Source organism: Amphibalanus amphitrite, unplaced genomic scaffold (genome assembly GCF_019059575.1).
Source record: "Amphibalanus amphitrite isolate SeventyFive unplaced genomic scaffold, NRLGWU_Aamphi_draft 000332F_arrow, whole genome shotgun sequence".
In the NCBI taxonomy this organism is placed as follows: Eukaryota; Metazoa; Arthropoda; class Thecostraca; order Balanomorpha; family Balanidae; genus Amphibalanus; species Amphibalanus amphitrite.
Genome location: NW_024881827.1, coordinates 235,732 through 307,820, shown reverse-complemented (window position 1 = coordinate 307,820; position 72,089 = coordinate 235,732). Strand labels below are relative to the sequence as shown.

The 72,089-nt window shown below is 50.5% G+C and overlaps 1 long non-coding RNA gene across 1 annotated transcript; it reads left to right on the top strand.

Moving 5' to 3' along the window:
- The first annotated feature begins 32,662 nt into the window (after positions 1-32,662).
- LOC122388693 lies at positions 32,663-54,854 on the top strand. The gene is made up of 3 exons (XR_006257854.1): positions 32,663-32,819; positions 54,063-54,286; positions 54,810-54,854. It is a non-coding gene; the product is annotated as an uncharacterized LOC122388693 (long non-coding RNA).
- Positions 54,855-72,089: the final 17,235 nt, after the last annotated feature.

Here is a 72,089-nt window from a genome sequence, read left to right as displayed (position 1 = left end):
CTGGATTCTGAAGACCCCATGCCGGCCTCTAAGGGTTCGCATCGGCCTCTGGGGGCCCATCTTGGCCTTTGAGGGCCCTCTGCTAGCCTCTGGGTTCCAACGCCGGCCAATGCCAGTCTTTTAGGGTCCCATTCTGACCTTTGAGGGCCCCATGCCGGTCTGTATGGGCCCACATTAGCCTCTGAGGGCCCCCCGCACTGGATTCTGAAGATCCGATGCCGTCCTCTAAGGGTCAGCATCGGCTTCTGAGGGCCCATCTTGGCCTTTGAGGGCCTTCTGTTGGCCTCTGGGGTCCAACGCCGGCCCATGCCGGTCTTTTAGGGCCCCACACTGACCTCTGATGGCCCGTGCTGGCCTGTAAGGACCCACCTTAGCCTCTGAGGGCCCCGCACGGGCTTCTGAAGACCTGATGCCGGCCTCTAAGAGCCCGCATCGGCCTCTGGGGGCCCATTTTGGCCTTTGAGGGCCCTCTGCTGGTCTCTGGGGTCCAACGCCGGCCCATGCCGGCCTTTAAGGGCCCCACACTGACCTCTAAGGGCCCCATGCTGGCCTGTAAGGACCCATATTAGCCTCTGAGGGCCCCTGCACTGGATTCTGAAGACCCAATGCCGGCCGCTCAGGGCCCGCATCGGCGTCTGAGGGCCCATCTTGGCCTTTGAGGGCCCTCCGCTGGCCTCTGGGGTCCAACGCCGGCCCATGCCAATCTTTTAGGGCCTCACACTGACCTCTGAGGACCCCATGCTGGCCTGAAAGGACACACATTAGCCTCTATGGGCCCCGCACTGGATTCTGAAGACCCTATGCCGGCCTCTAAGGGTCCGCATCGGCCTCTGAGGGCCCATCTTGGCCTTTGAGGGCCCTCTGCTGGCCTCTGGGTTCCAACGTCGGCCAATGCCAGTCTTTTAGGGTCCCATTCTGACCTTTGAGGGCCCCATGCCGGTCTGTATGGGCCCACATTAGCCTCTGACGGTCCCCCGCACTGGATTCTGAAGACCCGATGCCGACCTCTAAGGGTCAGCATCGGCTTCTGAGGGCCCATCTTGGCCTTTGAGGGCCTTCTGTTGGCCTTTGGGGTCCAACGCCGGCCCATGCCGGTCTTTTAGGCCCAACACTGACCTCTGATGGCCCGTGCTGGCCTGTAAGGACCCACCTTAGCCTCTGAGGGCCCCGCACGGGCTTCTGAAGACCTGATGCAGGCCTCTAAGGGCCCGCATCGGCCTCTGAGGGCCCATCTTAGCCTTTGAGGGCCCTCTAATGGCCTCTGGGGCCCAACGCCGGCCCATGCCGGCCTTTAAGGGCCCCACACCGACCTCTAAGGGCCCCATGCTGGCCTGTAAGGACCCACATTAGCCTCTGAGGCCCCTGCACTGGATTCGAAGACCCAATGCCGGCCGCTCAGGGCCCGCATCGGCGTCTGAGGGCCCATCTTGGCCTTTGAGGGCCCTCCGCTGGCCTCTGGGGTCCAACGCCGGCCCATGCCGGTCTTTTAGGGCCCCACATTGACCTCTGAGGAACCCATGCTGGCCTGAAAGGACTCACATTAGCCTCTATGGGCCCCGCACTGGATTCTGAAGACCCCATGCCGGCCTCTAAGGGTTCGCATCGGCCTCTTTTTTTTTTATTTTTTTTTTTTTAAGTGCATTTATTGTCAAATAAACAGCATTACTGCCACAGTCCAGTCATCCATCACACTTCCACTCTTCCGCGATCCGCCCACAAAAGATGCAGCAAAGAGCACATGAAACTGCATAAATAGCATATCAACTAGATCATTATCACCATTCTGAACCACAAGCCCTTCCGGCATGCCAGCGGTCGTCACCCACCACCAACCGAATACAGAGGCCGCGGAGACATTTACGTACATATGGCCCGTCGTCGGCAGCGCCCAAAGCGCGGCCCGCCCGCCGGCGGCCTCCACAGCCCGGCTCTCACGGGGCGCGGGCACGGAGCACGGAGTTGACGCACGACGCATTGCAACATCGCATTAAGAGCGGAGTTCAGCTCATCTCGTCGACAGCCCCCTCCCCCACGGTGGGGGCCCCACCCACCCACCGCGAGACGGACGCGCGGCGCGTCAGCTGACAGGTATGACACCACTCGGGTATCGGTGCCGGCGTCTGAGGGCCCATCTTGGCCTTTGAGGGCCCTCCGCTGGCCTCTGGGGTCCAACGCCGGCCCATGCCAATCTTTTAGGGCCTCACACTGACCTCTGAGGACCCCATGCTGGCCTGAAAGGACACACATTAGCCTCTATGGGCCCCGCACTGGATTCTGAAGACCCTATGCCGGCCTCTAAGGGTCCGCATCGGCCTCTGAGGGCCCATCTTGGCCTTTGAGGGCCCTCTGCTAGCCTCTGGGTTCCAACGCCGGCCAATGCCAGTCTTTTAGGGTCCCATTCTGACCTTTGAGGGCCCCATGCCGGTCTGTATGGGCCCACATTAGCCTCTGAGGGCCCCCCGCACTGGATTCTGAAGACCCGATGCCGTCCTCTAAGGGTCAGCATCGGCTTCTGAGGGCCCATCTTGGCCTTTGAGGGCCTTCTGTTGGCCTCTGGGGTCCAACGCCGGCCCATGCCGGTCTTTTAGGGCCCCACACTGACCTCTGATGGCCCGTGCTGGCCTGTAAGGACCCACCTTAGCCTCTGAGGGCCCCGCACGGGCTTCTGAAGACCTGATGCCGGCCTCTAAGAGCCCGCATCGGCCTCTGGGGGCCCATTTTGGCCTTTGAGGGCCCTCTGCTGGTCTCTGGGGTCCAACGCCGGCCCATGCCGGCCTTTAAGGGCCCCACACTGACCTCTAAGGGCCCCATGCTGGCCTGTAAGGACCCATATTAGCCTCTGAGGGCCCCTGCACTGGATTCTGAAGACCCAATGCCGGCCGCTCAGGGCCCGCATCGGCGTCTGAGGGCCCATCTTGGCCTTTGAGGGCCCTCCGCTGGCCTCTGGGGTCCAACGCCGGCCCATGCCAATCTTTTAGGGCCTCACACTGACCTCTGAGGACCCCATGCTGGCCTGAAAGGACACACATTAGCCTCTATGGGCCCCGCACTGGATTCTGAAGACCCTATGCCGGCCTCTAAGGGTCCGCATCGGCCTCTGAGGGCCCATCTTGGCCTTTGAGGGCCCTCTGCTGGCCTCTGGGTTCCAACGCCGGCCAATGCCAGTCTTTTAGGGTCCCATTCTGACCTTTGAGGGCCCCATGCCGGTCTGTATGGGCCCACATTAGCCTCTGAGGGTCCCCCGCACTGGATTCTGAAGACCCGATGCCGACCTCTAAGGGTCAGCATCGGCTTCTGAGGGCCCATCTTGGCCTTTGAGGGCCTTCTGTTGGCCTTTGGGGTCCAACGCCGGCCCATGCCGGTCTTTTAGGCCCAACACTGACCTCTGATGGCCCGTGCTGGCCTGTAAGGACCCACCTTAGCCTCTGAGGGCCCCGCACGGGCTTCTGAAGACCTGATGCAGGCCTCTAAGGGCCCGCATCGGCCTCTGAGGGCCCATCTTAGCCTTTGAGGGCCCTCTAATGGCCTCTGGGGCCCAACGCCGGCCCATGCCGGCCTTTAAGGGCCCCACACCGACCTCTAAGGGCCCCATGCTGGCCTGTAAGGACCCACATTAGCCTCTGAGGCCCCTGCACTGGATTCGAAGACCCAATGCCGGCCGCTCAGGGCCCGCATCGGCGTCTGAGGGCCCATCTTGGCCTTTGAGGGCCCTCCGCTGGCCTCTGGGGTCCAACGCCGGCCCATGCCGGTCTTTTAGGGCCCCACATTGACCTCTGAGGACCCCATGCTGGCCTGAAAGGACTCACATTAGCCTCTATGGGCCCCGCACTGGATTCTGAAGACCCCATGCCGGCCTCTAAGGGTTCGCATCGGCCTCTGGGGGCCCATCTTGGCCTTTGAGGGCCCTCTGCTAGCCTCTGGGTTCCAACGCCGGCCAATGCCAGTCTTTTAGGGTCCCATTCTGACCTTTGAGGGCCCCATGCCGGTCTGTATGGGCCCACATTAGCCTCTGAGGGCCCCCCGCACTGGATTCTGAAGACCCGATGCCGTCCTCTAAGGGTCAGCATCGGCTTCTGAGGGCCCATCTTGGCCTTTGAGGGCCTTCTGTTGGCCTCTGGGGTCCAACGCCGGCCCATGCGGCATGCCGGTCTTTTAGGGCCCCACACTGACCTCTGATGGCCCGTGCTGGCCTGTAATAAGGACCCACCTTAGCCTCTGAGGGCCCCGCACGGGCTTCTGAAGACCTGATGCCGGCCTCTAAGGGCCCGCATCGGCCTCTGAGGGCCCATCTTAGCCTTTGAGGGCCCTCTAATGGCCTCTGGGGCCCAACGCCGGCCCATGTTGGTCTTTTAGGGCCCCACGCTAACCTCTGAGGGCCCCATGCTGGCCTGTAAGGACCCACATTAGCCTCTGAGTGCCCAATTCGGTTTCTGATGGTCTCAAACTGCCCTTTGCAGGTCCTGTACTGGTCTCTGAGGGCCCTAATTTTGCCCCTAAGGACCCAAACCAGCCTTTAAAGGTCCCACACCGGCCTCTGATGGTCCCAACTCCCATTTCTGTCTTTGGGACCCAAACTGACCCTTATGTGCCTCTGAGGGCCCCGTACTGGCTTCTGAAGGATCGATGCCGGCTTCTGAGGACCCATAACGGTCTTTAAGTGCCTCATACCGACACCTGAGGCCCCACACTAGCCTCTGAGGGGCCCCAAACTGGCCTATGAGGTCTCTACACCGGCCACTGATGGCCCTATTATGTTCTCTGGGGGGCTCAAGCCTTAACTTTGGGCGTCACGCACTTGCCTCTGAAGGCCCACATCAGCCTCTGGGGCCCTACCTTGGGCCTTTGCCCTTTGATGCCCTTCGCTGACCCTTGGGTCTAACACCGGCCTCTGGGGGGTCTGACACCGTACTCTAAGGGCCCCATTGCAGCCTCTAGGCGATAGGTATCGCCGAAGCGCTATCGATGGGCCCATAAGGGCGCTGTACGGTGAGGAGGGCGCTATAATACGATAAGGAGGGCGCTGACAGGTCAGGAGGGCGCCGGCAAGTGTGGAGGGCGCAGAAAGATCAGGAGGATGCTGTGTGGTAAGGACCATGAAGGCGCCGACTGGTCAGCCCAGAGGGCGCCGAATGTGAAAAGGGCGCCGGCAGGCCATAAGAGCGCTGAATGGCGAGAAGGGCGCCGACAGATCAGAAGGGCGCCGAACAGACAGAAGGGCGCTGAAGATGATGCCAGGGTGCTAGATGGTCAGGAAATTGGAGGTGGATGTCTGGCAGTTCAGGATTGTGGGTGCATCTTCACCCACAAAGAGATATAAAATTGTAAACCTGGGCGCCAGTGCCGCATGGTGTACCGCAATGGCTAACCGTCGAGGGCGCCTAGAGTGCTGGACATTAGAAAGGCGCCTTCGGCGCCCCGAAATGATCGTGGAAGGCGCCATCCAGTGAGGGCGCCTACTAGATTTGGGGGGGGGGGGCTAAAGCCCAGTGTGCCCCCCCCCTTGGCTGCGCCCCTGTTTAGAGCGTTTTACTGTTGTGTTTTCTATCAAGATAAGGTCGATGAGATTGTTGCCTGTGCCCGCGTTATGTACCTACCTACTGTGTGCGGCCGTCTGATCCTTGCGGGGCGGACGACCATTGACGTCATTTCGTCAGCTGAGCAAATGTAAACAAACCTACTGACGAGTTAACCCCCTAATATACGGCCTTGGACGATAAACCGATTAATGAATATTGTCCTGGGCCCTGGCCCCTGTCTCACGGCCCGACGCTGCGCGCGCTGGGAGCTAAGGCATACCCCTGACGTCACTCGAATGACGTAGCGAGCGATCTGTTAGCTTATGATGAATCGCGTTTGGAACAGAGGTCCTAAGGAACCAAGTACAAAGAGAACAGGTTTGAGTGCGAATGCTGCTAGCGTGCTGGCGGAGCGGCGCGCTAGCGTTTTGCGATGACGTCATAGCTTAGCGTCAGAGTGAAGTTTGTTGATATTGCCATGGAAACCCAACGCGCCGACGCGCGCAGCGCACTCAGCGATCTGCTGTGAAACACCACCCTGGAGCCAAGGTCACTGGAGTAATTGGGAGACATTTTCACTGAAGTTCCTCTACGTCATTAACGCCTTTGGTTTCACACTCGAACGCCGTCAACAGCCACAGTATCTATAATAGGGCAAAGTTTCCCGAGTATTTCATGATAGTAACTACAGAATGCATATGGACCAGAGACATGCGATCAGCAGCTCATGACTATGACATTCGGTTGAAATAAATCAACCACCAATGAAGTCATAGCCTACGATTAGGCAGCCCAATTCAAAGAAGATATGGAGCCGTAGATTTGTGGACGGCTCCGGCTCCGGTTGAGTACCTAGGCTCATATTGAGCTTCGGACGCCACAAGCCATTTGCTACTTCTTCCCCACTTTCTTACCCCCCCCCCTTCCTCCCTGATTCCGCCACTGGCGGTTTCTGTCGCCTGCCGGCGCAGATGGAATGGGTGCGCTCGGACGGCTCAGTCGACTGTTGTTGTAAAGCGCAATTTGTTAAAATATGTGCAATTCTAACGCCGAATTAATTCGAAAAAGTGTCGAATGCCAAATCGTCTCCTGACTACAATGTTTGATGGATTGGCAATATCGTTGGTACCGAAGCATTATGAAACATTTATCTCGCTTTATTGAAGAGAGCAGGTTAAACTGAGCACGTTTATTGTCTTTAATTGCGTACAACTCTCGGTTCGATATAAGCGCACTCTGTCTATTGAAAGCGCACCTCTAGGTCACGTGACTGGGGTGTGTCACGTGATTGCGCTTAAAACCGAAATCGGCGTCACATGAGCGGGCCGGACCGAGCGGTCCCGCTGACCCTACCTGACCTGAGCCCGGCGCGATATGGGACGGGCAGACGGGGGTTCGGCTCAGCGAAGGCAGCGCCCACTGGTGCTGGGGACTTTTTTAATAGACCTACTGTACGTGTAATGATAGGAAAGCAAATAAAAACTGATGATCCGTACCATTTCCTTAATAATGAAAAATTAATTTGAAATTTTAATTCGCGCGGAGCGCGACGTCCTTTACAACATCAAAACGTATTGAAAACGCTGACCAATCGCTTTAAAACCTACATATTCGGAAAGAGCATTCTTTTCTGACCAATATCCACCCAAAACATTTTCGAAAAGTTCATAAATTTCCGTGAAATTAACTCAAGCATGCGACCGTGTTTTGTTAACGTTACGCGTATTTTCCGACGAAATCGGATCGGTGGCTTCGGCAGGCAGGCCCAGGCAGGCCATTGAACCTTTGTCAACAAACGGTAGCGGAAGGCACCTCTCGCCAGGGGAATTCGCCAGTAACTAAAATAAATTTATTCTTGCAATAACTCAGCCGCTACTGGGCCGATTGTGCTGAATTTTGGGACTGTCAACGGGCACATATCGAACGACACATTACCATACGTAGGGTGCTAAATGCTAATGCACGTGCACACCTGGAAAGGAGCAGTTTCCTATCTCAAGAACGGCTGGGCCAATTTCTCTCAAAATTGGTACACACTACAGAACCCGTAAAATCAATTAAATACCATACAGTTATCGCGCAAACATGGCCATCTAGTGCATATAGATAAACAAATGGACGGGGAGACAGACGGCAAATGGACGAACCGTTCGAATTCAGCCAACATCTTACAGCCTTGTTTGTGTTATATGGTATTGTTAGAGTGATGCAATGCATGCATTTGCATATAGTGTGAGCATCAAGTGCATGCATGAAATATTATTGTAGCAATTATGGTAATTTGAAATGGTTTCATTGCAACCACTGCGAACCATATATTTATGTTGTCTACCAACCTGATCCGTTATATATGTTGCAGGCACTTTAGAAAATCAGTCATTTTGTAAAATGCCTAGGCATTTTGCAAAATGCCTGATTTTCCAGGCTTTTTGCAAAAAGCCTAGGCATTTTACAAAATGACTGACTCTCCAGTCATTTTGCAAAATGCCTAGGCATTTTACAAAATACCTAGCCATTTTACAAAATGACTGAGCAGCGTGTTGTAGAAACGAGTACCTAATTATATACGTTTTGGTAGCGTGTAGGTGGACCGAGGAGTCCAGCATTATGACCAGAGGAGTCCAGCAGTGGGAAGTCCATACCTACCTCTCTCTATTTTGAGAAGTGCAGGCCCGCGACATTTCCAACCCCCACGTCAGCGACGCTGCTGTATTTAAAATGATCGATCTGGAGCGTCAACAAACGACTGGCCCTATGCCGGCCTGTATCTGTAAAGCCATTAGAGGTCGCGAGGATTCGATCCCACACACTTAGGCGTTAGTGTCTTCTGAAACCAGCGCTCTCGTCCTACGCCAAGCGACCTGATAACAGGGTTGCGCTCGACTCAAAAAAATTTGCCGACTCGACTCATCATTCAACTTCAGAAAGCCCTGACTCAACTCTGGCTCAAACAAGGAGCTGATTTTTTCCCGTGACTCGACTCATGACTCAAGCGGCTCAATGAAAATATGAGTTGACTCAAACTTGACTCAAATTTTTTGTTGAGTCAAGTGAGCTGACTCAAAATTGACTCAGATAAAAAAGTTGTTGAGCGGGGGGGGGGGGGGTAAAAAAAATCCGGCAGCAGGCCCAGGGCTAAGTTGGTAAGCGGGGGGGGGGGTTGGAAAGCTTATATATGTTTGTAGAAAGTTGAGTCAGCTGACTCATGTTCCTAAATGTTTGACTCAACTCAATGTCAAAAGTTATTTTACTGACTCAACTCTGACTCAACTCATCACCTTCATATTTTTGTCCGACTCAACTCTGACTCAACTCAACAGCTCAACATTTTATCCGACTCGACTCAAATCTGACTCATTTGAGTCAGAGTTGAGTCACATTTCTGACTCGACTCATGAGTCAAGCACAACCCTGCCTGATAATTCTCCCGATGTGGAGCTTGATATTTTTAACTGGGACCATGCAAGTAGGTACTCAAAGCTGTCAAACAAAGACACAATCAAACAAACACTACACTCATTCGTTTACATGTAATTGTACATCAACCGGGCCTGCCTATTGACTAGGGCCGGTCTCCGGCTGGTTTTGTTAGGTCTAGTTTCAGGCAGAACATGAACGGCGTTGATGTACTTGGGAGTTTTTACAGCGTTAACTAAACAATGCTTTATGCTACAGCCGAGTCTGCAACTCAGCCTGGTCGTTACTCAGCATTGTCGTCATCACAGAGCTTCAAATCGATCAGCTACAGGCTGAACACGTACCTATAGGGTATGGGGAGACGTCCAAAAACTGTTGGCCATAGTATCTGTAGTGGGATCTACGTTCCATGCTGGTCAGGCATTTTGCAAAATGCCTAGTCATTTTGTAAAATGGCTAGCCATTTTGAAAAAAGCCTGGTTGCGTTCAGTCATTTTTCAAACAGCCGTCTTTTTGTAAAATGCCTAGGCATTTTACAAAATGACTGATTTTCTAAAGTGCCTGCAACATATATACCATGACTGGCTGCCCAGTGCCTAGGCCAATGTGCATTGCAAAAATCGTACCTAATACTTATGTTGCTCCTATTTGCATATTTACGTATGTATGCTGTTGCTAAAAATATCGTTGTGCAGCCGCTCGGATGTGTTAGTGCTGACTGTGTCAGTGTCTGACACTCTGGTGTCAGTGGTGCACCGGGGAGCGGGCGGCAGCTCTGTCCGACTGCAGTCAGCTGACACAGCTCTGTCCGACAGGGCCGGAGGTGACGGAGCCGAGGTGGCCGGAATGGAAACCGTGGTTTCATGGTCTGTCAGTGTCGCTCCAGGGGGTGGCTGCCGACACCATCAGTCACCTGGCTGACCTGGGACGGACGGTCACACGACTGGAGATATACGGTGAGCAGCGGCAGCACGGACAGGCCGCTGATATACGAGCTCAGCGAATGGCGGACACTGAGTAACGGTGTGCCGGTGTCGCACCTAATGGAGACAGAAGTGATACATAGCCAATGTGCTTTGCGAAATAATGAAGCCAATTGAGCTCCAAAATGGAGGACTGTTCACTCAGTAACATATTCGTTCAGAGTTAGTTGATCATACTCATAACAATTGTGTTGCACTGTTCAATGAAGTTCAATGCATTTGCTTAACTAATTGCATATATCATATAATAGCACTGTCTTACCATTGTCTACTGTGTCCATAAAACCATGTGAGTTATTAGGTGTTTTTCGTTTTGTCATATATCGACATGTATTACAGCCAACTGATCCTGTCTGTATGTGTGTCTGTGTGTTTTCCAGATTGTACTGATCACACGGCCGGCAGCCTGGAGCCCCTCACCAGGTGCCGTGGGCTGCAGGACCTATCAGTCACCGCCGCCGACCTCCCGCTACTGAGGGGGCAGCTGCCGGAGGGCCTCAGACTCCTCAATGTCAGAGGTGATATACCGCAGATCACACATGCAATGCCGGTATATGCAAATGAACAGGGGAGACGGCAAATGGACGAACTGATCAGCCTCAACTAGCAAGTTTCATCGTTAATCGTGTATATTACTCGTCTCGTATTGTGGTGAGAGAGGGAAGGGGTTCAATGCACGCCCTTCGATAGTGTCCATGCTTGAGGCATATGCGTGGAATATTAGTGTAACGTCACGGGGTGATTTAAAAGTTGAGGTACTAGCGATAGTTGCATTGTCACAAGCAGCAAATTTCCGAACAAACGTATTGAGTATTAGTGCGAATTCGGCATCCGGAAAATCAGGGATAATTTTCCGGGATCAACGGGATCATTCGGTGTTTTAGGCTGACACCGTGCACAACGCACATGCCAATGAGTAAAAGAGCCATTACTGAAGCAAAAGCAATATAAAAATATGACTTATTGCATCGATAGTCCTTGCAATACCAAATTATTACCGGTGATCCCGGATAATTATCCCTCATTTTCCGGATGTCGAACGCACGCCTGATCGACAACTGACACTGACTGACTACATAGATAGCTCGCTGACGACGGGTCTGAGCAGACTGACGAGACTGACTGGCCGCGGCCCTGGCGCGGCGGTTATACAGAGTATAGGTGGCGCAACGATCGAAGGCGGCCAGCACGGGAATGCAGGCATTGTTACGATTAGAGAGCAAGTATTTCAATGGGGAATGATTATTAGATATAGTGCAACCAATGAGAGTAGCATAAGAAGTTTCATAGACTACTGTATTACGCATGTACTTTTCGCATATACGTATTATGTTCATATTCACATTCTACATATGACTGCTGCTGCTAAAAAATTGCTGTGCGGCCGCTCGTCTGTTTCAATGCTGACTGTGTCAGTGTCTGACACTCTGGTGTCAGTGGTGCAGCGGGGAGCTGGCGGCAGCTCTGTCCGACTGCAGTCAGCTGACACAGCTCTGTCCGACAGGGCCGGAGGTGACGGAGCCGAGGTGGCCGGAACGGTACGAGTATGGTCTGTCAGTGTCGCTCCAGGGGGTGACTGCCGACACCATCAGTCACCTGGCTGACCTGGGACGGACGGTCACACGACTGGAGATATACGGTGAGCAGCGGCAGCACGGACAGGCCGCTGATATACGAGCTCAGCGAATGGCGGACACCGAGTAACGGTGTGCCGTTGTCGCACCTCATTGAGACAGGTGTGATACATAGCCAATGTGCTTTGTGAAATAATGAAGCCAATTGAGCTCCAAAATGGAGGAGGACTGTTCACTCAGTGACATATTCCCTCATAGTTAGTTGAACTACATATTGCGATTGTAATGCAATGTTCAATGCACTTCAATGCATTGGCTGAACTGATCGCATATCCATAACATGGATATGCGATTAGATAACCAGAACATTCATGTTGTCATGTTCATTCATTCATGTTGTCACATTCATTAATCATTCATGTTTAAATGGCATATCATATAGTTATACCATGGCTTACGGTGTCCGTAAAAACATGCGAATTCATAGCTGTTTCGTGTTTCCATATATCGACATGTATCCCAGTCGGCTGATCCTGTCTGTATGTGTGTCTGTGTATTCCAGACTGTCCTGATCTCACGGCCGGCAGCCTGGAGCCCCTCACCAGGTGCCCTTGGCTGCGGATTCTCACCCTGTCCGGCGGCGTCCCTGACACCGTGAGCCTGGAGCCCCTCACCAGGTGCCCTGGGCTGGAGCGTCTCACCCTGTCCGGCGGCGTCCCTGACGCCGTGCTGGACAGTCTCAGCGGCTGCCCCAGGCTGTGTGAGCTTACACTGGGGGACCGCCAGCGGCCGGCAGAGACGGCCTTCACAGCAGCAGCGGTCACCAGGTCAGTCAGCAGACACTGGCGAGGGATGTCCTGTCAGACACTGACACTGACACACTAACGAACCGACACTGACACACTGACACTAACACTGACAGTGACACACTGACACTGACACACTGACACACTGACACACTGACACTGATACACTGACACTGACACACTGACACTGACACACTGACACTGACACACTGACTGACACGAGCTCTGACACAATGACTGCACTCTGACACAGGCACATTGACATACTGACACTGACACACTGACACTGATACACTGATACTTGCACACTGACACCGACACATTGACACCAACACATTGACACTGACACACTGACACTGACACACTGACACTGACACACTGACACTGACACACTGACACTGACACACTGACACTGACACATTGACACCGATGCATTGTCACTGACACCAACACACCGACACTGAACCACTGACACTAACACTGACTCGTACGTCCGGCCGGCTGGTGCCGCTGTGTTTGTGTGTGACGGCTCTGCTGCTCTGCTCTGTTACAGACTGGTGAAGTCGTGTCGGTGGCTGTGGAAGCTGTGCCTTCACTGCACGACAGACACCGGCCGGGCCGTGCTGACCGCCCTAAAGAAGGCGGACCTGGGCCGGGACAGTAATGGCCGGCCCCGTACCATCGAGCTCCATGTCCCCGGTAGGTGAGAGGGCGCCGCGCGCCGCGCCTCTGACCAGTCAGTCCCTCACAACAGACGCTGCACGGCGCCACCGGCCTCTCAGACACACACACTCGACCACCGCCGCAGGCCACGTCACGGACGGTGAAGTGACGCGTCACGGCCACCACGGCCGACGGTGACGTCACGTCAGCCGTCTGTCCTGTGTGTGACGTCACTGTCCGGCGGTGTGTGGACATGGCTGTACCGCTGTCTGTGTGTCTGTCTGTGTGTGAGGTGTCCACCTCAGACGTGTCTCTGCTCTGTCCACAGGGCAGCTGTACCTTCAGCTGGAGAGCCAGGAAGGCGGTCGGGTCATAGTGTGTCCGTGGTAGTATTGATGCGCTGCACTACCGACCGTGCAGTGATGAGCTGACTGCAGAGAGGCCGAGCCAGTCGGCCGGGGCCGCCAGCTGACTGCTGCCGTGTGTGCTGCACCAGCCGGCACTGAGAGCGGCGCCGGTCAGCCGGCAGAGGGTGAGACTAAATGCTTACTTCGAAATCTAAGCTGTGTTGCGGCATTGGCGGTTATGTGCGGCGTGTATGCCGCAGGCGCGGATACAAGGGGGGGGGGCATGGGGGCCATGGCCCCCCCCCCCCCCCTTGGCCGATTTTTTTCAAAAATAAAATAAAAAGTTAAAAAGTTAAAAAGCTGAAAAGGGGGCCTCCTGAAAATAAAGTGGCCGAAATCCGATGAGTTTTTTTTTTTAACCTACCCACCTAGTTATTTCTTAGAAGACTAGCTGAGAAGACTTCTTTGTTAGAAGATTGGTAAAGTTTTTCATAACTTGGAGGTCTCTTATACTCACAGAGATGACCACTTTTACAGGGCCTCCTAACCTGCACAGAGGGCCTCCAAGCCTGCACAGATGTTGAGATGTTGCCTGAACAGCTAGATAAGCTTAATAGACGCAGTTTTTTTGGGGGGGCCAACAAGTGGGAAGATGGGGCCTCCAACAGGTGGGATTATGGGGGGGGCCTCCTGGTTTCTAATGGCCCCTCCCTTGGAGATTTTCTGGATCCGCCCCTGGTATGCCGCATGATTAGTAAGCGGCGACCACTAAATTAAAGACTTAAACGCTCCAACCTGTTTTCAATGAATAACACTGCATACAAAAAATGCCAATCGCTCTCGTCATAAGATATTTAGATTTAAATAACTAATTTATCTGCATCATCATTTTGAGCCAAATTAATGCTTTCAACTTAGTACTCACTCACTCCTTCCTTCGTTGGCTCCAAACAGTACTTGGATTGTCTGGAAATCGTATGCCAAATCCCGCACCTGTGTACGACTGGTGCATATAAAGGCCGATGTAAGAATTTCAATAGGCTCTCGCATGCGATTTCCTGGCTACCCAAAAAGTCTGTTTCAGTCATGCTATCAAAACATGGTATGTCAGCCCTGTCACCAGCTTGTAGTGCCCCTGACCGTCACCGACTCCCTTCCCTCCTTAAAAGCCTAGTTTCCCTCCATCATCTCTACTAGATTTAGGTGATGCTCCGACAAATTCACAAACAAGACCGAACTTGTTCGGAGTTCGGACTGTGAGTTAACCCTCGCCCTTTTGGGGGGGGGGGGGGTCGAACGGACTCCCCTCGGTTTTTCGCAAATACCTCGCGTAAAAAGGGCCGATCACGACGTAACTTTTAGTACCCTCGCGTTCATCAATTTTACACCTACCCTGAAAATTTCATGACCCTGACGCAAATAACCTTTGACCTGTGACCTACTTTTCGAGACCATGTTTGGCCGGAACCGTGATTCAGCGTATGTCGGCTCGCATTAGCCGCGCGTTTGCAGTCTTTTCGTGGTTTCAAGCGTTCAAACATGTGATATGATGTTGGTCCCATGCATTAGGGTGAATGTCAAGGTCACCTGAATGTCAGGTCAGGTCATTGACCTTTGGTGACCTCGGTTCACTTTTTCGAGTTTGACATGTTTCTAGGCCAGTTTATTCGAGCTGAATTCGAATTAAGCAACCACATGAACGTTTACAAAGTAGTTTTGGTGCCTTCGTAACATGTTACGAGGCTGTCAGAGGCGGTTGACACCTACTACAAATACCCGGCAGGACCTCTACTGGTTGACCTGACCTGACCTAACCCGACCTGGCCTAAATGAATGAAGACATCATCTGTGATCAAAACTAGCATGATATTCGTGATCAGCACCCCGAAAAACCCCATAGCAGCCACACTACGACGTTCTAACAGGTCCCGATTTTCCCGCCTTTTGGGTCATTGACCTGACCTGGAAGGTCCACCGATGACCTAGGACCTTAAAATTGGGTATCACCGGCTTCCTCTCGTCACGGGCAACACGCTCGTTTTTTCCGCGAAGCTCTAGCTTGATCAGGAGCGAAACGGCAAGGGGTTACACCTTATACGTTCGCGGCTGGAAAAACACCAATACGGGCGAGGGTCAAGTTGAAAGTATTAATTTGGTTCAAAACAATGATGTAGATAAGTTAGTTATTTAAATCTAAATATCGTATGACGAGAGCGATGGACATTTTTGGTATGCAGTGTTATCCATTGAAAACAGGTCAAAGCTATTTAGTTTTTAATTTAGTGGTCGCCGCTTACTAATCATGCGGCATACACGCCGCACATAACCGCCAATGCCGCAACGCAGCTTAGATTTCGAAGTAAGCATATATTTCAGTCTCACCCCCGGCACACGGCCCCGGTGTCCGCTCTAGTGTAGTGATGGAGTTGTCAGTTGCAGCAGTAATAGTAGTGTAGATGTAGTAGTAGCACACGGATGTGATGAAGTGGGTAATTGCCGGGCGGGTATTGTGGGTAATTGGACGGGAGATGTGCCCTAGTGGGTAATTACCGGGCGGGTATTGTGGGTAATTGGACAGTGAAAAGTGATGTGCTGGAGAGACTACCGATCGTGGCATTACGCTTTTCTGTATGTAGAACACACGTCTCTGACCGTCCGACTCGGTTCACCGCGCCTGGTCCCGGCGGCACGGCCGGCCTCGGTCACGTGACCGCTCCCCCGGTGGAGTCGGACGGCTCGGTCACGTGACCGCTCCCCCCGGGTCTGGCTGCACCTCGGCTCGGCGGTGCTGAGCGCCGTGCTGAGCGTGTTGTGACACGTCCCACACGGACAGCTCTACTCGACTACTGGCTAGCTGCCTTCCGAGCTGGCGGTAGACACGCGGTGCCAGTTCAGACGGCGGCCGGCCGCGCCGCGCCCGCCCGCTCCGGTCCCGGCCGGCGGCCGTCACCCGGCCCGGGGCGGGGACCATTGGTCAATCAGCTGACCATTGGTCCGTCAGCTGATTGGTCAGTCAGCTGACCATTGGTCAGTCAGCTGACCATTGGTCCGTCAGGTGATTGGTCAGTCAGATTGGCCAGTCAGATGTCTACTATATACACGAGAGGAGACGCTTCAGCTGTACCATCTGTAGCCTGGGGCTATTAGTTACCGGTGCTAGTATTGTGGGTAATTGGAGGAAGTGATGCGATGTAGTGGGTAATTACCGGTCGGGGATCGTGGATAATGTAACTCTGGGTATGATATAGCCGGCTGTTCAACGGTCGGATACAGTCGGCTGGATGCTACTGAATTGTGTAGAGCTCTGACGGCACCGGTCATAACGAGTGTCCTCGCGTCTGTCCGACTCGGTTCACGGAAGCACGCCGTCACGGCCCGGGTGTGCGCCGCCATGTTTGGTGTCCTCTGCTTCGTACAGGGGGGTAATTGGGCTACCGACCGACTGGGAGTCGGAGTCGGAGTCCGTGTCGATCAAGCTGTCTGACTCCGACTCCGGAATGGCTTTTTATATTTTAGTTATCACTTGGCCATGCTACTGATAATCGGCTGCGCTTTGACTAATACATTTTACACATGTCCAGTCTTTGTCCTGGAAAACAGCTACCTTCGGAGCTTACCTCATCATCTGTGCTAATGTCCTGATGACCTGAGTACAGTTTGGCTCCACCAGGGGGGGGGGGGTGTTTCTGCGCCGCTGTGCCGCCGCTGCTGTGACCTGCCGAGCTGCGGTCCCGGCTCCAGAGCACACCGTCGGCCGTCGAGGCCTGGTCCTTCTGTTCCGTGCACATCATCAACAGGTGTCGTATATATCTATAATACAGGCCCAGCGTGAGAGTTCACCGTTAACCGGCGGCCACACACTGACTGGCTGGATCGCCACTCGCCGTATTTCACCGCCTTCCCCGGTGCCGGGCGGACGATAACCTGTATACGACACACCGTTTTACCCGCCGTCATTTGGGATCAGGTCTGAGAGCCGCCTCTGGTAAATCAGCTGCTGTCTCGAGCCATTTGGCTGGATCTAGGATCCCATCGGATCCGAAATCAGGATAACTACGTGGGATCAGACCACACGTATACCTTTTCTGAGGTTCCTGCACATTGCACATGTGTTTTTGCCACTCTGGCTGGTGTCATGTAAGTAGTTCCCTGTTGCAGTTCTGTGTGTGTTGTGTGGCCTGCACCCATCCCCCTCACAACTGCAGTGTTCGGTGCTGGTCAGTGACCCACAGCTGACACCGGGCCTCCCACCGCCGGCGGATGAGCCGGCCGGCCCGTGCCCGGCCCGCCATTCCAGCCGCCACGGCCGGCCGGCGGCACTTGTCCAACACCGGCTGGACACACTACCGACTCGGAGACACACACGGCTCGGGAGACACCCGTGGCGTGTTCTGGGGCCGTACACGGACACTGCAGTGGCGACTGGGCAGAGGTGCGGACCGGACGTACCGCCCGCCCCTCCGACTGGGCAGAGGTGCGGACCGGACGTACCGCCCGCCCCTCCGACTGGGCAGAGGTGCGGACCGGACGTACCGCCCGCCCCTCCGACTGGTCAGAGGTGCGGACCGGACGTACCGCCCGCCCCTCCGACTGGGCAGAGGTGCGGACCGGACGTACCGCCCGCCCCTCCGACTGGGCAGAGGTGCGGACCGGACGTACCGCCCGCTCCTCCGACTGGACAGAGGTGCGGACCGGACGTACCGCCCGCCCCTCCGACTGGGCAGAGGTGCGGACCGGACGTACCGCCCGCCCCTCCGACTGGTCAGAGGTGCGGACCGGACGTACCGCCCGCCCCTCCGACTGGTCAGAGGTGCGGACCGGACGTACCGCCCGCCCCTCCGACTGGGCAGAGGTGCGGACCGGACGTACCGCCCGCCCCTCCGACTGGACAGAGGTGCGGGCCGGACGTACCGCCCGCCCCTCCGACTGGTCAGAGGTGCGGACCGGACGTACCGCCCGCCCCTCCGACTGGGCAGAGGTGCGGACCGGACGTACCGCCCGCCCCTCCGACTGGGCAGAGGTGCGGACCGGACGTACCGCCCGCCCCTCCGACTGGGCAGAGGTGCGGACCGGACGTACCGCCCGCCCCTCCGACTGGGCAGAGGTGCGGACCGGACGTACCGCCCGCCCCTCCGACTGGGCAGAGGTGCGGACTGGACGTACCGCCCGCCCCTCCGACTGGGCAGAGGTGCGGACCGGACGAACCGCCCGCCCCTCCGACTGGGCAGAGGTGCGGACCGGACGTACCGCCCGCCCCTCCGACTGGGCAGAGGTGCGGACCCGACGTACCGCCCGCCCCTCCGACTGGGCAGAGGTGCGGACCGGACGTACCGCCCGCCCCTCCGACTGGGCAGAGGTGCGGACCCGACGTACCGCCCGCCCCTCCGACTGGGCAGAGGTGCGGACCGGACGTACCGTCCGCCCCTCCGACTGGGCAGAGGTGCGGACCGGACGTACCGCCCGCCCCTCCGACTGGGCAGAGGTGCGGACCGGACGTACCGTCCGCCCCTCCGACTGGGCAGAGGTGCGAACCGGACGTACCGCCCGCCCCTCCGACTGGTCAGAGGTGCGGACCGGACGCACCGCCCGGCCCGCCCCTCGGCGGGCCGGGCGTGAGTGGGACCGGTGGGACTGTCTCTGCCGACTGTCCCTACCCCATGAGTGGGACAGGTGGGACTGTCTCTGCCGACTGTCCCTACCCCATGAGTGGGACCGGTGGGACTGTCTCTGCCGACTGTCTCTACCCCATGAGTGGGACCGGTGGGACTGTCTCTGCCGACTGTCCCTACCCCATGGAGTGGGACCGGTGGGACTGTCTCTGCCGACTGTCCCTACCCCATGAGTGGGACCGGTGGGACTGTCCCTGCCGACTGTCCCTACCCCATGAGTGGGACCAGTGGGACTGTCTCTGCCGACTGTCCCTACCCCATGAGTGGGACCGGTGGGACTGTCTCTGCCGACTGTCCCTACCCCATGAGTGGGACCGGTGGGACTGTCTCTGCCGACTGTCCCTACCCCATGAGTGGGACCGGTGGGACTGTCTCTGCCGACTGTCCCTACCCCATGAGTGGGACCGGTGGGACTGTCTCTGCCGACTGTCCCTACCCCATGAGTGGGACCGGTGGGACTGTCTCTGCCGACTGTCCCTATACCATGAGTGGGACCGGTGGGACTGTCTCTGCCGACTGTCCCTACCCCATGAGTGGGACCGGTGGGACTGTCTCTGCCGACTGTCCCTACCCCATGAGTGGGACCGGTGGGACTGTCTCTGCCGACTGTCCCTACCCCATGAGTGGGACCGGTGGGACTGTCTCTGCCGACTGTCCCTACCCCATGAGTGGGACCGGTGGGACTGTCTCTGCCGACTGTCCCTACCCCATGAGTGGGACCGGTGGGACTGTCTCTGCCGACTGTCCCTACCCCATGAGTGGGACCGGTGGGACTGTCTCTGCCGACTGTCCCTATACCATGAGTGGGACCGGTGGGACTGTCTCTGCCGACTGTCCCTACCCCATGAGTGGGACCGATGGGACTGTCTCTGCCGAATGTCCCTATACCATGAGTGGGACCGGTGGGACTGTCTCTGCCGACTGTCCCTACCCCATGAGTGGGACCGGTGGGACGGTCTCTGCCGACTGTCCCTACCCCATGAGTGGGACCGGTGGGACTGTCTCTGCCGACTGTCCCTACCCCATGAGTGGGACCGGTGGGACTGTCTCTGCCGACTGTCCCTACCCCATGAGTGGGACCGGTGGGACTGTCTCTGCCGACTGTCCCTACCCCATGAGTGGGACCGGTGGGACTGTCTCTGTCGACTGTCCCTACCCTATATGTGAGTGTCCGTTTCTGCGGCGGCCGCTGAGCCCCCAACCCTGTCCTTCTCCTCTCCCCAGTCCGCTGTGCCGGGTCACTCGAGGTCACGTGGTCAACTGGGTGTCTTCTCCAATGCACCTTGTATCCGTCGATCGACCTTACACACCACCGTGCAGTCACATGGCTACGACCCGACTCCCCTCCGTGCAGTCCGACGCGCCGGCATGGCCCCACAACTGGGACAAACGGCCGCCGGGGACGCTCCTGTGTCAGATGTTCGTCTCCGTCCACACCGGAGAGGACAGGGCAGGCGGCGGCCGGGCCGACGCTGCCCGCGGCGCCGAGGTGACAGCCTCAGACCTCGCTGCTCCCAGTACGCTACACTGGTCAGGCCGGGCCGGCGGCGGCGTGCCATCGGCCGCCGGCCAGCCGGCCTCCCCGTACTGACCACTCACTCCCATACAACACACACCCCTGTTTATCGAGAAACTTACAGAACATACGCTCTGAACTATGTAATCAGCACTCAGCAGTGACAAACGAATAACGATGGTCTTCCATAGCTCAATAGTCCCAAATGTCCCGCCCGCCCCCCTGATCATCCACCGGTGCCGTCCCAGTGGTCGGTCGGGGCTCGACCGGTGGTCGGTCGGCAGACAGACCGACCGGTCACCGCCAGGTCACGGCCGGCCCACTGACAAGCACGCCGTGCCGCCGCCGGGGCCGTGGCCGTGCTCCGGCCGTGCCCTGACCGGGCTCACCGGCTCTGACCCACCGGCCTCAGAGATCTGACACGGGAGTGTCTAAAAAGCAGACGAGATTAGCAGACGAGCCCATGCTCAGTAACTACTGGACCGATTTTGATAGTTCTTTCACCATTCAATAGCAGGGAACTTGTATAGGTGCCGTTTTTCGTTTTTTGGCGATTGGTTCACTCTGACTGGACCAATCGGACCAAAATGGTCCAGAGCCATACACCCCCTTAAAAGCAGACGAGCCCATGCTCCGAAACTACTGAACCGATTTCGATGAAACCTTCACCATTAGATGCGCCGTGGTCTGAAACGGTGCCGTTTTTGATAATTTTTTGATTGGTCCACCCTAAGTGGTCCAAATCGGTCCAAAACCCCTAAAATCTGTTGCAGACGAGCCCATGCTCCGAAACTACTGGACCGATTTCGATGAAACCTTCACCATTAGACGCGCCGTGGTCTGAAACGGTGCCGTTTTTGATAATTTTTTGATTGGTGCACCCTAAATGGTCCAAATCGGTCCAAAACCTCTAAAAACTGTTGCAGACGAGCCCATGCTCCGAAACTACTGGACCGATTTCGATGAAAACTTCACCATTAGACGCGCCGTGGTCTGAAACGATGCCGTTTTTTATAATTTTTTGATTGGTCCACCCTAAGTGGTCCAAATCGGTCAAAAACCCCTAAAATCTGTTGCAGACGAGCCCATGCTCCGAAACTACTGGACCGATTTCGATGAAACTTTCACCATTAGACGCGCCGTGGTCTGAAACGGTGCCGTTTTTGATAATTTTTTGATTGGTCCGCCCTAAGTGGTCCAAATCGGTCCAAAACCCCTAAAATCTGTTGCAGACGAGCCCATGCTCCGAAACGGGGAATATTTGTTTCTGGTCCCTAAAAAGCCGTTTCTGGCACCTAATTGCTGATCAGCCCCAAAATGCTTATTCGACCCTAATATCTGAATCTGGCACCTAATTGCTTCCACACAGCCTAAAGTTGCCAGATCGTCTAGTTGAACTCCGTATTTGCTGTTTGCTGATTCAGCACCAAAACCAAAACATCCAGCACCTATTTTATTCCACGTTTGCCTACCTAATTCGCGTAATCTTCCTGATTTTATGTATCCTAACAACATGAACGTTGCATTCGGTGATGTCAAGTGCCATTTTCGCCAGTGGAGATAATGATTAGGATGCCATTTCTAGCCAAAAGAGAATCACTAGCCAGCTATGGTGCAGCATAGCAAGACGCTCCTATACCAGCCCGCTATGTAGAGACTAGAGATTATTGCACCCTCAGCCATTTTAACGTGAAAAGTTTGGATCCGTCACTTCCAGCCAGGCACTCAGGTCATAAACTGGAGTAAAGCAAAATGTCAACTATGAACAGACATGCCACGCAACCGGCCCTCTTTTCAATATTATTAGCTTTCTGCAATCATCGTCTGACTCCATCTCGATCAAACGCAGCATCCGGTTTTTACAGGGGCGTTTGACTGACCGGCCACACAATAACTAAAAACAAAATCAAAGCTTCATGCACACATATGACAAAGTAAGAAACGGATGAAAAAGGCACAACCAAGGCACAACTCTGCGCGGCAAACAACGGACAATGTCCCACGCAAGATCCCGCGTTTCTTCAGCGGCCTTGAACGGAATGAAAACATTACATTTCTTTTTTGGAGCTATTTGATGACGTCAAAAAATACAATACCCGTTTTAATGGTCAAAATCGAGACAATTACTCACAAAAATGTTTCCCTTTAAGTATTACAAATAAATACTTTTAAATATTTAAATGACATTGTTTTTTCAAACAAATCAATATTATTTGCTTACTTAAACGTCATATACAATGCTGAGATCACTACGGGGCTGTCTTAGAGTGTAGCTGCACTGGCAAGCTTTAGGCTAGACTCCAGGGGTCATTATACCAGAACAACATGATTCTACCAGCCAGTAGCTCATTTTTCTACTAGATTGGTGCTACGCTCAGCATTTAGGTGCCAGATTCAGAAAAAAGAGTAAGGCGTACCGATGAATAGGTGCCAGAAACAGCTAATTAAGGTCATTTTCCATGATTGGTGCTGGTATCCACCAAATAGGTGCTGAGGACCAATTTTGGGGCGAGTCAGCTTTTAGGTGCCAGAAATAGCTTTTCTGGGACGCAATTAAATGGCGTCCCTCCGAAACTACTGGACCGACTTCGATGAAACCTTCACCATTAGACGCGCCGTGGTCTGAAACGGTGCCGTTCTAAATAATTTTTTGATTGGTCCACCCTAACTGGTCCAAATCGGTCCAAAATGCCTAAAACCCGTTTGTACTTTGTCAGAGTCCGGATAGATTTCTGCAGCACAGAGGTGCCCCAAACCCATTGTCATTGCATTTTGCTTTCCAAACTAGAGCAAAAATGCATGCTAATTGGGCCTGGGGCACCTCCGCGCTGCGGAAACCAGCTCATCGGTTGACTACATCAAAACGTATTTTTGGGCTGTACTTGAACCGATTTGGACCACTTAGGGTGGACCAATCAAAAAATTATACAAAAGCGGCACCGTTTCAGACCACAGCGCGTCTAATGGTGAAGGTTTCATCGAAATCGGTCCAGTAGTTTCGGAGCATGGGCTCGTCTGCAACAGATTTTAGTGGTTTTGGACCGATTTGGACCACTTAGGGTGGACCAATCAAAAAATTATCAAAAATGGCACCGTTTCAGACCACGGCGCGTCTAATGGTGAAGTTTTCATCGAAATCGGTCCAGTAGTTTCGGAGCATGGGCTCGTCTGCAACAGATTTTAGGGGTTTTGGACCGATTTGGACCACTTAGGGTGGACCAATAAAAAATTATCAAAATCGGCACCGTTTCTGACCACGGCGCGTCTAATGGAGAAGGTTTCATCGAAATCGGTCCAGTAGTTTCGGAGCATGGGCTCGTCTGCAACAGATTTTAGGGGTTTTGGACCGATTTGGACCACTTAGGGTGGACCAATCAAAAAATTATCAAAAATGGCACCGTTTCAGACCACGGCGCGTCTAATGGTGAAGGTTTCATCGAAATCGGTCCAGTAGTTTCGGAGCATGGGCTCGTCTGCAACAGATTTTAGGGGTTTTGGACCGATTTGGACCACTTAGGGTGGACCAATCAAAAAATTATAAAAAACGGCATCGTTTCAGACCACGGCGCGTCTAATCGTGAAGGTTTCATTGAAATCGGTCTGTAGTAGTTTCGGAGCATGGGCTCGTCTGCTTTTAAGGGGGTGCATGGTTCTGGACCATTTTGGTCCGATTGGTCCAGTCAGAGTGAACCAATCGCCAAAAAACGAAAAACGGCACCTATACAAGTTCCCTGCTATTGAATGGTGAAAGAATTATCAAAATCGGTCCAGTAGTTACTGAGCATGGGCTCGTCTGCTAATCTCGTCTGCTTTTTAGACACTCCCTCTGACACCAACTACCGGCTGGACGAGCCGCCGAGCGGCCTGCCCACCGACCGCTCCCGTATGGCAGCGGGCCGCCGCCAGCTGCACCACCAGACACCGACAACAAGCACCGACACACTGTCACAGCACATCCAGCAGCCGGCTTGTCTCGCTGTCAACCACGTGACCTCGACTGTCCATCAACACGAACTCACAAAATCAACTTATCACCCTCACCTGTCCATCAACACACTCACAAAATCAACTAATCACCCTCGCCTGTCCATCAACGCACTCACAAAATCAACCAATCACCTCTCGTCAAATACACACAAAACCAGGGCTGCGGAGTCGATGGATTTACGGCGACTCCGACTCCGACTCCGACTCCGGCTTTCAAAAACCAACTCCGACTCCGACTCCGACTCCGGGCAGAAATGTTGACTCCGATCGACTCCAACTCCCGACTCCGACTCCGCACACCTGGCAGGGCTGCGGAGTCGACAGATTTTCGGTGACTCCGACTCCGACTCCGGCTGGGGTTTCCAATATCGACTCCGACTCCGACTCCGACTCCGGTCACAACTGTCGACTCCGACCGACTCCGACTCCGACTCCGACTCCGACTCCGCAGCCCTGCACAAAACAATACCGAGCTCACAACTATTCCCGTATTTATCGGAAAATCCCACCACAGCAGTCACCCCCGTTGCCGTCGTGTGGCCTTTCCGTTGCCGTGCGGGACGATTGTCAGCCCCCGTCGCTGCTGTGGCCAGCGGGCGGCTCCAGCACAGCGGCGAGCGTTACTGGCTGCAGCCGGTGTGTCCGTGCCCACAGCCGGGTGCAGCTGTTGGAGGCCGTGTTGGAGGCCAGTGTGACGTCACACCGTCGTGCCGTCCCAGTCCGTGTCAGTGTCGGAGTGACAGTGGTCTATATGTGTACAGTGTCAGCTGTGTCCAGCTGCTGGTGCTCCGACTGTCAGCTGAACTGACACACTGACACCGCAGTCCCTGACAGTGTCAGACCGGCCCCCGGTCAGTGTCAGCTGCCGGCACGGAGAGCGGTCCGGTGACACTCCCAGCTGCAGCCCCCTCCCCGTGGCTGGTGCCGCTGCAGTCTTATTGTGCCGGTGGCCAGCTCCGTCAGAATCCACCACAAACAGCTGCCGTCACTCCTCTGCCGCCGCTCCGACACTCTATTCCGGCAGCCGGGCACCAAATAGCTGCAGTGGCTAGCAGTGCATTCACTCCACATGGACACACCGCTCCGAACGTCTCGCCAGACGGACCCGTCTCGGCCGGAGGGGTCGGTGAGGGGGACGCGGCCGATCGGACAGACGGCCACAGCGAGACGCGCCACGGCCGGCCCGGCCCGGCCGAGGGACTCAGCCCGCCGGAAACGGAACACACCGTGCACGGCTGGACGATAGCCAGACGCTGCACTGGTCAGGCCGGGCCGGCGGCGGCGTGCCATCGGCCTCCCCGTACTGACCACTCACTCACATACAGCAGGCTTAGCGAGCGGTAGATGGACTCACCGGCTACGTTTGATCCTCTGAAGATAGGCATTCCCTTAGAAGAGTCATATGAATAAATGGCATATGCCTTGCGTTCACTGGCGGATCCAGGCTTGCGTTTTTTTTGGGGGGGGGGGGAGGGGCAACTCATGCAGGAGCCAAACCTGGTGTACCCCCAAATCCTGTTTTCTCATCGGATTTAGGCCACTTATTTTTCGTCACAGCCCTGACACTATAAATATTTTTTTAACAAAAAAAGAAAAAATATATAACCTTCGCCCCAGAAGGGGGGCATATGTTACCACCCTGTCGCGTTTTTTGCGTGTAAATAAAAAACCACGGCGCGTAGCACCGCGCCGCTTGGGGTAGCTTTTTGTACATCCATTTTGAATAATGTGTGAAATTGTTGACCCCCAGTTCATGTCAGGTCAGGTCACCAGGTCAAGTTAACTGACCAAGCCTAGAAAAGTTTGCAATCATGTCCAGCCTGCAGTGTTTGTCAGAAAGGTTTCAAACTTGGTGGATTGCATGATGTTATGGACGCCTACAATTTGTATATATCGGATTTTTTTATATCCGTGACCTAAGGTCAGGTCAGTGTCGTGAACTTACCATTAGGTATAAGGCAATGGAGAAAAATGAAAATGCCTCTAGATCCGTGTGTACGCATAGGAACAGTCCAAATATTTCAGAATCACAATGATTTGGACCACCCGTGAAGACCAAGGTGTCATTTTTGCTGATAGCCTCTAGAAAGGTCATCCGAGGTCATTTGAGGCTACAAACAGATTTTTGCCAATAACTCTCTATTGGAAAGAGATAGAACGCTGGGGATGGCCTCATTGTGTTTGTCTTGCCGAGACGCATCGACTGAGATGCAACATGACCTTTTCCGGTCAGGTCATGACCTTGACCTGAGGTCAAATTTTCAATTTGACCTTTCAAGGTCAAATTATAGTTCATTCGACGCGTCTCAGCGAGAGGAACACGATTCTGGCAATAGAAATGTCGTGGCTTTTTTTAGTCGAAAGTTATTGCCGAAAAACACTTTTCGTAAAAACAGCTATTTTTGGAGTTTTTGCTTTCTGGAGGCTAAACCGTTGGCCTGAGGTCAACTTTGATGATGGCCTTTTCGTAAGAAGAGTTTAAAAGCTATCGATTGCTTTTCCATTCGTTTTTCTAGCTATCATAGTTCCTGAGATAAATGCATGTTTTCTGAGAAATATAATGACATTTGGCAAATTTTGAACTTTGATGACCTCCAGTGACCCCAATATTGTTCTAAGATGAAATTGACCGGAGTACTTTCAAACGTACGCAATGAGAGCTATCGACTGCTTTTTACCGCGTCTACCTAGCCCTCTTAGTTTTTGAGTTAGAGGTGGGTGGTAACATATGCCCCCCCCCCACACACACTAGGACGAAGTTGGCTGAGACCGCCACTGGGGCGCGGGATAAATGGTAGCCCACCCGACCCATGCCTTTATATTACTTTGTCAACACTTACCATTGCTTTTGTCGACCAGTTAACCCGCTTCGAGTCAGTGCTTGGGTCCCTTTGCGGACCCAAGGCCTCTGGGAAGGGGGCATGGCCCTAAATGCCCCCTCCCTGGATCCGCCAGTGTAAGAGACCATTGGAGCTGCAGTTGGGTACCTCAGACGTCAGGGTACGCCCTCAGATGTAAAGGACTCGCATGGAGAACTCTTATGCTATAGTGGACTGAAAGGACCCAAAGGAGCCTGTCTAGGGTTCCCGGAGATAGACGTGGGTCCTCAGGAGCCAGCCAGAACCCCCAATGCGGGATAAGTTAACCCGCGCCCTGGTGGGGTCTGTTTATAACGCGACCTGGTGGGGGGGGCTATTTTTTGCCCCCCCCTCGTATCTCCGAAACTACTGGACGGATCCGAAAAATTCAAACGGCGTTCGAAAGGCCTGTCAAATTTGTCGAGGGAAACCAAATTTTATTGACCTCGGGGTCACCGATGACGTCACAGGTCAGGTCAAAGATGAAATGTTTCACCGTTCACGGGTCTTCTTGGGAATGCGCTATAACACCGAGAAAAACGCATTTTGTCGGGAATCAGCGATAGGGCGTCAGTTGCCTAGTAGATATGTTGCTGTTAGAGGTCACTGGTCATACCAGGTCAGGTCACAGGTCAGGTCACCAAAGGTCACCAAGGGTCACCACATGAACCCAACTTTACTAAGGTTATGCGATGCATGTTTTATGGCCAGTTTTTCATTTCCAACTCAATGGTGTTGGTTATAAGACCATCAGGTACGGTTTAGGTCACTTTCTGGTGGAGGTCAGGTCAAGGTCAGGTCAAAAAAGGTCAAATTTCAAAGTTGATATTTTTGCATAAAATGGGTATTGATTCGATGCAGCTCGTCACGGGGAGTCTAATGGTGGTCTTTGTTTTGCGCTACGAGGTCTAGAATTGCTGAAAATTGAGTTTGAAAATTTGACGTCATCAATTTTGAACAGTTTTTTCGCTATAACTTGGCCAAAAAAAGAGGTATCGATCTCAAATTTGGTATGTAGATAGAAGGCGGTAAGGACTATCACATATATTCCGTTTTTTTTTTCGAAATTCAAAAAACTTTTTGGATTTTTTGGCTATTATATTCAAAAAATCTATTATTTGATTTTTGGGGGTCAAAATCCAAAAAATTCAAAAATCCGAGATAGCAGTTTTGTAGCCCTGTTCATTCTACAGCTTATATGTCTGTATCATTTTTCTGTATTTGCAAAGCTATAGGCCTGACAGCTCTTCCCGCGAAACCCTTTTTTGGGTCGAAAACGGCAGAACATGACGTCACTCTGATGTCATTTCCGGCCAACCTATCATAGCCTTTGGAAAATTTTTGGTCACAATGTGTAAAATTGATGTCCGGGAGGGTACTGAAAGTTTGGTGACGATCGGCGCAGTGGTTCTGGAGATATATCGAAAAGTCTGGAGGGGGGGCAAAAAATAGCCCCCCCCCCCACCAGGTCGCGGGTTAATTGAGGGATACCAAGTGCCTGCAATTCCATATTGCATAAGCCATAACGCCTTTGCAAATCAATACATTATGTGTCAGTGGCAGATCCAAGGGGGCCACATGGGTCATGACCTCCCTTGGGCCTGTCAGGGGCACCACCGGTCTAGCAAGGGCACCACCAGCCCGCCAGGGGCACCACAGGCCTAGCAAGGGCACCACGGGCCTGTGAGGGGCCCCACCGGCCTCGCAGGGGCACCACCGGCCTCGTAGGCATCACGGCATCACACAGGGGCACCTTGGGCCTGTCGTGGGCATCACGGGCCTGTTGGGGGCACTTTAAGCTTGTCAGGGGCACCACAGTCCTGTCAGGTCCTAGGGGCATCAGCAGCCTAGCAGGGGCACCCTAGGCCCGCCAGAGGCACCACAGGCCTGCCAGGGTCCAAGGGCACCACAGGCCTAGCAAGGGCACTACGGGCCTGTCAGGGGCACCTCAGGCTCCCGTGCCCCCCGGATCCGCCAGTGATGCCACACCACGCGAAACACCGCCAAATACCAGCTGCCGCGCCATAAACACGTACCAACAACAGTCTTTTTTTGAAGGTCGACTCCGCTCGCGCAACTTTTGACTGACCCTCACTGCTACCATATTGCTTCCATATTATGCTGTGTAAAGCTTTACTTCACCAAGTGGCTAAAAACCTCCATCAAGGTATATTTTCTTAGCAATTTTTCTGAGGTTTTTTTTGGGGGGGGCAAACAAGCCACTTTAGGCCTTTGGGGGGGGGGGGCATGGCCCCCGTGCCCCCCTGGATCCGCCAGTGTTTGCGTTAGTCGCGAGGATAGTGATGCTGTTGAAATGCGTGCTTATATGTGCTTTACTGCGTAATAAATTGACTCTTCCACTCACCAGGTGCTGTAAAAGAACCCCCTGGTATTATGACAATTCTCCACCTATTTAGATGGTGCATATATTCTGATTGGTGCTATGTGATGTCAATGCTGAAAAGCCGTATGCATTTCATGAACGCCAATTATTAGTTAGGCATTCTTCTTATCGTCCTCGCAAGGAGCATAGCTATGAGAATATGAATAAAAAGTAATAAATCCATGAACTTTTCTCCCCGACTACCTATCATCAGCGAAAATGAATGATGCGAAAATTACTCTTTATTGTTGTAGTAAAAAGTAATTCTTACAAACAAAGTAGTGTGATTTTTTAGGAACAAAATCACTGATTGGTGTCTCAAAACTATACGGTCATATAGGACCAGAAGCCGCCACTTGTCCTGCGGCTACGCTCGGCCGGCGCCACGTCCACTGACCAGGAGGTGGAGCGTCCCGGCCAAGGAGGCAGAAGACGGCGCAGCCCAGGCAGCTGGCCAATCAGCAGACGCCACTGCGGCACGCGCACCACGCACAGACCAATCAGCAGACGCTTCTGCGGCACGCGCGCTACGCACAGACCAATCAGTAGACGCCTTAGCGGCACGCGCGTTACGCACGGACCATTCAGCAGAAGACTCCGCGGCACGCGCACCATGCACAGACTAATCAGCAGACGCCTCTGCGGCTCTCGCGCGTTACGCACGGACCAATCAGCAGCGCCTCCCGCGACTGGCTCCGGCCGGCCGCTGGAAAATGGCCGTAGAAAAGAGGCACACCCACCGACACCTTAGGGCTGGCCAGTGGCGTTCGGTGGCGTGGTGGCCGCACGGCACGGGATGGGGCCGGGATGACATGTCGTGGACGAGATGGTCTCCGAAACACCCGGGAAATCTGACGTCCCAGCCGTCCCCAGCCGGAACGTCCCCAGCCGGTACGTCCCCAGCCAGTACGTCCCCAGCCGGTACGTCCCCAGCCGGTACGTCCCCAGCCGGTACGTCCCCAGCCGTCCCCAGCCGGTACGCCCCCCATTGATACATAGGTAGTTTGTTTAAACAGCAACTTTTTTGTTCGTTTGGAAATACATTGTTATGATGCGCAAGATTGGATGAATGGGTCACAGTCCCTGCAATACGCAGTATCACTTCGCTGTAGGTATGTCAGATTCTTCTCAATGCCAGGGCGTTTTTTTTCTAACGCGAGCGGCCAGGGGGGCCCCCTGGCGATTGACTTATATGGCATCTAGAAACACGATATTTAAAGGGTAGGTGGACCAATAAAAAATGTCACTCCTGTGCAACTTTGGTAACCCTAGGTCAATAGTAAGGGAATGGGCTATGGGGTTATACATGTTGAAAATAGCTTAAACAGCCTAAGTTTTTTGCGCATTTTTTATTTAGCAATGGTAGAGGAAATAGCATACCAGCAAGCTCAGCAAGTCAATGCGCATCGAATGATACATTTTCTAAGCAGTTTAGGTGAACCGAACAAGTTAATAAAATTCATCCAAATTTTAAGAAAAAAATCATATAAATTTCAAAAATAAGTTTCATCCGATATGATGCATTTGGAAGTTCATCCAAATGCATCATATCGCACATCTTTCGACTAGGCTGATTACAAGGAACACAATGACACCATTTTTGAAACTCTAACCTCAATATGTATATTTTTTTAGTAAACACATAGCTTGGCCCCATTTGACACCAGTTGACCAAACCCAAACGTTTTTGCAGCATGTAAATTTAATTTTGATCATATATTGATGTAAACAAAGGTATTCCAACAACAACAACAAAAAAAAAAAAAACGTTGACATGACACCCAAATCTCTTATGTGTTTTAGGTATAGTTGGAGTCATTTGGATAAATTGTCTTATAATTTTTCATGACCTCTTGATGAACTCAGGTCAACTGTATCAAAAATATATCTGCGTATTATGCTGCACCCTGTGAGCTTAGCATATCCTGCAAGTCTGAATCAAATCGATGCACAGCTCCCGATTTCATTGAAAAAATAGTGTATTTTCAGTGTCATTTTGACAAGGTATCGTTTTTATGACCTGGTGACCTGACCTGAGGTCACTGAAACTCCAGACTCCCAGTACACGTGACAAATGAATGCCCACGCAGTGTCTGAAATTTGGTGACGCTATGTGCCATGGTGCCTACGCTATTAACGAGAAGGGCTTTGTGATTTTGTTGTAACAAAACTAGTAAAATAAAATTTTATACTGGCATTGTTCCAGGTGTTTACCTTTTGACCTGACCTAAACTGATGGGACGTGACTAATGTTCAGAGAATATGTCAATAGGATGCACCAGACGGTATGCAGAATTTTGCGGCGCAAGCTATCTGTGAAAACAGATCGAGAATTTGATCAATCTCCCCCTCCCCAGCCCCTGACCGGGCGAGGTGCGAGATGTAGGTCCGAGCCCTCCATTTTGTCGAGATATCCACTGAGATCATAGATTCGCCTCTTCCATCCCTGCACATGTCTGCTGCTCACTATGGTTTACATTACCGAGTTGCAAGCGGTGTCCGGAGGGATGGAGGAGTTCCAGACGGCTGGGGAGGGGTGAAAGGGGGGGGGGGGCTGCTGCACCGCCATCCGGTCCGTGTTATCACGAATCCATGGTGGCTTTCCGCTGACGTCATCAGTCTGGAACGCCGCGCCGCCGGCGCACTGGACACGCTAGAGTCTCCTCGCTACGGGACTAGGCCCATTGTAACTCGGACATCCAAGTCCTAGACGAATGTAGAGAGTTCCCATTTTATTTTGTTGTTGTTGCTGATTAGCCTTTACGAGGCAACAGTGCACTTACATCAACAGTGTTCCATGAACGCCCCCCGGCTCCCCATTAGTTACAGTACGACGCCGGTGACCGGTAGGGGCGCTGCAGTCGCCCAGCGGCCCGAGGTCGGCGCTAACCGGTACCATGACTCAGCGGCGCCCCGCCCCGGGGTTATTACATACTGCGCAGTTGCAGCGGTCCAGACCGGGACAAAGGCCGACGGAGGAGCACGAGCTGCACTGCGTCCACCAGGAGGGTCAGTCGACAGAGCGGGTGGTCCAACAGTGTGTGGACGGTACTGAGCTCTGTCCATCGGAGCCGACCACGGCGGAGGCGGCGAATATCAGGTGAGAAGGGCCGACCTGTATGTGAGGGGGGGGGGGTCTGTGTGTCCCTGTGTCTGTTGTTGAGTGTGTTTTGTGCGTCTGTGTCTATAGTCAGACAATATGTGTTTATGTAACGGTGTGTATGTGATTCTGTGATTCTTTGTGTGTCTTCTCTGTGTGCTAGATACCCGTCTGAGTGTTTGGATGTCTGTGCTTACATCAACATGCACCCTCGCCCGCACATGCCATTTTCCCATCCTAGAACGCACATGGGGGGGGGGGGGTTGCCACCCCCCGCGCCATTTCGTTCCTGTTGGAGATAGAGCTTAGCGGCAGGGTTGTATACGACTCAATCAATAGCAATCAATTCAATCACGACAAATTTGGGAAACCAATCAAATCAATCAAGTCAGAGCAGTTTTCGGGAATTGATTCAATCGACTCAAACGCGACAATGAAAGGAATCAATCAACTCAATCAAACGACTCAAACCAAGATATACGTTAGGTTTTTTGCCCCACCAACTTGGAAAAGTGTCCATAGCAGTCTGGTGTACCTACCTACCTACCTACCTACCTACCTACCTACAGAAGAAACAAAAATATTGTCATTTAAAATTATAAATTGCCATGCCATTCAAAGTTTCTATGTAAAAAGGAAGGATACCTAGTGATGGACAGTGGATCATGATATTGAGGTTCAATGGGTAGAATTGGAGCAGAAGTTTCATTTAATTGGTGCAAAATAGCCCAGTTGTTGACTTCAACAAACGCCCCTTAACCCAAATCACCACCTTTCACCTAAAAGTTGTCAGTTTAATTTTGGCCATATTCCAGCTAAGTCATCAGGCCATCTACCCCATGTAAAGCCCCCGTCTGTCTCTTATGTGAGTTATGCGGAGCTCTTCTGAATTGAACCCTGAACATAATGAACCTAGCTAGGTTACATGCCACACTGACACCATATTGATATGAAAGTGTTGAAAATGTGCTATAAATTTGACAACTTCATTAGGTATGCTTTATGAAGACAGCAGGAAAGCAGGTAGGTACCCAACTACCTATGTACTTACCTGCCTAGATGTGTCACTGCTACCAACAGTACCAACGAAGGTAGATAGGTTATATGTGAAGAATTCAAAACATTTTATTGCAATACAATTTGAAACTGTTAGGACTGGGGGATAGGAATGAGCATTAAAAATATATTTAAAAGGAAATGGAAAGGACAGGGACTCTGGAACCACAGGATAAGTTAAGGACAAAGGAAGAAGAACAAGGGAAATTAAATGCCGTTGGTGCGACTGCGAAAAAAACAAAGAAAACGTTTTGCCAAGAAGTATGCTAAGCTTTTATAAATCCTTATTCTAAGTCTTTTGATTTTTTGGTAAGATGACGTCATTGATTATCATGTAGTATGGTAGATCATCATAAAATAAATCGGTTGTACAACACCAATTTCGTTTTAATTATTATTTCATTTGAAATAAAACCACTTAATAATATTCGGTAAAATATTTTAAGGAAAATGAAATATAATAAATATGTTATGCCTAGGCTCTCAGGAGAAAAGGATCAACAAACGTTCTGCTGCAAATTAAACAATGCAGCAAATTAGCTATTAATGTAAACGTAATTAGCGAGACGAAAACGGCGCTTTTGTTTCAGTTATTTTTGTAGGGGTTAATAGAGTTCAGTGGGGTTAAGATATTTATAGAGTTCAGTGGGTTGTTTCTGAGGAGATGTGGAGATGTGAATTAGTAATTAATCACACTTTATTAGTATATAGGGCCTTGCACTTTATCATCTGGATTAAAAAAAAAGTTTCCTGCTGAGTGCAGAAAGGTAGGTAGGTGCATCGCCAGGTTCTATCACAGGATTGGAGCAGTTATTGCAGTTGAAGTCAAAGTTGGCTGTTCATGTTTAGGCCCTGTTCTTTATTTGGCCATCTACCCCATATTGCAATTGTGATGACAAGCAGTTTTCAGTGTAGTTTTGTGATCTTTGATGTCATCAATTGGTGTCATTATTTTTCGTCAACTAAAACTTATTTCAACTTTCCATTCAATCGACTCAATCATACGAGTCACTCTATTTTTCGGGAATCAAATCAGTCAACCAGTCGCTAAAGTCAAACGAGTCAGTCAACCAGTCATCTCGAAAAGTCAATCGACTCAATCCAATCAACTCAAAATACGCGTTGAATCAAATCAATCAATTCAATCGACTTGATTGGTATACAACTCTGCTTAGCGGTAAAGACCAAAAAGATTCTTTGGGAAGAGACAAATCCAATGATACCCAGTTTTACCTTCTCAGGTCAGTCATTGACCTTCCTGGTCAGGTCAAACTAAAAAATGTTGCTGTTTTGGGTCACCCTTGGATATCAAGTGCGCTGCTTATCATATACCGATGACGATGCCGTTTTCTGGTGCCAAGCCAGCTAGAACCTCTTTATCACACTACCCGACCATATTTTTGCTGCTGAGGTCATTTCAGGTCAAGCTAGGTCAAGGTCAATTATATGTGTTTGTATGTCTGTGTGTGTCTGTGTGTATACTGTTGTGTGGAACGATTGTTTATGTGTCCATATTACATGAAATCATGATCTGAGAAGCTTTTACCAAAAATGTAGTCAAAAAACTACACAAAAAGTAAATTCAGCTTGCCTAAAACGCAATTACCTTAGATGACCTAGGTTGACCTTGACCCTGACCTTGACACCTGTACATCGTCGAACAACATGTTCCATGATAGGTGGGAGGTAAGACTGGCAAAAAAGACCGAAATCAAGGTGTCAAAAGCTCACAAGACCCATAGCAAACGCAAGATGTTGAGAATTGGCCATTTGGGTCATGACATGACCTGAAAACAAGGTCATATCTCCGAAACCGAAAATCACAGAAACCTGAAATTTTTAGTTGACATCAAGAAAGGATAGAGGAGCAGCTAGCTATACGAAAAATCAGCCTTCTAGCTCTAAAAGTGTCGAGTGCAGATCAGAAAGACTACCTGGGGATGGGGGGTGGCAACCCCCCCCCCCATGTGCGGGCGAGGGTTAAAGGGACCCTCCCGGCTCCCACCTTCAAAAAAAGTTTATGAATTGGCTTGAAAGTGATGTCGCTCGGTTCAGTAAGAGCGAAAACGAATATCTACCAAATTTCACCGAAAAATATTCACCGGTTTTCAAGATATTAGACTTTTACTTTTGTTTACTTTTTGGGATCTCCGCTGTTCCTAGCGACTTTATTTGGAAGCAATAGTTTGGCAGCTGAAAGGGCGGCACTTGTTGCGCGCCAAGCAGCATATACCACCGCGTGCTACAAAACGTTTTAGTCAAACATTTAAATTCGTTAGATATCTGCGCTGACGTCACACATTCAGAGGGATATTCCTATGCATTAGCCCCTCTGAATCAAAATGCTGCAATTTTGACATTCAATATTTCCGATTTAAGGCATTTCTCGATGTTGTGAGTGCCGAATCCGGTAATTGTGAGCCAGGGACCCCATTTTGGCTATCTCAGCTCAAATCTAATGTTAACCCGCGCACCGACGCGCAACTTCGCACCGACGGGGGGGGGGGGCGGATGACCACCCCCCTCCTTGATATCTCGAGAACGAAGCAAGATAGCGACAAGCGGTAAACGGCATCGGATACGCACGGTCAAGATCTACAATTTTCACGAAAGTCATTTTCAGGTCAGGTCAAAGATGACGTCACAGGGGTCGAAAAAGTCCAAATGGCGGCGCTAGATATGTATAGAGTTTTTCTCGAATAACTTTCGAATTAGTCAAGATAGGAACAAACTAAGGGCATCATCGTGATCCTCCCGTCAATCCGCATCGAATGATATATATGTTGACCTCGAAAGGTCAAGGTCAAAGGTTGACCTCAGGTCACGTGACCTCGAGGTCATCATGTACATCATTCGATGCGTCTTGACGAGCTGAACACAATGAGACCATCTGCGTGGCTGTATCTTGTTCCTGTACGGAGTTATTGGCCAAAAACCTTTGGTTAACTTTGATGACGTCACATGACCTCACAGCTGCCCAACAGCAAAACAAACCTCAAGGTAGTGAAGGTTGATCGTATATGAAGTCATGTATGGTATATGGGGCCATTCCGACCCGTTTTAGTGGTAAAAATAGGGAGTTGATTTTTCCGCCATTGGCTTATAATGGGGATGTCGCGAAATTGACCTGACCTTAGGTCACCGATATCAAAATTCCGAGATAAACAAATTGTAGCTACTAATGACCTAATCACATCCTGCGACTTTCAAAGGCCTCCGACATTTACTGTAGCTCTGGCACGGTGACAAAGTTGCAAAAAAGTGACTTGAGGTTGGGTCATTCAAAGTGACCTGGTGACCTGACCTTAAAAGGTAGGAGGTTCAATCTTGCACACCATGTGTAAAATTGATGAGGGAATAGTCGTAATAAATTTCGCGGCGCTACGCGCCGCGGTTTTCCCACTATTCGCGAAAAACCTCAGGGGGAGGTGGCGGATATCCGTCCCCCGTCGGTGCGCGGGATTAGGTGGGAGGGTCCCTTTAACGGGGGAGAGGGCATGGGTGGCGGAACGGGGAGGGGAGGGGGCACCGGGGAACCGTGCACCCTTGATTTCGGCATTAGCCCTACGGGCGTTGCATGGAAAGAATGGGACCAAAAGTCGGCAATGCCCCTCCCCCCGCCCCCCACCTTAATTAAAGGTGTTCTGCGCTACTGCAAGGGGGCAAATGTCCCGCAGTGGCTGCCAGTTGCCCCTGCAGTGACGAGATTTTGCCCATCCTGTTGGAGTGAATACCTATAACACGCGCCCCAGTGGCAGACTCAGCCAACTTTGCCCTAGTGGGGGGTGGGGGGGGGGCATATGTTACCACCCACCTCTAACTAAAAACCTAAGAGGGCTAGAAAGACGCGGCGGTAAAAAGCAGTCGATAGCTCTCAATGCGTACGTTTGAAAGCATTTCGGTTATTTTTCACCTTAGAGCAGTATTGGGGTCACCAGAGGTCATCAAAGGTCAAAATTTGCCAATTGTCATTATATTTTTCAGAAAACATGCCGCTATCTCAGGAACTATGGTAGCTACTAAAACGCATGGAAAAGCAATCGATAGCTTTTGAACTCTTCTTTTGATAACGTTATTGTCAAAATTGACCTCAGGTCAACGGTTTAGCCTCCAGAGGGCAAATCTCCAAAAATAGCTGTTTTTACGAAAAGTGTTTTTCGACAATAACTTTCGACTACAAAGGTCACGACATTTCGATTGCCAGAATCGTGTTCCCCTCGCCGAGACGCGTCGAATGAACTATAATTTGACCTAGAAAGGTCAACTTGAAAACTTGACCTCAGGTCAAGGTCATGACCTGACCGGAAAAGGTCATGTTCCATATCAGTCGATGCGTCTCAACAAGACGAACACAATGAGACCATCCCCAGCGTTCTATCTCGTTCCAATCGCGAGTTATTGGCAAAAAACTGTTTGTATGTATGTATGTATGTATGTATTACCTTCATGGACAATCCACGCGGGGCGTGGCGATTACAGTCCAGAGTCTGAGTCGGGCACAAACAAAAACATGCGGGGACAAGAAACACAGGCATACAAATTCAATCGCTGGACATTCGCTCTCTCTATATACAAACGGACGATTCAAGACAGCACACCGCACACGGATGTCGCAGCTCCTTCCCCTGACACGGGTCATCGTCGGGCGGTCGTCATCGCCGGACAGACTGCAGCCTTGGCCGCACGGGCGAATTGGGCGGGGCGCTGTTCGATGACACCGGGAGGCAGACTGTTGAGTAGCGCCGCGGCCCGGTAGGCGAACCGTCGCTTGCCAGTCTCGAGCCGCGAGCGTGGAAGGTGGAAAAGGTGGTCCTGTCGTGTGGATCTCTCTCGCGCGTCACTGTTATTCGTGAAGATGGCAGCTAGTGCTTCGGGCTCGCCGTTGCTTATTATTTTCTGCGCAGTTACCATGGTTTTAACATCGGCCATAGCTTTCGGAGGCATCCATCCGAGTGAATCGCGGAGGCCAGAGACGTGATCGAATTTCCGGCGGCCGAATATGACCCGTGCTGCAAAGTTTAGAATTTTTTGGAGTCGGTTGAAGTTTTTCTGGGAGCCGTTTCCATATACAGTGAGGCAGTACTGGACGCGCGAGATGACGAGTGCAGTCACGATCGTTTTGAGGATACCGTCTGGGAGGCAGTGTCGTGCGTGGGAGAGGCCGATCAGTACGCCCGTGCAGCGACGACTCAGCTCGGCCACGTGTGCTTCCCAGGTGAGTGCGCCGTCGAATACAACACCTAGGTTTCCCACCTGCGCGCACGGCAGGAGTTCAGCGTCACGGAAAGAGATTTTGAAGCGAGGCAGGTTACGTAGGTTTTGTCGGCTACCGAATACCATCAGTTGAGTTTTAGAAGCGTTGACTTTCAGGGCGTGTGCGCAGAACCATGCGTTAAGTGACTCTAGCGATGCCTCCATGCGCGAGATGAGACTCCTGATGTCGTTGCGTGGGCCGCTCACCAATATCTGGGTGTCGTCTGCGTACTGATAAGCGGTGGCGTCTCCGGCAAATAGTGAGAGGTCGTTGGAGAATATAGTGAAGAGGAGGGGACCCAGAGCCGAACCCTGGAAAACTCCTACGGTGTTTGGGAGCGGTCGAGAGGTTATCTTACGGCCGGTTTTGTCTTTCAGGGGTACACTCTGCGTGTGTCCCTGAAGATAAGCGGAAAACCAGGAGGTCTCAATACCGTAGATTTGGAGCTTTTTGACAAGGAGTTCATGGTCAATGACGTCAAAACATTTGCTGAGGTCTATGAGGCATAGCATTGAGATCTCACCCCTATCGGTGGCGGCAAGGATGCTATCTGTGACTGACAGCAGTGCAGTCTCAGTGGAGTGTCGGGGGCGGAATCCGTGTTGGGTAGACGAAAGAAGGTGGTTATGGGTGAGATAGTGATAGAGCTGCTGATGGATTACACGCTCGATGATTTTCATGATTACGGGAACTAGGGAGATCGGTCTGAAATTGCTGGGGTCAGATGGGTTGCCAGACTTGAAGATCGGTTGAACGATAGAGTGTTTCCAGGGGTCAGGAATGTCGGAACGGGTGATTGAGACGTTGATGATGTGTAAAATGATGTCGCCAATAGTTTGGAAGCATACTTTTAACATGCGGATGCATATACCGTCAGTGCCACGCGCGGCAGAGTTTCGCATGTTGAACACTGTGAGTCCGAGTTCCCCGAGAGTGATGGCCCTCGGCCTAAAGCTGCATGCGCCGACACGGGGTAGACGTACATTTAGATCAGTATCTTTGTTTTGGGTACTCAGTTCGGCGGCAATGCGGGGCCCGACAGAGACGAAGAAGGAGTTCAGATCGTCGGGAGATAGATCGGGCTGAATATTTGGACCATCTTTCTTTCCAGCGATCACTGATTTGATGCTTTGCCATACTTTGTTTACCCCACGCTCGCTGATCTCGTTTTGGAGGACGTGACGGCGGTCTCGGCGTAAGGCGGCACGGACGGAGCGGTTAAGAGCCTTATACTCGGGAGACTCGCGGCCTAGCCGACGTAACGCGGAGCGACGCCTGGACATAATGTCGCGGGTGGCGGCAGATACAGGGGGCGCTGTAGGATTTCTTATCAGCACATTTTTGAGGGGGGCATGGTCGTCGAAGACAGGTAGAAAGTTGTCTAAAAAGACCTGCCACTTGTCAGCAACAGACGTCGAGCTATAAACTTCCTGCCAATCGACACTCAGCAGCTCTTGGTTGATAGAGTGAACGTCCGCTTGGTTAAGTGATCTAGATTGGATGACAGTTGGTTTTAGGCGCTGTTTAGGCACGTCGACGGTCACGTGGATGAGTTTGTGTGGGCTGAAATGGCAATGGACTACGCTATAAGAACGCACAAATTTTCGGTTTTGTACAATGCACACGTCCAAGAGAGAACCGGTAGTGAATGTTGATGTTGTCACGAGTTGATCCAGGGAGTAGTCAGAGAGGAACTCGCTGATGTGTTGACGGGCGGGAGAGCTTGCGCTCTTTAACAAGTCACAATTCAGATCGCCGCATATAACAAACGGGACGTTGGGGTGGTCGATAAGGACACGCTGAAGCTGGGTTTCCAAGTCTGTAAAATCCGCACGCAGTGCGGTCGCGGAATAACGCGGCGGTCGGTACACCGAGCAGACAATCAGATTGCGATTTTTTGGTAATTTCAACAATGCCCACTGCGATTCCAGAAGACTGTCCGGGCACTGCGAGCTTGGTGGCTTCAGTGCTACAGGCGTAAGGTCCGCTTTGGTGATGATGGCGACGCCGCCAAAGCCTCGGCCGTCAGGTCGGTCCACCCGGCTGATGGAGTAGCCAGGGATGACCAGGAGGCGATTGGGTGTGCTCGGTCGTAGCCAAGTTTCGGACAGGAGCATGACGTCGAGATCTTGGCGGTTAAGTTCGTCCGACAGCTCCAGCAGTTTGGGCTTGAGGCTCTGGACATTGAGGGCTCCGATTAGCAGTCCGGTGCCGGGACGATGAGCGGTGGGCGCGATCGCGGTGCGGCCGCCGCCCCGCCCCCTCCGTCCACGCGCGCCGCGGCGCTGCGGCCGCCGGCCGCCGCCTCGGGCCGACCTAGGGGCGCCGGTAGCTGGTGCGGCGGGTTGATCGTCTGGAGCGGGTGCGGAGGCGAGGGCGGTGGGGAGCTGGGCGTGAGGCTCGGGCGATCCGCCGGTGGGCGGCGGTTGTGGACGGCGTCCGTCGCTGCGGGCCGGCCTGTGGCGCGGGGAGCCTCTGATGGGCGGGGCCTGGGCCACCGGCGGCGCGCCGTGGGACGCGGGCAGCGCGAGCGGCCGCTCTCCACCCCCTCGGGCCGGCGGGGCTCTCAGCTGGAGGGGAGGGTGAGGCGACACGGCCGCCAGCTGGCGTCCGTGGGGCTCGGCGCGCGGCGCGGGACTGCGGGCCGTCGTCCCCGAGGCTCGGGAAGATTTGAAAACCGGCAGCCGTTGGGTGGCTAGAGCTGGGGCCGAGTCACAAGTAGAGTTGCGGCCTCGTTTGTGGCCTCAAATGACCTCGGATGACCTTTCTAGAGGCTATCAGCAAAAATGACACCTTGGTCATCACGAGTGTACTAAATCATTGTGATTCTGAAATATTTGGACTGTTCCTATACGTACACACGGATTAGCTCGGCATTTTCATTTTTCTCCATTGACTTGTAATGGAAAGGTCACGCCACTGACCTGACCTTAGGTCACGGATATAAAAAATCCGAGATATACAAATTATAGGCGCCCATAACAGCATGCAATCCACCAAGTTTAACCCTCGCATGTGTGCGGCGTTTGCCAGCTTCTAATGTGTAGGGGCCGGGGGGGGGTCGGTTGGAACCCCCCCTTGCCGTTTGGCCCCTGATCGAGCTAGAGCTTCGCGGAAAAAACGAGCGTGTTGCCCGTGACGAGAGGAGGCCGATGATACCCAATTTTAAGGTCCTAGGTCATTGGTTGACCTTCCAGGTCAGGTCAATGACCCAAAGTCGGGAACATCGGGACCTATTAGAAAGTTGTTAAGTGTGGCTGCTAAGGGGGTTTCGGGGTGCTGATCACGAATATCGTGTTAGTTTTGATAACAGATGATGTCTCTAGAACGCCTAGGGGGGGGGGTTGTATCAACCCCCCCCCCCTTGAGGTTTTTTCGAGGTGCACGCTAAACGGCTTGTCGTAGCGGGCTGAAATTTTAAATACCCTCTGGGGCAACCTTTGCGCATCTTTTGCCGAAAAAAAATTGATCGGGTCATGTCAGGTAACGGAGTTATGACGTCATAAGAGGTACAGCCTCCGGCCGACAGTTACCAAACGTGTGCGCCGAATCCCTAGGTTTTCTGCCGGTGATACCCACATTGTTTGATGGATCATGATGAAACCTCCCATGCATGTTGGGGCAAGCATTGGCTATCGTGTGGTGCAAGAAAATTGACCGGGTCAGGTCAGGTCACGGAGCTATGACGTCACAAGAGGAACAGCGTCCGGTACTATTTTTGAAAAGCGCCCGAACCACTATTTTGCTAATTCTTGTCACCTCAATGGGAATATGCAGCAATATTAGCTTCTATAGGGAGCAAATGGACCTCCCAAATCCAAAAATACAATCAGATTTCAAAAATTTAAATTTTGATTTTTCGAATTTCTGCCGCCGACTGTGACCTTGCCGACTTCCGGCGCTCCCAACGCGCCATTTTTAGAGCTAGGGAAACGAAATACATACCAAACGATAGCGAATTGATCAAGGAAAACGATAGTGAAGGTTTCAAGTCGATATCTCCCACCGTTTTGCCGCAATCGCCGCGGAAAGTTGAAAAAGTTTGATTTTTTCGGAAAATTTGACCTTTGACCGGTCATAAGTAGGTCAAATGTTGACCTAGGACCAAAAAATATACCACCAATCGCGAGATCTCGTTGAGAGCAATCCGTTGGTTTTTTCCGCTAAGCTCTACGACCTTCCGTTTCGAAACGCCAGGGGGGGTCGTAACAACCCCCCCCCCCTGGTCGTTCGTGTTATGAGAAATGGCCTGGTCGTGCGAGGGTTAAGCATTTAGACCAGGTCGGGTCAGGTCAGGTCAGGTCAACCAGCAGGGGTTGTGACGGGTATTCGTAGTACGTGTCAACCGCCTCTGCCAGCTTCGTCACATGTTACGAAGGCACCAAAACTACTTCGTAAATGTTCAAATGGTTGCTAAATTCGAATTCAGCTCCAAAAACTAGCCTAGAAACATGTAAAACTCGAAAAAGTGAACCGAGGTCACCCGGGGTCACCAAAGGTCAATGACCTGACCTGACCTTCAGGTGACCTTGACACCCACCCTAATGCATGGGAGCAGCATCAAATCACATGTTTGAACGTTTGAAACCACGAAAAGCTTGTAAACGCGCGGCTAATGCGAGCCGACATACGCGGAATCGCGATTTCGGCCAAACATGATCTCGAAAAAGAGGTCACAGGTCAAAGGTCATTTGGGTCAGGGTCATGAAATTTTCAGGGTAGGTGTAAAATTGATCAATGCGAGGGTACTGAAAGTTTCGTTGCGATCGGCCGCTTTTTACGCGAGTTATTCGCGAAAAACCATGGGTGGGTCCATCCGACCCCCCCCCCTACACATGCTAGGGTTAACACGCGCAGTGGAAGGGTTGCGAGTACTACGCCCAGTGGAAGGGGGGGGGGGCGGATGTCGCCCCCCCCCTAAAATCTCAGCTCCCACTGGAGCTAGAAAGACGAAATTTAGAGTGTAGGTGGAGGCCATGGGGAACTTTGTTGTGTGCGAATTTCATGACCCTAGGTCAATATCTTCAAGGTCAAATGAGGTCAAATGTGGTCAAATCTGCCATATTAGCGACTTTTTTTGCGTTTACATGCCGATAACTCAAAAAGTTACCGGCCGATTTTCTTTATTTTTTCACTATACGAAAGAACAAACATTTGTGAGTATGTATGGTGAATTTCTAGATAATCCAACAATAAATATGGCAGTTAGAAGCCTGCTAAGGGTAAGATGTCGCCGGCTGAAGCGGGATCGGCCGACGCGGGAAACGCGGCAATCACAATTTTGTGTTTACACACTCATAACTCAAGTTGTTACTGGCCGATTTCCAAAATTCTTTGACCATGTGATTGCCTGTACATTTCTCAGTCTTCTCACCGAATTTAACGCGAATCTAATGTAATCAGCGGTAAGGAGCGCGATGTAAAGACGGAACCGTCCCGCCCCGGCACAGTCTACAATTCAGGCGGCGCGTAACGGCTAGCGCCGGCCGCCGCGCCGCCGCGCCGCCGCGGCGGCAGGATGTTTGACTTTACACCGCTATTACTAGAAAAGTTGTGAACCGATTTTCTTACTTCTTGCATGAGAAGATCCGCAATTCAATTCTGGACAGGTAGCCAGAATTTCACATTGATATTATGCTTGCGCCGCGAGTTATTGGCGAAAAACAGGAGGGGTGGGCGAAATCCGCCCCCCCCCCCCTTCCACTGCGCGTGTTAACCCTATTCCTGGCGGGCTCCGCCGGGACAAGAAACTGGCGGGGCGGGCCGATTCGGCCCCCCTTCAGATCTCAAAAACTACACATCGCAGCGACAAACGGCGAACGGCGTTTGATAGGTCGTTTAAAGATCTACAACTTTTACATAAAACATTTTCAGGTCAGGTCAATATTGAGGTCACCAGAGGTCATCAACGATAAAATGTTTTGGAATTAGTTACCTATATAACTTTTAAACTAAGAAACATAGAGACATAAGACCAATACATTTTTTGTTGCTCTCGCCGAGGGGATGCGAAATAAGTATGTGATGACCTTCACAGGTCAATTTGAAATTTGACCTGAGGTCAAGGTCAGGTCATTCATCAATGAGGTTGTGGGGTATGGTCATGCTGCATACCAAACGACGCGCCTTGACCAGGCGAGCAGTTTGGTACCACTTACAAGCAGGGATGTATACGACTCAATCAATAGCAATCAATTCAATCACGACAAATTTGGGAAACCAATCAAATCAATCAAGTCAGAGCAGTTTTCGGGAATTGATTCAATCGACTCAAACGCGACAATGAAAGGAATCAATCAACTCAATCAAACGACTCAAACCAAGACATACATTAGGTTTTTTGCCCCACCAACTTGGAAAAGTGTCCATAGCAGTCTGGTGTACCTACCTACCTACCTACCTACCTAGTACCTACCTAAGAAACATAAACATATTGTCATTTAAAATTATAAATTGCCATGCCATTCAAAGTTTTTATGTAATAAGGAAGGATACCTAGTGATGGACAGGTGGATCATGATATTGAGGTTCAATGGGTAGAATTGGAGCAGAAGTTTCATTTAAAGGGACACTCCCACCTTAACATTAGTTTTGAGTTGAGATAGCCAAATTGGTGGCCATGGCCTGCAAATACCGGTTTGGGCACTCACAACATCGACAAATGCTTTAATTCGGAGATATGGAATTTCAAACTTGCAGTTTTCGGATTCTAAGGGGCTAGTGCATTGGTATGCCCCCTTAGAATTTGTGACGTCAGCGGAGATCTAACGATTTTTAAATCTTTTACTAAAACGTTTGGTAGCACGCGGTGGTATATGCTGCTTTGCGCGCAACAAATGCCGCACTTTTAAATAAAGTCGCTAGGAACAGCGGAGATCCCAAAAAGTAAACAAAAGTAAAAGTCTAATATCTTGAAAACCGGTGAATATTTTTCGATGAAATTTGGTAGATATTCGTTTTTGCTCTTTCTGAACCGAGCGACATCACTTTCGTGCCAATTCATTAACTTTTTTGAAGGTGGGAGGGTCCCTTTAAAGGGACTATCCCACCTTTAACATGTGGTTTGAGTTGAGATAGCCAAGTTTGCGGCGAGGTTCAGAAACCACTATCTATCTAGGTTGCAACCCCCGCGGCCTCTTGGTGTTGAAGAAATTCGTTCCCTTCATTTGAAAATGGGCCTTGTACAAGGCCCTATCTTCAACATGGAGCGACCGTTAGTGTGACGTCACCTCGTTTAGTCATTCTGATTTAAATGGGTTTGTTCGTTGAAAAATCGCTTAAAACTTGGTCTGAACTTTGTTGTGGTGCCTACAGAGTAAAAAGAATCCGCTTTATGACAGTAATGTGGCCTGGGGAAGGAGGTAATTTTGGGCTGTGACGTCACATATTTGAAAGTTTGTGTTTGGAATATGGGAAGCCTAAGATGTTTAATGAAAAATAAATGGCAGAACCGTGTTCCTGGTCATCCAATCTATAAAGTCGGGCACAATTTAACTGGTTTTACCAACATTTTAGAAGGTGGGATAGTCCCTTTAATGGGTGCAAAATAACCCAGTAGTTGACTCGCCCCTTAACCTAAATCACCACCTTTCACCTAAAAGTTGTCAATTTAATTTTGGCCATATTCCAACTCCATTTACACTAAATATCAGATATTGCAGTTGAAAGTTGGCTGCTCGGATTTTGGAAGTGTTCGTGAGTTGGGCATTTACGCTACACCATGTCTATTTTAATGGATGATATGCATCAATAACATATTAACCATAGGGAAATAGAAATAAATATCGTACCTGCATGTGACGGTTTCGGTTAGACAGAGACTGACGGGCAGCCTGAAAAATATTTCCACAATGTGCATTTGAGACGTGGGATGATGTCAGATTGGGAAGGAAGAGATTTGAAGTATTTAGCGGTCCACGACTCTGGACGTGGCATGTCAATGTTAGGTACCTATGTGAAGAATTCAAAACATTTTATTGCAATACAATTTGAAACTGTTAGGACTGGGGGATAGGGATGAGGATTAAAAATATATTTAAAGGAAATGGAGAGGACAGGGACTTTGGAACCACAGGATGTTTTGCCAATAAGTTTGCTAAGCTTTTATAAATCCTTATTCTACGTCTTTTGATTTTTTGGTAAGATGACGTCATTGATTATGGTGTAGTATGTAGATCATCAATCATCATAAATAAATCGGTTGTACCTCACCAATTTCGTTTTAATTATTATTTCATTTGAAATAAAACCACTTAGAAATATTCGGTAAAATATTTTAAGGAAAATGAAAAATATTAAATATGTTATGCTTAGGCTCTCAGGAGAAAAGGATCAACAAACGTTCTGCTGCAAATAAAACAATGCAGCAAATTAGCTATTGATTAGGAACGTAAACGTTATTAGCGAGACGAAAACGGCGCTTTTGTTTCAATTATTTTTGTAGGGGTTTCAGATGTTTATAGAGTTCAGTGGGTTGTTTCTGTGGAGATGTGAATTATTAATTTATACACTTTATTACTATATAGGGTAGGGTGCGTCAAAAAACAAATTTGTTCGATGGAACTTGAGCATTTTATTTTTCGGGTTACTTTTAGCATGACTATTAACTGTGTGGAGTTTGGTGTTTTTTCTCCTTCATTTACCACTGCCTCAAGACACTCCCGACAGGGGTGCAATTTCCCATTGACTTGCTAACGGCATAGACAGTATCGTTTGCCACAGCCGGCTAGGAATATAAAATACGATCCTGTACTGCCGGTAAAATGCCAATGATGCCGAAGTTGAGATTGCCAATCAATGCGACACGAATTGGAATAATGGTAATATGCTGGTAGCGAGTCACAAAGCATGGTAAAGTTCGAGATTCTGCTGGTGCCGGTATTATGCTGACAAAGCTGTAGCGAATCGTTCTTACGTGTTCCTGTATCGTTATTTAGTTGTGGCATTTTTGGACCTTTTTCATCACTTTGGGCATCAATGCACCACTCTGTTTTACTTGTTTTCTATTAAATTTGCTTCGTAATCGCCACGCGATGTGTGGATCGGCCATGATCGTAAATAATACATACATACAAGGACTCTTTTGACTTATGCCTCTGAACACAGCAGAGTAACACCAAACACAGTAACACCAACATACCGAGCTACTGTGCAGACACCATATTCTCGAAGTTGTTTGCAGCCATGTCTTCAAAATGCTCTTCGGGGCGACTTCAGGACCGAGTTCGAAGATTTTCGTGGACTTCTTCAGAACACGATGGCAACATATCAACCAGCAGGACTTTCGGCCTTCTCCAGGCTGGCAAGTTCTTGCCACGGAACGACTACCGAGAATGCCTTCAGCTGTGTTCTCTTCCTCGGCGAATTTCCTCCCGGTGATGTAACGGGGGTCGACCACCACGCTCGTTGGATGTCGAAGGTCATATGCAGTGATACACCCTTAAGATCTTCCTTTTCCGCCATTACCTCCAACTGCGTCTAAAAGATCTTAAATCAGTCGAAGAATTTGCCACCTTCACTGCGCTTGTGTACGTTAAGCCCTGGACGGAGGCCTTTCTGCTGAATAAGCGCTCACAAACGACTTTTCTCTCAAAAACGTCTTCAATCCTTCCAAGAAGGTTTTCCCTCGACTGCACAGTGCACAATGTGCACATGCCGCGCTGAAGGCTATCGGTCGCCATCGGTACGCAGCCCCAGGGCTAGCTCCTCTGATCTTGTTCTCTAATCACTCGCCTCAAAGAGACTCGTGATCCTCTTCGCCTTCAGGGCGGCATGCGCAGTCGAGGGAATCCTTCGCGGAAGGCTTGAAGACGCTTAACCCTCGCGGGCCCGGGGGGGGGGCGTTTTTCGCCCCCCCCTGGCGAATATTTGCGATAGCTCCCGAACGCTTAAGGATAGGAAAGCGAAACTTTCAGTACCTTTTCTCCCATCAATTTGACATCTTCTGAGGTAAAAAATTTGGACCTAGCCCCATTGATGACGTCACAAGGTCCATTTTTCTAGACCCCTGCACGGCAAATTTCGGCGTCACAGACGCAAACTTCAAATAGCTGCTAAAAAAAGAGTTTTAGAGATAAAGACAAATTACGAGCACGGTTGTGTAGCGTTTGACCTAGAAAAAAATAGAAAAATAGTTTTGGTGACCTGAGGTCAGAGGTCAGGTCAACGACCCCGAAATGTGGTTTTAGTTTTTCGCAAATAACTTCGACAAAAACGGTCCTAGAGCTACGGCAATGGTACCATCGCATTCGCCTTGTCAAGCCGCGTCGAATGATGTATATTTTGTTCGGAAAAGGTCAAGTTTTATGTTGACCTCATGTGACCTCGAATGACCTCTGGTTGACCTTGACACATGAGAGGTCATTTATGATGGATGTTTACCCGCTGATCACGAATCTGGCATCTATTTTCCTCTAAGCCTTCATTTAGAGCTTCTGGACGGCAAAATTGTCTTATTTATTATTACTAACTTGAATCAGTGAAATAGCCTCTAGCAGGGATACTCTTCTGTGACCTTGACCTTTGAGCAGCCTTGTATCGTAGGATGAACCACAAATAGGGAACTGATAAGCCTCAAAACATTTCACAACATCTTGGAAGCTAGCACGCAAGATGTGCGAAAAAGTGCCAAGTTTGAGGTCAATTTTTAGCGTGACCTTGACCTTGACCTTTAATTTTAAGCACATTTTCGGAATCCTCAGATTCTCTTCTTTCGTTTGACACCCAATTTTGCCGGTTTGATGCAGCCTGCCGTCCTCTAGAAGGCTTACTTTGAGATCACTACACATGTGCCGGTTTTTGCCTTTGACCTTGACCTCTGACCTTGAAAATTGACCTGAGGTCAAAAATTTTAGGTGCCTTAGAATCGTCTCGTAAGGACCTTTCGTTTGGTATCGCTTTTGTTTCCGTAACTCCCTTATTTACGGAGTTAGACAGGGGGGGCGAAAAACGCCCCCCCCCCGGGCTGCGGTGGTTGGGATTACCCCCCGGGCCCGGCCGGGTTAATGAGAAGAGAAACGTTTGGGAGCGCTTCATGCAGTAGCGGGGCCAACGACACCGACGCCAGGTTCATTCAGCTTATCCACCATGCATTGTGGACAAACTGAATGATCCTGGCCGACACTGTGGACAAACTGAATGATCCTGGCGTCGGTGTCGGTGGGCCACATGCCTCCGGCGATCAAATCCGTCGTTGGATATCGCTGGATGGACTACCATGGATAGGTTCGTCAATGCGTCTTCGCACTTCTTCGAAATACTCCATTTTCCTTGTCATTTTCTCACGGGACTCCTAGGACGAGACCTGGAGTTCTGGGATTAGGAGTGGACCACGACTACCAGGTGGCACGTGACACTGTCTAGGCCCTGAAGATCGTCAATAATACTGCAGAAAGGATACTGGCGCTCGTAATGACCTTCAACCGTAGAATAAAAAGTCAGAGTAGGGAAAACAGAAGCTGCTCCAGACGGTCAAGGAAGACCGGGAAGAGATTGCCGTATGCGAAGTAGATGACCGTCTTGAAGAAGTGAAGGCATCGCATGGGTGAACCAAAAACATGTTTCAAGGATTGTCCTCGCTTTCCCAATTGATGTCCGGAGCCTGTTCAAGAATTATAACATTTCAATATTTTCTGTTCAATTCTCAGAACGCCATAAGTTTTCGATATATCGAACTTTTGGCCAATAAATGCATTGCCATGAGGCAGCACTTCCACTTGCGCGAGGACTGTTATTTTTTGTATGCGGCGTCTACTCAGTAAGTGGAACCGAAAAATGAGCATGCTCAAGATTTATCATCAACTTTTAGTTTCACCATATAATTGGTGACGCACCCTAATATAGGGCCTTGCACTTTATCATCTGGCTTTAAAAAAAAATAATAATAACGTTTCCTGCTGAGTGCAGAAAGGTAGGTAGGTGCATCGCCAGGCTCTATTACCAGGATTGGAGCAGTTATTGCAGTTGAAAGTCAAAGTTGCCTGTTCATGTTTAGGCCCTGTTCTTTATTTGGCCATCTACCCCATATTGCAGTTGTGATGACAAGCTGTTTTCAGTGTAGTTTTGTGATCTTTGATGTCATCAATTGGTGTCATTATTTATCGTCAACTAAAACAATTGAACTTTCCATTCAATCGACTCAATCATACGAGTCACTCTCATTTTCGGGAATCAAATCAGTCAACCAGTCGCTAAAGTCAAACGAGTCAGTCAACCAGTCATCTCGAAAAGTCAATCGACTCAATCCAATCAACTCAAAATACGCGTTGAAACAAATCAATCAATTCAATCGACTTGATTGGTATACAACCCTGCTTACAAGTCTTTTGCACCATCATGTCGTGATTTATTGACAGAAAAACTATTTATGACGTCACATGACCTAAGATGACCTTTTCTGGTGCCCCTGTCAATTAGCGGCAACAGGATCATCACCGATGAGATAATCTTCCATAATACTGAAAGAATTGGGTGGTTTTGACTCGTTTACACGAAGCAGGAGGCGTTTCAATATTTTCCCATAGGCTTGCAATGTAAAGGTCACGAGTCTGGCCTGACCTCAGGTCACAGATATGAAAATTCTGAGATATACAAATTGCACATACTGGTACCCTAACTAAAGCCTGAAGAGAAGAAATTGATCGGTCAAAAACTCTAGTTCTGGCGTGATTGCAAACTTTTCTGAGGTAGGGTCACCAAACCGCCTCTGGTGACCTGACCTGAGGTCAGATCAACTCAAAATTTTCAGAAATGTTGCGTAAAAGCCTTTTAGGACAAGTCAGAAAATTTGAGCTTCCTAGCTCAAAGCGTTTGGGAGAAATAACCCAAAAACCTCAGGGGGGCTCCTGAGGCCCCCCCCCTCCACCAGGAATAGGGTTAAAACCTTTCTGACAAACACTGCAGGCTGGACATGATTGAAAACTTTTTTTAGAACTTGACCTGGTGACCTGACCTGACATCACCTGGGGTCAAAAATTTCACACATTGTTCAAAATTGATGTACTAAAAGCTACCCTAAGCGGCGCGGCGCTAGGCGCCGCGGTTTTTTATTTACACGCAAAAAACGCGACAGGGTGGTAGCATATGCCCCCCCCCCCCACTGGGGCGAAGGCCCTCGCCCCGAATGGACGCAAGAATTGCGCGTGAAACACATATTTTGCTATTTGAGGTCACTGATACCAGGTCAGGTAACAGAGGTCAGGTCACTGAGGACCACAATATGAAAGTGTCGTGAAATCCATGTTTAAAGGACCCGGCGGCCGCTGGGCCTCCGCGCCACCCGCCGGCCGCCTGGGGGGGGGGGGCATATAGTTGCCCCCTTTATTTCTGCGACGATATCATTGCAACGCGACGAGATAGAGAAGCACATATCTTCCTGAATACCTTACCTAGCCGAGGTTGTGTCCAAATTTGGTGTTGATCTCATCTGAAATGACGTCACAGTGACGTCATAAGTAAAATTATAGATTTGCGACTCTCAGTTTCCTCACGATATATCAGAAATATGGGTCCGTATATAAAGGGCCGATTATTGGTCAGGAACTAGATGGAAGTGTATTTAGGTGTTTCAGGATGACAGCAGGTGCTGTCTAGTTCATTTACAGTTGAGTTTCATGCTCAGCGACATCAGAAACGGTCCGTATCGGAAAAAGACAATATCTTATGAGTCACTGTGACGTCTTAGTGCTACAACCACCAGAATTTGCTCAAACATTGCCTAGGTAGTCATTTGAAGCTACGTTGAGTTTCACATTCGTAGCTTATCAGGTTTCGGAAATATTCCGCAAAACGTAAAGGGGGGGGGGGCAACTTTATGCCCCCCCCCCCCTCAGCGCCTCGTGGGTTAAACATGCATAAGAGCTACAGTCTGACCGTCGAGGCCCTCTAGGTGGCCTCTGATGGCCCAACGCCAGCCTCCGAGGGCCCAGCGCCAACCTTAGACTTCAGAGGACAGAGGGCCCCACGTTAACCTAAGAGGGCCTAGTGACCTACATTGTCCTTAGATAGCCCCACGCTGAGCTGTTCCCAGTGGGCCCCAATCTGGCTTAGAAGACCCCACGCCGCTGGTCTTAGAGGAACCCATGCTGCCCTTATATTACCCTACGCTGGTCTAAAAGGGCTACGCACTGGCTTCTTTGGGCCCCACGTCCACATTTGGCTATTTAAGGTCCCAAAGCGGACTCTAAATGACCATGCTAGCCTCCGACGGCTCGACTTCGGCTTCTGAGGGCCCTACGCTGGCCTCCAAACCTTTGGTAGAAGTTTGTTTAGACATGTTTACGTATGCTTAACTGATTAGGCAGAATTTTGGTATACCGTTACCTACGGTATATGGTGTGAATGTTAGGTATGGTGTAAAGGTCCACTTATACGGTGCATATTAGGTGGTATATGACATTCTGATTTCTGGAGTCTGGTTTGCCCCCATCCCCCAGTCGAAATTCCTTAGCCGAGGTCCTGCTGTGTGACTGTGTCAGTCCTGCTGTGTGACTGGCTGTATCCTATACATCCGATCCATCCTATAAGTATACATCTGGTGTTTCTAAGTGCATCAGGAGCCAATCGCCAGGGGTCGTACAGCCAGACCCTCCCTCTGCACCGTCCGCGTTATGAAAAAGGCCTGGCCATGGGGTAAACATACGTAGTGATAAACTTGTCTTTATTATCTCTTTTTTTGCGAAAAAGTAGTAACGATAGTAAATTTTGATATTGGTTACCTAAGACCTGTTTGCCTGCCTGCCAAGCTTGCCTGCCTGGTATGCAACAATGCGGGTTGCATGACAAAACATGTCGTAATACGTAATGACATGTCGTTTTGTGACATGATTAGACACGACGCTGCACGACATGTCGTAATGCGTACGACGTAACACTACGTACTATGTCACCTTTATATGATTAGTAGAAAGGTAAAAAACTGTAATTCTGCATTCCAGATGGAGATGACAGATGTGCGTGAAGACCTGGCCGCCCTTCGCCGGGAGGTGGCCGCACTGAGCAAAGTGGTGGCCAAAGTCCAGGGGGAGTACGCCGCACTTCACGGTGCGATGGTCCGCCTGGAGCAGGCAGTTATCGAGGAGCGGACCACTCGCCAGACCGTGGTGGAGGATCTGCGGCAGGAGGTCCGCCGGCGAGCGGCGCCATCCGGCCGTCCCCAGGGGTGAGACTGGGAGGCAGCAGGGGTGGCTGCGGGGGCTGAGAGATTTCGGAGAGCTGTCATGGTGAAAAGTAACCGTAGAAAGTGTAAGAAATAAACCACCACTAGGTCTTTGAAGGTCGAGTAACTTGTAATTGTAATTTCCGCCCAATCAAAGAAACATGCCTTGAATTCGTATCATCTCTTGCAGTTGCAAGTCAGCCGTCTAGTCTCGATCATATTGTTCAAGTTTTCGACAGACGTCCTGCATACAGTTGGCCAGTTCGGGACATCATATCCCGCACGTATGTACATGTCTTCATCGGCAATCGTGTCACAAAATCTAATCGGTCGTATCAAATCGTTCACAGTCGTATCAAATCAACTCTTAACGATTTAATACAGCCGAGTAGATTTGACGACATACCATTACTGACGGCGATTATATGGAAATGTAGGTATATCGAAATATCAAATGAGCCGACAATAAATGCGGAATTGTTATGCCTGATCAGTAGATTTATCGACTTCTGTTCTTTTTTTTCAGTAGAGCTAGAAAAATGGCCAATGACGTCATAGTACAGACGGAGCCCCAGTCATCGGCAATCAATGACGTCATAGTACAGACGGAGCCCCAATCATCGGCAACTTGTGACGTCACGGTACAGACGGAGCCCCAGCCATCGGCAACTTGTGACGTCACGGTACAGACGGAGCCCCAGCCATCGGTCGCCAGTGTATTGAAAACGGTTGAGGAGGCGCTCGGCCTTGTAACCATGACGACGTTCGACGCTCCGTCAGCCCTTGGCGAGGATCAGCTGACGGCGCTCCTGCAGAGTCTTTCTCGCTTGGAGGAGCTGACCGTCAGGGTCCCGTCCTTCGGAACGGGGCGGTGGCTGCGGCTGCTGCCGACGTCACTGAGGACGCTATACGTTGCCGGTGAGAAATAGTTGAGGAAACGCGTACTATTACTTCTGAATGGTGGTAGGTACTTACATGGTACATAAAGTTACAGTTTCAGTGATAAACGTTCAGCGGACATAATAGGTATGTGCCATGCTACCTACCTGCTACACAAACATTAGCCACTGTATTGTACAGTCTGTCTTAAAAGTACCGCGCAAAGTGACGGTGGATCCATCAAGCCTGACCGAGGAAGGGCCTGCTATAATTTGAAAGTCACCGAACCAATGGAGCTGGGGAATGGACGAGGATGTCCATTGCTTCGGTGACTCAAATTTGGCAGTCCTTCATCGGTCAGGCTTGATGGATCCACCGTCACTTTGCGCGGTACTTTTAAGACAGACTGTACACACCTACTCTATATTCTTGCAAACGAATATGACCTGTATGTACTGAACCTGTATGACCTGTATGTACTGAACTGTATTAATTAACTGACGCATGTATAAGCATAGCGCATGCATTGTGCACAGTGTTCAATTACTGTCCAACAGTGCCGATCGACCCAGGCGTTGTCAGTGTCGTCTGTGTCAGGGTTTGACACCACAGTGTCAGCCGCCTCCCGACCCGGCAGCAGCTCCGTCCGACTGCTGTCAGCTGACACAGCTCTGTCCGACAGGGCCGGAGGTGACGAAGTCGATGTGGCCGGGACGGTACGGGAGTGGTCTGTCAGTATCGCTCCAGGGCAGGGGCGTCGCCAACGGGGGGGTCGGGGGGGTCGTGACCCCCCCACTCTTGAAAACTGGGGGTGTCGACCCCCCACTTTTTGCGATGCTGAGTATGCTTTTTTAGCTTTTATGCCACTGAAGCAGGCGTCAGCAACACCAACAAATACATCAGATTCAGAATCGCTTCAAGAGCTCCCTAAAGCCAATTAGCCAATTACCTAAAGTTCAATTAGCTGTGGGCGGGGAACACCAGCACAACAATATTTTTAAGTAGCCACCATTCTAGTACCATTTTATCCCTCAAAGGATTGGACGCGCCAAAAATGCCCCGAGCGTTCGTCTGATCGTTAAAAAAAAAAATGGTCGCAGTCGATTCGTCAAAACTACAAACTAGCCTCAGCCCCATGGCTATCGTCACAACTAGCTGTACAGTGCACATGTAGGGGAAAGGGAGTCAGATGAAACCGTCTCGGGCTTTCGCAAAGAAGTCGCGCAAAAGGAGCCGATTGCAACGAAACTTCCGGTGCGCTCGTGTTAATCACCTACTTAAAAATAAATCGATATCCCTGATTCAAGTAAAGATGACCTTGGTTCACTTTTTCATAACATGCTTTTAATTTAGGTATAGGATAGTTTTTGGAGCTGATTTTGAACTTAGCGCCCATCTGAACATTTAAGAAGTAGGTAGTTGTGTTGCTTATACATATGTATAACATGTTAGGAAGCAATCGGTGGTGGTCATCCACTATTAGGTACTGATCGATCTGACCTGACCTGACCTGATCTACCCCAAATGCATGGAGTCATCATCTTCGTTCAAAACTAAGATAACATTCGTAATCAGAACCTCGAAAAACCATCACAACTTACATTCGCAAAGTTCTAGCAGGTCCCGAGTTTCCCTACGTATTGGCGATGACCTGAGTCCTGAGATGACCCGAAGCCTTGTAAATGGGTATCATCGGCTTTCTCTCGTCACGGGCAGCATGCTCTTTTTCCGCAAACCTCTAGATCGATTAGGGGTCGAAAGCATACATCAGCGTTACTTTAGTATACGTTATACGTTAGCGACTGGGAGCCCACCAATAGAAGGGCTACAGTGAAGCAGAAAACATATTTGATAGCTCTTTCAACGCTCTTTCGCTATTATAGCTTCGGGTCAGATTTCATCTCAGGTCTATGTTTTGCCCATAGAAGGCAAACAGCTAACTCGACAGATTCTGCCGAAACATTTGCTTTGCAATAACTTTAGATTCCGTGAGTTTGTATGGTATTTACATATGTTGTCTTGTCACCACTGTGTTTATCTCTTTGAGACGCGTCACATGAGTTAAAATTTGACCATTCAGAATTAACGTTAAAACGACCTCAGGTCAACGTTATGTCCTGATCGAAAAAGGACCTCCTGCTGCATATGAATGGCTCCGTGTTGTTGAGCTGAACAGTGAACACCTTCCAGGTGCTGTCATCGCTCTACCGCGTCTTCGTCAAAAGTTGTAGAAAAAAAATGCTGGTGGCCATCGATGGACATTTCCACTAATGACCTTTCGAGTCATCACTCGCCATAAGTTGCACCCTGTCCCTGGCAATGATGAGCTGATTTGTCATGGCTCCAAAGATATTTTGCGTTTCTGACGAACTTTTTCAAAGCAGGAGGCATTCGTGCTTTTTATAATTTCTCATTATTTTCTAATGATGAGGTCACGTATTTGACCTGCCTCCAGATCATAGATGTAAATCCTCAGAATCATGAATTGCTGACACGTACAACCCCATACATTAGGTATACCTACAGTGTACCAAATTTCGAAGTTATGGGAGAAAAGCTACAAGAATGGCGAGAGGGGAAAGTTTGATAGAGGTATACCGTATAACTGAACTTGACATGGCGACCTGACCTTAAGTGACTAGTGATAATTTTTACACAAGTGATGTAGGTAGGTATACCTACCTAATAGGTTATATCAAATTTCGCGGCGCTGCGCGCCGCTTTGTTACACGCGCACACATGCACATACGCACGCACAAAGCTGGGAAGTGTGGCAAAAAAAAACACCCCTACCCATCGGGTGAAGACTAGAAACCCGACCCCCCCACTCAAAAATCCGTGGCGACGCCCCTGCTCCAGGGGGTGGCTGCCGACACCATCAGTCACCTGGCCACGGAGCTGGGGTCACGGATTACCCTACTAGTCACGGATGGTGAGCAGCGGTGGAAGTTACTCATATATGAATGGCTAGGAAGGGATAAACAACAGTAGCTGTTCCGGCGCTCAGCGTTCGCTGGCTGTGACGTCACGGCCACCCGGCGGGCCGCGGCCTGGCTGACCTCCAGTGACCTTGAGACGCGCTGCCGGCCGCGTCAGCTGATTGTCGGCGGTGCGCACTGCGCGGCGACTCCAAACGCTGCCGGACTGGTCAGGTGCAGGTGGCGCTGCCGGGCGCTCCTGAACGGGGCAGGGGCGACACGGGGACACGAAGAACAGGAAAACTGGCCGGCGGCAACGCTCCTTGCTTGTTATTTTTGCTCTAAGGAACTGCTTTTTTTCTAGCAAATGTTCATAAATAACGTGGAGAAGCAGTTTATCCCTGAAAATCTGAAGCCTAAATCAAACCAAGAATAACTGGATACAACACATATTACATGTATTGCAGGTAATGCTGCCTCATCCTAAGGTAAGACGGAAGCCATAAGCCATGGCAAGCTGTAGGATGACAAGTCGTGTGCCGTGTGGTGAATGGTGATGGTCAATGATTTGGGCCTCTATTGGACGTAATATTTACGCTACAAATTTTATAACGATACAAAATTGTTATAATTAGCTACACATAAGTGCTGAACAAAATACTTACGTGAAAAGGTTTCAAAAACTGTCATATTGATCAATTGACATCATGAGAATATGCCTAGTTCGGAATATAATTGTAATGCACTAATAAATGGTGATTTTTGTATTATATGTCAAAGACCCATTATCATTTTTTTGTTGAATATTCTGTTACGGAAATTCGCCGTAACTTATGAAATTCACATCGTTTTGATAAAGTACATATTTACTCAGACACGGAATTATCACAGCATTGTAGCCACAGACAATTTTCACTCTGTGTTGTCTACACCTGTAGGTAAGTGTACAATGTTTGACCTAGACAAATGCCTGACATTGGTTCAATCACCTTTCCAGCACAAGTTACTACTATCCCAAGTCAACTTCGTGGTGCCATCATCAGGGTGGACCCAAACACTGTCATCCTTCCGGCCGGAGTCGGTGACAGCGAGCTGACGCAGCTGCGGAGCTCACGGGAGAGTGTGGAGCGGCTGTCAGTCTCCGCCGCCGACCTCCCGCGACTGAGGGAGCAGCTGCCGAAGGGCCTCGAGCGCCTCAATGTCAGAGGTGAGATACCACGGATCATACATGTAATGTCGGTATAATGGACAATGCATATAGATATACAAATGGACAGGGAGACGGCAAATGGACGAACCGATCAAATTCAGCCAACATCTTACAGCCTTGTTTGTGTTATATGGTATTGTTAGAGTGATGCAATGCATGCATTTGCATATAGTATGAACATCAAGTGCATGCATGAAATATTATTGTAGCAATTATTGTAATTTGAAATGGTTATATTGCAACCACTGCGAACCATATATTTATGTAGTCTACCAACCTGATCCGTTACTATACCATGACTGGCTGCCCAGTGCCTAAGCCAATGTGCCTTGCAAAAATCGTAATACTTATGTTGCTCATCTTTGAATATTTACGTATGTATGCTGTTGGTAAAAATATCGTTGTGCAGCCGCTCGGCTGTGCTAGTGCTGGCTGTGTCAGTGTGTGACACTCTGGTGTCAGTGGTGCAGCGGGGAACTAGCGGCAGCTCTGTCCGACTGCAGTCAGCTGACACAGCTCTGTCCGACAGGGCCGGAGGTGACGGAGCCGAGGTGGCCGGAATGGTACGAGGATGGTCTGTCAGTGTCGCTCCAGGGGGTGGCTGCCGACATCATCAGTCACCTGGCTGACCTGGGACGGACGGTCACACAACTGGAGATATGCGGTGAGCAGCGGCAGCACGGACAGGCCGCTGATATACGAGATCAGCGAATGGCGGACACCGAGTAACGGTGTGCCGTTGTCGCACCTCATAGAGACAGGTGCGATACATCATTGCCAATGTGCTTTGCGAAATAATGAAGCAAATTGAGCTCCAAAATGGAGGACTGTTCACTCAGTGACATATTCGTTCAGAGTTAGTTGATCATACTCATAACAATTGTGTTGCACTGTTCAATGAAGTTCAATGCATTTGCTTAACATTGCATATATCATATAATAGCACTGTTTTACCATTGTCTACTGTGTCCATAAAACCATGTGAATTATTAGGTGTTTTTTCGTTTTGTCATATATCGACATGTATTACAGCTGACTGATCCTGTCTGTATGTGTGTCTGTGTGTTTTCTAGACTGTCCTGATCTCACGGCCGGCAGCCTGGAGCCCCTCACCAGGTGCCCTGAGCTGCGGTATCTCACCCTGTCCGGCGGCGTCCCTGACACCGTGAGCCTGGAGCCCCTCACCAGGTGCCGTGGGCTGCAGGACATATCAGTCAACGCCGCCGACCTCCCGCTACTGAGGGGGCAGCTGCCGGAGGGCCTCTGGCGCCTCAATGTCAGAGGTGATATACCGCAGGTCACACATGTTGGTAATGCCGGTATATACAATGGTCAGCGAAGATGGCATATGGACGAACCAATCAGCCTCAACTAGCAATTTCCACCATTGATCGTGTATATTATTGTGGTGGGAGGGGGGGAGTGTCAATGCATGCACTTGCATAGGGTCACATGCTGGTGGCGCATGCATGGAATATTAGTGTAATGTCGCGGGGTGATTAAAAAGTCAAGGTACTAGTTATAGTTGCAATGTCACAAGCAGCAAATTTCCGAACAAAATTGATTAGTCTGGGTCGACGACTGACACTGACTGACTATAGAGAGAGCTCGCTGACGACGAGTCTGAGCAGACTGACGATACTGACTGGCCGCGGCCCTGGCGGGGCGGTTATACAGAGTATAGGTGGCGCCACGATCGAAGGCGGCCAGCACGGGAATGCAGGCATTGCTACAATTAGAGAGCAAGTATTTCAATGGGGAATGATTATTAGATATAATGCAACCAATGAGAGTAGCATAAGTAGTTTCATAGACTACTGTATTACGCATATACTTATCGCATATACTTATTATGTCCATATTCACATTCTACATATGACTGCTGTTCCTAAAAATTGCTGTGCGGCCGCTCGGCTATGTCTGTGCTGGCTGTGTCAGTGTCTGACACTCTGGTGTCAGTGGTGCAGCAGGGGCTGGCGGCAGCTCTGTCCGACTGCAGTCAGCTGACACAGCTCTGTCCGACAGGGCCGGACGTGACGGAGCCGAGGTGGCCGGAATGGAACCCGTTGGTTCGTGGTCTGTCAGTGTCGCTCCAGGGGGTGGCTGCTGACATCATCAGTCACCTGGCTGACCTGGGACGGACGGGCACAGTACTGGAGATATACGGTGAGCAGCGGCAGCACGGACAGGCCGCTGATCGAGATCAGCGAATGGCGGACACCGAGTAACGGTGTGCCGTTGTCGCACCTCGTGGAGACAGGTGTGATACATAGCCAATGTGCTTTGTGAAACAATGAAGCCAATTGAGCTCCAAAATGGAGAACTGTTCAGTCAGTGACATATTCCCTCATAGTTAGTTGGAGAACATATTGCGATTGTAATGCAATGTTCAATGCACTTCAATGCATTGGCTGAACTGATTGCATATCCATAGCATGGGTGAAACTTTGACATCACCATTGGGGTCCCAAACGTCCAAGGGGGCCTCCATTTAGTGGGGGCCTCCAAGCAATTAGGGGCCTCCAATTGCGGAAGCGGTAATTTACGAACCACGTCAGGGCCTGCTCTAAGAAATTTTCACTGGGGGACCAGAGGCTCAGAAGCCAAACCTAGGGTACCCCCAAATCCAGTTTTCTCATTTGATTTAGGCCACTTATTTTTCGTCACAGCCCGGATGCCATGACTTTTTTAATATTAATAAAGAAATGGTAGGTCACCTGACCTTACTCATGGATCCAGGCCAGCAGGATGACATTGTGTGTAAATATCCCCCGCGTCGACGGAAATCGACGAAAATTTCTGGCTTTTTCACTTTCGACAATAAAACAAAAAGCCTTTATTATAAAAAAAAAATTAACGGCACAGCATTGCGCAAGGAATCTAACCGACCCCAGAAAGTGTGAGGGTTAACCCTAGCCCGCACCTGGGGGGAGGGTTGCCACCCCCAAGTTAGTTTTTCTGCTCTACACTGAGCATTTTTAAGCTAGAAATCTGATTTTTGGATAGCTGCTTTTCTATCGTTTCTCAGCGTCCATTGAAAATTTCAAGTTTCTGTGGCTTTTGGGTTTGGAGATATGATCTTGTTCTTCAGGTCATGTAATGACCTAAATGACGGATACCTACCCCATATCTTGCGTTGGCTATGGGCCTTGTGAGCTTTTGAGGCACCTTGATGTCGTTTTTTTTTTGCCAATCTTACCTCCCACCTATCATTGAACATGTTGTTCTGCCGTCTGCGATGTACAGATGTCAGGGTCAGGGTACATCAGTACAGACACAGACATACACAGACATACAAACACATATCATTGACCTTGACCTAACTTGACGTGAAATGACCGCAGCCAGCAAATTAGTCGGATAGTGTGACAAAGAGCTGTTCTAGCTGGCTTGGCACCAATACGGCAGCGTCATCGGTATATGATGGGTTGGCCCGCTGCTTGTGTAGGTATTTTATTCGACATCATCACAATTTATTCAAACAAAATTTTAAGCTTCGCACTTAAGAGCAACATATTCTTTGGGAAGAGACGAATCCAATGATACCAAATTTTACCTCATCAGGCAGTCATTGACCTTCCAGGTCAGGTCAAACTAAAGAACGTTGCTGTTTGGGGTCAACGTTGCCCGTTGGAATATCACGTGCGCTGCTCATCATATACCGATGACGCTGCCGTATTGTGGTGCCAAGCCAGCTAGAACCTCTTTGTCACACTATCCGACTAGGTTTTTGCTGGCTGTGGTCATTTCAGGTCAAGTAAGGTCAAGGTCAATGTTAAGTGTTTGTATGTCTGTGTGTATACTGATGTGTGCACTGATTATGAATGTGTCCCTATAGCATGAGATCAGATCATGAACTGAGAAGCTTTTACCAAATATACAGTCAAAGAAACTTCGCGAAAGTAAATTCAGCTCGCCTAAAACGCAAAATTTTTAGATGACCTAGGCTGACCTTGACCCTGACCCAAGCGTCTCTACATCATCGAACAACATGTTCCATGATAGGTGAGAGGTAAGACTGGCAAAAAAGGCCGAAATCAAGGTGTCAAAAGCTCATAAGACCCATAGCCAACGCAAGATATTGGGTATTTGTCACTTGGGTTATGACATCACCTGAAGAATAAGGTCATATCTCCGAAACCAAAACCACAGAAACTTGGAATTTTCAATGGACGCTAAGAAAGGATAGAGAAGCAGCTATAGCTATACGAAACATCCGGCTTCTAGCAATCAAAATGTTGAGTGCAGAACAGAAAAAAAAACCTGGGGGGGGTGGCAACCACTGCCCCCCATGTGCGGGCGAGGATTAAATAATTTGAATACCAGGAAAACAATTTATTCAAACAGGTATTCCAACAGAGTCCCGCTTTTTTATAGGTGACCTCCGATTTGTGTACCTAGCCTCTAAGATGTCCAGGGGGCCTCTTATTTGTAGGTATACGAGGTGTGGCTAAAAAGAAACCGGACTGCTCGTATACATACAGTATACATACAGTACAGAGAGCCTCCTACTTCGACTACTTGCACAGAGAGCCTCCTTTTTGTACAAAAACGGCTGACATATTGCTCTCGGTTGTGGGTAAGCTTGGCCACTCGCCCGGGGTTACCCCAATGTGCTAATTTTTATTTTAGAACAGCGATATTCGAAAAAATGTCATACTTAAGCCAGCCTGCCTATAGTCACCCCTCACTACAAACACTTAAACGGTCCTCACATAACATTCGTATAAATATTAGTACTGTATGGTATAACATTAACAGTGCAACATATCTCACTTTTTAGCTAAAAACCCTTAAAATATCATTTTTGCGCTATAACTTCAACAATATGCAATTTTTGTCAGCCTTAACTTTTTTGCTGGCGTCACCTTAGCTGCCACGCTGAAAGGACAAACAGTTGAGCATTTTATTGTGAATAATTTAGCCGGAAACGGGGTGGCCGGGCTTCCCCCGCGCCCGGGCTTCCCCCGGCTTCCCCTAAACGGACAGACGCACCCACCTCGAACAGTGTTATAGACAGCTGAAATCCGCTGCAATCATTTTAACTCGCATATGAGTGAAAAGAATCGGCATTTCGCGGATTCACTGAAAAAGAATCGCTAGTCCGCGGATTAACTAGGAAGTTCGCAGATCCCCGCGACTCTTCAGTGACTTCACGGACGCACTGAAAACTCTAGTAAATCCGCGGAGCCTCGGCAGTGATTTCGCGGATTCACGAGAGTTTACGTGACTCCGCGGAGTCCCTAGGATCAACCAGTGACTTTGCGAACTCACGGATTTCGCGGACACACTGTAACACATACAGCTAAGCTTCTACAGGTCGAGCGCCGGCCTCCTATTTGTACAGGTCTCGCGGGTTTTAGCGGTAGGTTTTGCACCTAGAAAATTTAGTGTACTTCAGGCTATATCTTCGTCGTCTTAACCCTCGCCCATGTAGGGGGGGGTTGGTGCAACCCCCCCCCTGAGGCTTTTCGGAAATAGTGCAAAAACGGCGGCGCACAGCGCCGCCAAATTTTGGGTACCTTATGGGGCAAACCTTGCGCATCTTTTGATAAAAAAAAAAATTGACCGGGTCATGTCAGGTCACGGAGTTATGACGTCACAAAGGGAACAGCCTCCGGCCGGATTTTCACAAACTGAGTGCCAACGCCCGAGGCTTCCTGCCGGTGGTACGGACATCGGTTGATGGATCGTGATGAAACTTCCCATGCATGTTGGGGCAAGTATTGGCTATCATATGGTATAAGAAACTTTACCGGGTCAGGTCAGGTCACGGAGCTATGACGTCACAAGAGGAACAGCGTCCGGTACTATTTTTGAAAAGCGCCCGAACCACTATTTTGCTAATTCTTGTCACCTCAATGGGAATATGCAGCAATATTAGCTTCTATAGGGAGCAAATGGACCTCTCAAATCCAAAAATACAATCAGATTTCAAAAATTTAAATTTTGATTTTTCGAATTTCTGCCGCAGACTGTGACCTTGCCGACTTCCGGCGCTCCCAACGCGCCATTGTAAGAGCTAGGGAAACGAAATACATACCAAACGATAGAGAATTGATCAAGGAACACGATAGTGAAGGTTTCAAGTCGATATCTCCCACCGTTTTGCCGCAATCGCCGCGGAAAGTTGAAAAAAGTCTATTTTTCCGAAAATTTGACCTTTGACCGGTCAAAAGTAGGTCAAATGTTGACCTAGGACCAAAAAATATACCACCAATCGCGAGATCTCGGCGAGAGCAATCCGTTGGTCTTTTCCGCTAAGCTCTACGACGCTCCGTTTTCAAACGCCAAGGGGGGGGGTCGCACCAACCCCCCCCCCCCTGCATGGGCGAAGGTGGCAGATCGCCGTTTACGGGCGAGAGTTAAGCTTTTAAGTGTTGAAGATGCGATCGACTTGTTGGGTAACAAGCCGGCCATGATCGTGTAAAATGGCTTCATCGTAGATCGATTAGTTTCTGAGATATAACCGGAAATGTCAAAGTGCAAAACCTACCGCTTAATCTCGCGAGACCTGTACGTACAGAGAGCCTCCTACTGTTACAGAGGGCCTCCTATTTGTCTAGGGGGCCTCCTATAGGTTAATGGCGCCTCCTATTTGTCCAAGTGGCCTCCTATTCGTCTAGGGGGCCTCATATTTGTCCAGGAGGCCTCCTGTTTGTCCAGAAGGTCCCCTATTTATCCAGGGGGCTTCTATTTTCCAGGGGGCCTCCTCTTTATTCAGGGGGCTTCCTACGTGTTCAGGGGCCTCCTATTTGTCCAGGGGCCTCCTATTTATCCAGGGGTCTTCCATTCGACCAGGGGTCTCATAATTGTGCATGGGCCTCTTATTTGTCCAGCGGTCTCCTACTTGGGCCTCCTTTTTTGAAGGGCCTCCTTTTTGTTAAGGGAGCCTTCTAATTGTTCAGGGGCCTCCTATTCGTACAGAGGGCCTCTAGCTCCTACTTGTCCATGTGGGCTCCTATTTGTTCAAGAGGCCCCTATTTGTACAGGGGGCCTCCTATTTGTCCAGGGGGCCTCCTATTTGTCCAAGCGGCTGTTATTTTTCTAGGGGGCCTCCTATTTGCCCAAGAGCCCTCCTATTTGTCCAGCGGGCCTCCTACTTATTCAGGGGGCCTCCTATTTGTCCAGGGGGCCTCCTATTGGTTAAAGTAGCCTCCTATTTATCCAGAGGGCTCCTATTTTAGGGGGCCTCCTCTTTATCCAGGGGGCCTCCTTCTTGTTCAGAGGGCCTCCTATTTATCCAGGGGCCTTCTATTCGTCCAGGGGGCCTCCTATTTGTCCAGGGGGCCTCCTTTTGTGAAAGGGGCCTCCTATTTGTCCAGGGGGCTCCTAACTGTCCAGGGGGCCTCCTTTTGTGAAAGGGGCCTCCTGTTTGTCTAGGTCTAGGGCCTCCTATTTGTCCAAGCCCAGGTGACCTCCTATTCGTACAGAGGGGGCCTCCTATGTCCAATACTTGTCCATGGGGCCTCCTACTTGTTTAGGGGGCCTCCTACTTGCTCAGGGGCCTCCTATTTGTCCAGGGAGCCTCCCATTTGTCCAGCAGGGCCTCCGATTTGTCCAAGGGGCCTCCTATTTATACAGAGAAACTTCTATATGATCATCGGACCTCCGTTTCTAAAGTAGCTGGTGCGTCTCGGGGGCGTCCACTATTGGGGTCCCAAAATGACAATTGGGGTCCCAAATGTTCGCACTGGGGTCCCACATGGGACCTCGAAAGTATACAAAGTTACACCCATGATCCATAGATAACATGAACATTGAACATTCATGTTATCATGTTCATTCATTCATGTTATCACATTCATTCATGTTTATATGGCATATCATATAGTACCACTGTTATATCATGGCTTACAGTGTCCATAAAACCATGCGAATTGATAGCTGTTTGATGTTTCGTTTTTTCCATATATTGACATATATTTCTGCCAACTGATCCTGTCTGTATGTGTGTCTGTGTGTTTTTTCCAGACTGTCCTGATCTCACGACCGGTAGCCTGGAGCCCCTGACCAGGTGCCGTGAGCTGCGATATCTCACCCTGTCCGGCGGCGTCCCTGACACCGTGAGCCTGGAGCCCCTCACCAGGTGCCCTGGGCTGCGGAAACTCACCCTGTCCGGCGGCGTCCCTGACGCCGTGAGCCTGGAGCCCCTCACCAGGTGCCCTGGGCTAGAGCGTCTCACCCTGTCTGGCGGCGTCCCTGACGCCGTGCTGGACAGTCTCAGCGGCTGCCCCAGGCTGTGGATCCTTACACTGGGGGACCGCCAGCGGCCGGCAGAGACGGCTTTCACAGCAGCAGCGGTCAGCAGGTCAGTCAGCAGACACTGGCGAGGGGTGTCCTGTCAGACACTGACACACTGACACTGACAAACTGACACTGACACACTGACACTGACATACTGACACTGACACTGACACACTGACACTGGCACACTGACACGCTGACACTGACATACTGACATACTGACACTGACACACTGACACAGTGACACTGACACTGACACACTGACACTGACACACTGACACTGACACACTGACACTGACACACTGACACTGACACACTGACACTGACACACTGACACTGACAGCAACATACTAACTCCAACTCACTGACACTGATTCACTGACTGACACCAGCTATGACACAATGACTGACACTGACACAGGCACATTGACATACTGACACAGGCACATTGACATACTGACACTGACACACTGACACTAACATACTAACACTGACACACTGACACCAACACACCGACACTGAACTACTGACACACTGACACTGACTCGTACGTCCGGCCGGCTGGTGCCGCTGTGTTTGTGTGTGACGGCTCTGCTGCTCTGCTCTGTTACAGACTGGTGAAGTCGTGTCGGAATCTGGACCGTCTGTGCCTTCACTGCACGGCAGACACCACCCGGGCCGTGCTGACCGCCCTGAAGGAGGCGGACCTGCGGGACAGTGATGGCCGGCCCCGTATCATCCGTCTCTTTGTCCCCGGTAGGTGAGAGGGCGCCGCGCGCCGCGCCTCTGACCAGTCAGTCCCTCACAACAGACGCTGCACGGCGCCACCGGCCTCTCAGACACACACACTCGACCACCGCCGCAGGCCACGTCACGGACGGTGACGTGACGCGTCACGGCCACCACGGCCGACGGTGACGTCACGTCAACCGTCTGTCCTGTGTGTGACGTCACTATCCGGCGGTGTGTGGACATGGCTGTACCGCTGTCTGTGTGTCTGTCTGTGTGTGACGTGTCCACCTCAGACGTGTCTCTGCTCTGTCCACAGGGGAGCTGTGCCGTCAGCTGGAGAGCCAGGAAGGCCGTTGGGTCAGAGTGAGGAAGTGGTAGGATTGATGCGCTGCACTACCGACCGTGCAGTGATGAGCTGACTGCAGAGAGGCCGAGCCAGTCGGCCGGGGCCGCCAGCTGACTGCTGCCGTGTGTGCTGCACCAGCCGGCACTGAGAGCGGCGCCGGTCAGCCGGCACACGGCCCCGGTGTCCGCTCTAGTGTAGTCATGTAGTTTTAGTAGTGGTAGTAGTGTAGATGTAGTAGAAGCACACGGATGTGATGTAGTGGGTAATTGCCGGACGGGTATTGTGGGTAATTGGACGGGAGATGTGATGCAGTGGGTAATTACCGGACGGGTATTGTGGGTAATTGGACAGTGAAAAGTGATGTGCTGGAGAGACTATACCTACCGATCGTGGCATTACGCTATTCTGTATGTAAAACACACGTCTCTGACCGTCCGACTCGGTTCACCGCGCCTGGTCCCGGCGGCACGGCCGGCCTCGGTCACGTGACCGTCCCCCCGGTGGAGTCGGACGGCTCGGTCACGCGACCGTCCCCCCCCCCCCCCCCGGGTCTGGCTGCACCTCGGCTCGGCGGTGCTGAGCGCCGTGCTGAGCGTGTTGTGACACGTCCCACACGGACAGCTCTACTCGACTACTGGCTAGCTGCCGTCCGAGCTGGCAGTAGACACGCGGTGCCAGTTCAGACGGCGGCCGGCCGCGCCGCGCCCGCCCGCTCCGGTCCCGGCCGGCGGCCGTCACCCGGCCCGGGGCGGGGACCGGTCCGTCAGCTGACCATTGGTCAGTCAGCTGACCATTGGTCAGTCAGCTGACCATTGGTCCGTCAGCTGACCATTGGTCAGTCAGCTGACCATTGGTCAGTCAGCTGATTGGTCAGCCAGTTGATTGGTCCGTCAGCTGATTGGTCTGTCAGCTGATTGGTCCGTCAGCTGATTGGTCCGTCAGCTGATTGGTTCGTCAGGAGACGCTTCAGCTGTACCATCTGTAGCCTAGGGCAATTAGTTACCGGGCGAGTATTGTGGGTAATTGGATGAAGTGATACGATGTAGTGGGTAATTGCCGGTCGGGTATTGTGGATAATGTAATCCTGGCTATGATATAGCCGGCTATCCAACGGTCGGATATAGTCAGCTGGATGCTACTGAATTGTGTAGAGCTCTGACGGCACCGGTCATAACGAGTGTCCTCGCGTCTGTCCGACTCGGTTCACGGAAGCACGCCGTCACGGCCCGGGTGTGCGCCGCCATGTTTTTTGTCCTCTGCTTCGTACAGGGGGGTAATTGGGCTACCGACCGATTGGGAGTCGGAGTCGGAGTCCGTGTCGATCAAGCTGCCTTGACTCCGACTCCGGAACGGCTTTTTAGATTTTAGTTATCACTTGGCCATGCTACTGATAACACTGATCAACAGCCAAAAAAGTACAGAGAGGTGAGCATTCGTTTCTACCTAATTCGAGGCCGCTGATTCCAAATCTGGTCACCGTTTTGCCCCATCGGGCTCAGTTTGTTGTCTGGCACATACTGATGCCTTAACCCTCGCACGACCAGGCCATTTCTCATAACACGAACGACCAGGGGGGGGGGGGTTGTTACGACCCCCCCCTGGCGTTTCGAAACGGGAGGTCGTAGAGCTTAGCGGAAAAAACCAACGGATTGCTCTCAACGAGATCTCGCGATTGGTGGTATATTTTTTGGTCCTAGGTCAACATTTGACCTACTTTTGACCGGTCAAAGGTCAAATTTTCGGAAAAATAGACTTTTTTCAACTTTCGGCGTCGATTGCGGCAAAACGGTGGGAGATATCGACTTGAAATCTTCACTATCGTGTTCCTTGATCAATTCTCTATCGTTTGGTATGTATTTCGTTTCCCTAGCTCTAAAAATGGCGCGTTGGGAGCGCCGGAAGTCGGCAAGGTCACAGTCGGCGGCAGAAATTCGAAAAATCAAAATTTAAATTTTTGAAATCTGATTGTATTTTTGGATTTGGGAGGTCCACTTGCTCCCTACAGAAGCTAATATTGCTGCATATTCCCATTGAGGTGACAAGAATTAGCAAAATAGTGGTTCGGGCGCTTTTCAAAAATAGTACCGGACGCTGTTCCTCTTGTGACGTCATAGCTCCGTGACCTGACCTGACCCGGTCAAATTTCTTATACCATATGATAGCCAATACTTGCCCCAACATGCATGGGAAGTTTCATCACGATCCATCAACCGATGTCCGTACCACCGGCAGGAAACCTCGGGCATTGGCACTCAGTTTGTGAAAATCCGGCCGGAGGCTGTACCTCTTATGACGTCATAACTCCGTGACCTGACATGACCCGATCAATTTTTTTTCGGCAAAAGATGCGCAAAGGTTGCCCCAGATGGTATTGAAAATTTCAGCCCGCTACGACAAGCCGTTTAGCGTGCACTTTGAAAAAACCTCAGGGGGGGGGGTTGATACAACCCCCTCCCTAGGCGTTCTAGGGTTAAATTCTCACTTTTTATGCATTGTTGTTGGCCTATTGTAGATATCCTTAGATCTAGATTATATATCTTTTTAATCCATATTTACCACAGCCAGGCAACACAGATGAGCACAAAACTATTGAATTTGTTGGAACAGAAATGTATATCACACATCACAGCGCAATGTAGGTAATCACAGTCACAGTAAGTGACTGTAAGTGACTGTGATAAGGTAGTACAGTCACGGCAAAGTGCAATCAACCAACGGTATGGTCATCCATCTGTGCTACCTCTCGACCACACAGGCAAGATTTTTGGTCATTTCAAACACTTTATGTTTGACACTGAGAATGTCGACACGACATTCTCAGTGTCGTGTCGACGGTGACGTGCGGACGGCTCACCGTGTCTCCATATTTGTGTTTAAAGGGTGATGTAAATCTGCCGTGTCTTACCCCAAGTGTGCTGTATAGCATCGATTAACATTCAAGAAATTAACAGCCATACCTAAGATATCACCAATATTTTGATTGTCAAAAGTAAATTGGGTCACTAGCCATGTAATATAACGCCAGAATAACAAGCTGAGTACATGCACCTAAGAAAAGGACGCAAACACACTGTAATGCCAAAACCTAACACGATACACCATTTCTAGTGCCAGATTCGTATTTTTCATCCTAAATTACCCCAGACACAAAGCTTTTTTCCTACGGAGTCACCGGCAATGTCATATAAAGGAAAAGTGAAATGTTGAAAATAGCCATTCAGAGCAGATACACAGACATCCTGGATCTCAAAAACCTAGCCTGATACGCCATTTCTGATGCCAGATTCGTGTTCAGCGTCACAAATTACCACAGAAATGGGTATTCTGCTTTCTGTACTATGACAAAAGTCAAATTTTGTTGTTCAGTGTAATCAGCTGCGCTTTGGCTAATACATTTTACACATGTCCAGTCTTTGTCCTGGAAAACAGCTACCTTCGGAGCTTACCTCATCATCTGTGCTAATGTCCTGTGAC